Raw genomic sequence first — 69241 nt, forward strand, 5'->3', positions numbered from 1 at the left:
CTATTGTGGCCATTGCTTCTATGAACACTGGGGTACAGATGACCCTTCTTTTCACTACATCTGTATCTTTGGGGTAAATACCCAGTAGTGCAATTGTTGGGTCTTAGGGCAGCTCTATTTTTAACTTTTTGAGGAACATCCATACTGTTTTCCAAAGTAGCTGCACCAACTTGCATTCCCACATGAAGTATATTCTTAACTATTCCTTGAATTCATTGGCGAAGCTTTACTTTTTTTAAGGGAAGAGACCTTGAATTCACCCAAACTTTAGCTTTTTTCCTATTACCCTTCTTTTCCCTGCATGATCATATTGAACAGGCTCCGCTCTAGCTCAGGCCCTGGGGCCCAGAATGTGTCAAATACCTATGCAGTGATTGGAATACTCCAAACCGTGTTCTGTAACCTTACATAATTTTTGGCCAGATTACCTTGCTGGTTTCCTATCTTGCATTTCGTGTGGGCAGAATTTTCACAAGCCAAATACCCCCGCTCAATCCCTCAGTCTTTCCCGGGTGGTGGTGAGGATTCCTGGCAGGGTAAACATAACAGAGAACTGCCTCTCAAAGGAGGCTTCAACCTTGAGAAAATCCAGGGAATGAAAACTGGGGCCAACTTACTTTCCATCCAAGTAAATTCTGAGACTTTTGTTTTTAACAAAATGCTTTTATTTCTATTTTGTAATGGAAAGCATTGTTAGGTTCTTGCGTGAACTATCAAAAGGCATTGATAGTGTTTGCTTTAACTCTTCCTTCCTGGTCGCAGAAAGGGGGTAGAAAAGATCCGCTGAAGTCAAGCCCAGCAGAAGCCACATGGTGCGAGGCAGTGAAGGGGTCACCTGTGGCACTGGTGCACGGAGCGTGGAGTGATGATCAGTAGTCATCGTAGTTGACGTTGGCTCCGTGCCTGAAGCTGTCAAGGCTCTGGGGACCAATCGCTGCATCCTCGTCATAGTGACGTTGGTAGTAATCGTAATAGTCATGCCCATTCCGACCTCTGTTAAGCCAATAAGTGACATCATCTTCAAATTTCTGGGGAAAAAGAGGAAAACAGAGAATGGATTTTAGGACACATACTCCCCCTAGAACACATCTTATGTCTGGCTTTTCTCTGTGATGGCTTTTCTTCGGTGATTAACAGCTCTTACCAAGAATCACTGGTCATGATGGTATTCTGAGCTCAGAGGCCAACAAAGCCAGCTAAAGAGAGAATATGGATAAAAGCCATGATCGGGAAGGAGACAAACCATAAGACTCTTAATCTCACAAAACAAGCTGAGGGTTGCTGGGCGTAGGGAGGTAGGAAGAGGGTGGTTGGGTTATGGACATTGGGGACGGTATGTGCTGTGGTGAGTGCTGTGAAGTGTGTAAGCCTGATGATTCACAGACCTGTACCGGTGGGGCTAACAATACATTATATGTTAATAAAAAAAATTCTTTTAAAAAGCCATTGTCTCTAAAGGAGTGCACACTGAAGCCCTTGAAAACTCCCACCTTGTGAGTTCTAAATATCCTCAACAAATATTTTTCTCTTTTTTGGGACATAAAATGGACAACTCCCAAAGATAGTGATAACTTGGCCTGACCTCCAGGCGCTGCACATATCTTAGAGACATTGCCTTCTCTCCCAGTCCTGTCCTGGGCTTGGCCCACTCTGGGCACAGAGTAGATGCTTGATCAATTAAATCAGCCACCAACCTGGCATGGTAGAGCCATGCGTACTTGCAGTGGTTAGGTGTTGGTTAGAACTGCACGGCTGCACTTACTCATTCCACAATCGTTGATTACATGGACCCAGCGTGTCAGCCCTGTGCTGGGCACTGAAGGGCCACCCAGAGCAAGCAGGACAGATTCCCTTGCCTTCACGAAGCCTACAGCAGCTGAGAGACACACGAAAAGAGACGGTTGCAGTTAGCAGGAATAGAAGGGAAGGGGAAGAACCGAAGCGAGTGAGAAGCACAGAAGGACTGGCAGGTTTACAGCTGGGGAAGCTTTGCTATCGATGCCTCTCCTACAGGAAAGACTAATTCTTTGTCGATAGTGAAAGTGCAAGACGAATGCAGATGGCTGCTCGCATGGGTTGATGCTGACGACTTGGCGAGAGGTTTGGTGTGAGGCCACAAAGGCGGGGACAAGAGAAAGATGACCTAGGGAGGTTGCAGGGTACCTAAAAGTTTGGGTCCAATTCTTCTCGAAATGTGGCCAGTGTATCCGTGTGTTCAAAATCTAAGGATGCTATAACGTGTGAGTTCGCAGGCACCCTTCCACACTGTCCGGATGGAATTTTCCGGTGGTTGGGTCGCAGGAATCTGAAGCTGGAAGGCCTGACCTCGCCCGTGATGGTGTTCTCTGTGGCCAGCCACTTTGGGTGAGGAGTAGGTCAGCCTGTGCCACGCTAGTGAGCACCGCCCTGCCCCTCCTCTGTTTGCTGAGCCCCGGGGGCTTTGGCTTCTGCTCAGTTCCTCCCCCCACCACCACCTCTGCCATGAAAGCCAGAATGTTTGCTTTCCTCACAATGCCGCAGCTTTTCCCATAGTGAAATCATCTTTCCCCTTGGTTTCTTGCATTTTATAATCGTGTTTGAAGTTTTGGCAAACCTCAGACCTTGAAACATCAAGGTTTTCAAGAAATTAAAGAAATGTTTTGCGGGTACGGAAATAACACAGACTCATACTGTACAAATCGATATGTGGGAGTGGGACAGAGGAAAAGGGGGATCATAACTCCACTGCCAAAGACAACTGTAACTGACATTTTGATGTATTTCCTTCCAGTCTCTCCTGTGAATATTTTTTTAAAAGATTTATTTATTTATTTGACAGAGCACAAGCAGAGGGAGTGGCAGGCAAAGGGAGAAGCAGACTCGCTGGTGAGCAGGGAGCCTGATGTGGGGCTTGATCCCAGGACCCCGGGATCATGACCCTAAGCCAAAGGCAGCCTTTTAATTGCCTGAGCCACCCAGGTGCTCAGTGAGTTATTTTAAAGACTCCCAGGCAAAATCGTGCAGGAAAGTTACACGGGATTCTGGGAAGAATTTAAGCCCCAGCCGTTTTGGATGATGACTTCTCTGGAATCCCACTTACCACTCATGGTGGGAGAGATCCCCATTTGCGTGTGGTCTAATGAAAAATTCCAGCTCATGTCCCTGTATCCCAGTGGAAATGTTACCCAACGCCTGGGTGGCACTTGGCCTATCATGGGGACTCATCCTTTTTGAAGTGAATTCCGAAGCCTGATTTTCTGTGCCCTGTTTCCCGGAGCCACACCTCTGCCCCTAGGACGCTGCCCTGGGGGGTGCCAGGCCTCCAGCGGGCGGAAGTACCCACCGCTTCATCGAAGCCCCTGTAGAGGAACTGCTGGTACCACTGCTGGACCTCCGGCTGGGTCCGGTCCCACAGCTGCCGCTTCTGGCGCCTCGGGCTGTTCAAGAATTCCTTGGCCTTGCTCTCATCCATGGCCACCTTAGTCTTAGCTGGAGCAGGTGCTGAAAGGATCAATTCCCCACCCCCCAAAGTACAAAGAATGAGTTCTGTTCTGATTGGGGCGAATCACTAGTATATATATCCCGTACCCCCAGCCCACCCTGCCTAAGATCGCTTTGATTTTCACTCTTACACCATATGTGATAAAACACAGCCACCCGTCATCAGTCTCCATGCCCCTGGGTTGCAAGCTCTCCATTTGGGCGCAGCCATATCCAGGGGCACAGACTAGCCCCCAACTTCTAGGGCACGGGGGCAAGACAAGATGTCTTGTCCTCTGCAGTGACTCACCAGGCCTAGACCCCAGGCCTCAGGCAGGGGCTGATGACGTATCCCTTAAGCATTTAGGAAACAGCTGGACGCCTAAGACCATACATGTGTATGTTCCTTGCACGGGCAGACCGGAGAGCACTGTGCTTGCTTAGGAGATCACGGGGAAAAATGAAACAATGAGCCCAGGCCCAGCCCGGCAGCACAGCAAGCTCTCACCCTGGAAAGACCGAGCCACCTCGGGACACCCTCTGCAGACCTCACAGCTCACCAAGGATTCAACCGAGTCTTGACAGGTACTGGTCCTTGCTTTAACACCGGGCTTCTCCCAACGTCTTCCCACTGTGGTCTCAGCTGTTTAAAAGGCACCAACTGTGCGGGCTGGGCTCAGGGGAAGCAGCTGTGTCCCCGCGTCTGCCCCTGCTCTCGGCCCCCTCCTCTATACAGCTGGACTGGCCGTCCCCATCTTGGTGTTGTTGTGAAGGCCGCACGGGATGATGGGAGTGAAGTGCCCGGTGTGTTCCTTGGGTCACATGGATAAGGAGCCATGGATGTGTTCCTTCACTTCCTGTTCATCTGTGTCCCTCTCTCAGGGCCTGTTACTACTCTTTTGTACGTAGTAGGTGCTCAATCTGTATTTCTAGGCTTGATTTGAATAAGGGCTGAGGGTGTACACCAGGACTTGTGATTATCTTGGTGGTCTGCTCTCTCCCACCTCTGGCCGTTTGAGAACGTCCATCACCCCAGGTGCCTGGGAGGAGCAGGCTGCCCAGCACAGACATCAGGGACTGGCCAGAGCCTGGCGGGCGGCTGGAAATGCTGAGAAAGATTCTGGGAGCTTCCTCAGGAGCCCCCCACTAAGTGCTGAGCCCCCTCAGTCTGGGGGGCTGACTGGGAAGCATGTGAATAGCACTAAGGAGCCCCACATGGTCAGGGAGCAGACTTGAACCTGCCAGAACCCCCTTCCAACTGGTTGGGGCCCGGGGAGGGAGGAATAAAGGATCAAAGGTTCACATCAAAAATGTTGCCACACTCCTAATTTCCAAAAGATAGAAAACTTCTTCATTTTATGGCAAAGATGACAGTTTCAAGGGAAGACGGCCTTCACAAGACCACACGATTGGTCCAACTGATCTACCGGATCATGGCGGGCCCAGAACGTGTGTGGCTCCCAGCCTGTTCCGTTTCTACAGTGTCTTGCCTCTGGCTACCACATTCATCATAGGAGTATTTTCTCACAACAGGTGTTAGTCACAAAACAGGTGTTTCTGTTCCGCCTTGCCCCCAAGGGCTAACTGGATAGAGTACCATAAGAGTACTCTTCCAAGTCTACTTCACTAACGGACGTCTTAGGTGCTCTAAAGGATGTGCTCTAAATTTAGATATGTGCTCCAAAGGGTTTCATGTTTCCAAAATACACAACATGCAATAAACACAGTAATGCTGTTTCTTTTACTTTGGGGTCCGCACTGACAGCTTTCACAAAAGCATATGTAAACTTTTACCGGCAGTATTATTTACCTAATAAAATGCCTCACACATACCCACAGAGTAAGCCCTTCGGATCTGCCAGCCTTTCAAGGAGTAAACACTTCGATGTTCCAAGCACAGGACCCCAGCGAGCACACTCAACATCGCCTTTTGTCACGACCTGTTAAGAATGCCGCCCTTCTCCATGCAGGGCGTCCTTACCTTCCCGCTTTTGAAGCAGCAGCTTGAGTTTATTCCCACTTACGCCACCTAATGGAATGGACATAGAAATCATGTCAGAGTCGCACTGTACCCTTTAATTTCTCAAGTGCAAGAATCAGAGTTGGAAAATCCCTGCGTGTCCCTGTCTCTATCCAGTAACCTAGTGGTTTCACAGTTTTGCTGTTTGCCTCATTCCCCATCATGCAGGAAGAGCAATTCAGGCTGCTCCTGGCTCAGACCGATGACAATGACTGTGGCTGACCAGGGGCAAGATGATTTGAGCCATTCCCAGGAGAAATGACATTGTTCTTTGAGCCCCTTATGTCTTATTATGAGGCCCGGGCACCCGGCATGTCTAAGAAACCTGTAGACTTTCCCTTTTCGTGGTATAGTGAATGGAATAGTGTTCCCCCCAAATTCATATCCATCCAGAACCTCTGAATGTGACCTTGTTTGGCAAGAGGGCATTCGCAGACGAAATCAAAGATCTCGGCTAACTGTGAAGGAGTGATATCCTGCTGTATGTGAGACGGGCTCTGAATCCGATGGCTGGGATTGCTGGAGGAGAGGGAGAGGGGACAGAGAGGGTCACCGTGGGAAGACAAAGATGGGCAGACACTGAGAAATTACGCTGCCACGAACCCAGGAACGCATCAAACCTCTTCAAAAATCCAGCCCAGTTTTGTAGCTCATCTGGCTCGTCTTCCAACGAGGCAATATTGGTACCATTTGCTGTGATTTTGACTTGGTTATGACAGTATTTCTAAGCAGCCTAAACATCTGACTAGGAGATAACATGCCTGGTCTGGTAGGATACCTTTCTCTTGCTGCTGAGTAGACGTAAGGACCTATAGACACCTCTGACCTAAGTTCTACGTGAAGGTACAAGGCTTCTCCCATGAAAGGAGAAAAGCCTCAGAAGTAAGGGGCAGAGCGTGTTCAGGTGTAAGGAGCTGGTCTGGCCCCAAGAGCGAAGGGGTGGTGTCCACTTTTTCAGGCAGGTCCTTAACCTCCCCATCCTTGGACAGACCCTAAGGCCTGTGCTCGCATCTGCAAAGAGGTACAGTTTTCTGGGAACAAGAGCCATAGTTCTGGCCAGACTTTTACCAAAAGTGTCTGGGACCAAGATAAGATTAAGCCCCCTGCTTAAAAAAATTTACTATGTAATTGGGAGGGGGGCAAGGAGGGGAACCACGCTTGTGGCCAAAGGTCCCAAATTGGCTGCCCACAGCTGAGCTTTATCTGTGTTTAATGAGCGAACCCAGTGTTTACAAAGTTTGAATTTGAATGGCTCTGGGCCCAAGCCCCTCAGCACACTGTGTGGTCCATAAAGAACCATTTCACCTGTTGGGTCTCTGGAGGCATCTGAAATTGAGCACTACCCAACCGCCTTTAGCGTGGGTATGCCAGCCACGAAGCATGGTTGGAAAGAGTCTCTAGGAACAAGGAATTTTTTGGCAGGGGCGGGGGGCGGGTACAGCATACATTTATTACCAACAACCCTCTCAACTCCAAAACTGGGCACAGAGATTAAAAATAAAACTACATCGCACTTCTCAGTAAAGCATTACTAGTAACTTTCACTAAAAATGTATAAACTTTGTTAAAAATTTACCAAGCCTTCAAGTGCTCTCTTTGGCAGCACATATACTAAAAAATTTTACCAAGCCTTCAAATGATTTGATTACAGATATTTATAATACATACATTTTAAACTATGTTAACTGATACAATTGGAAAAGACGAGTCAGCAAATGGTTTCCAGAAACACCCCTGGCCCATAGATGAGGGCATAAACTAAGGTTTCCAATACCTGGGCAACCACTCCAAAGATGGGGTGAGTCACCCCAAGAGGTTTCCCATCAAGAGTAAATAAGCAGAGATGGACATTTGATGGGGTTCCTATAGAAGGGATTACTTAAATAAATACATTTAATTAAATTAATTATTTAATTAAAGACTGTACTTCCCATCTAATCTTAAGAGTCAATAAAGAAATCTGTGAACACATTTGCCAAAGCAGACAGATACGTTCCTTGGCACAAATATTAGCATTCATTTATATCTTAACCCTGGTCCATCTCTAACAGCAGCATGGCACACACAGAATTAATTAAGTGTCGTCCCTCCACCTGTTTGCCTTCCGTAAAAGCACTGAACAATAAATGAATGAAATGTGGCCTAATGTTGAAATAGACATCGGATTTAGGCATTTGCGATCTTGTTGCAATTTCTAACAGCAAATGTGTTACCACTGTTCTAGAAATGAAAGCCTCACCAGCTCTCAGCTGTACAACAGAAAGGCACAGAAAAATTAGGAATTATTGATGTTGCCACTGTGCCAATCGCTATACACTGAAGTATAAATAAATATTAATACTTGTGACAGACACCAAACTAAATTTGTTTGAAGAAAAAAATGAAAAAATGAATAGCTGTGACTTTTTCCCTACAGTATGGATTTGTTTTTTACCCTGATATCATCAGTCACTACTTCTAGGCTGAGTATAGACACTCCTGGATTTATTAAACTTGACATTAGATCTCTCAGCAAATACAGAATTTCAGGATGCCCCCTCTGAATATGCTAACTATTAATAAACCACTCAGGAAGGAACGATGATCATTTTCTCCCTTAAATCTATCTGGGTGTTGTAAGGAGCCACCTGTGGGACTTGATACATCAAGATTTTCATTTTATGTCCTAAGAACTTTCACACTCCAGCTTCAATGATGATAATATTTTAACCGATACCTTCACTGCATTCTTGGTACAAATAAAATAAAATACAAATCTGAAAGGCAATGGCTTACAGCAGGTGCTCCCTCCTTTTATTCAGATGTGTTTCTGAAAATGGGAGGGACAAAGTAGGAGAGGCAGATCAATCATGTAATTGACTAGCTCCCCTGTGTTTGAAACTAGGAAGGAGAGCAATTCTCCCCACTTGAACATGTCCCCCACTGCTCTGGAGACCTGGAGCTTTGGCCTCAGGGCTCCTAGGGCAGATTAACTCCCTCCCTTCCACCTGGAATTTGCTTTTCCATACCTGTTTTGAATAATCAAGGTACAGAAGTAAAGCAATCGAGTGTGTCTTTCATTGTCGTTAGCCAGCTACTCTGTAGGGGGAAGAGCAGCCGTCTCATGGGCAAACCTTTCATGCCTTCTGGCCCCCGTACCCTTAGCAGGAGATCTGGGGTCACCATATGCCTCCCAGAGTTGTGAGGCTCAAAGGCGCTCCTGCAGGCATGAGGCCACTAGTGAACCATAAAGGAGGCTACAAGTGGAAGGTAGCATGGTCAGGACACCCAGGGTTCAGATGCCTGCACGCCCACCAAACTACTTCATTTGGGGGCTGTGTATGAATAAGCTCATTTTATAGGGAACGAACCTGAAATTTTCAACCGATTCACTCACTGAGGGCTCCGTGAAGCACAGAAGGTTAAGCATTTATCCTTTAAGAGCATTTCCCCCATCTGGGATGTGAGGCCTGTGCACAGTCTGGCAGACCTGGAAACGAACTCATTGGGAAGTGCCTGGTAAGGAACTGCCTGGAAGGGCAGCTCCGAAATGCTGCTTTGGGACTGCCCTCCATCCTAGAGGCTCCCGCCACTGAGAGCTCCCGTTAAGCCCCTTACATTAGGTCCCAAACACTTCCTGCCCCTCCTCTGGACCTTGGCCCTCATTCTTTCCCAAGGTGTCCAAGCCATGTCTGAGACCCTGCCCTTGACCCTGGTACTCCGTCTGCTGGCCCAAGCGAGCCACTCCCACTTGTGCAAGTGCAAAACCCAAGACCCCTGCCACCCTTTTGGTATTTGCCCGGGCTCAGGTTGGGTCTCTCCGCCCTCACTCAATCACCGATCACCCTCCCCAGCGCCCTGTCGTCGCCCCACCTACCTGGGCCCAGGCAGAGCAGCAAGAGCAGCGCCAGCGCGATCAGAGATAGGACGGTGGGCCGCGCGGATGAGGCGGCCATGGCTGCAGCGGGGCGGCTGGAGGGAGACGCGCGCACTTCGAGCCGCTGCGCGAGAGGACTGAGCTAGGTGGGACTGGGGTGCAGGCAAGCGGGCGCTCCCTACATTCCAGCCGGGGCGGGACCTGCTGGCCGGGCGCTGAGCCAACGGGCCGCGGGCCAAGCTGCCGCTCGGAACCCCACCGAGTCCCGCACCGCCCGCACCCGGGTCACGCTGGCTGCCCCTCCACGGGGGCGCCACCTCTCGGCTCCAAGGCCACGGACGCGCGCGATGCCGGGGCCACCGAGGGCCGCCGGGGTCAGGGGAAAGGATGGGGAGATGGACCACCAGGTCCCAGCTCAGGTTTCTCTCCCTCTTCCCCTCTCGGCCGGCTGCCTATTGGATGGCCCGTTCTCCCGCTTTCCCCTCTGCGCTAGTGCTTCCCTTTCTCCCCATCTCGCTCCCTCCCGGCTTCTGCCGGGCTCCTGCCTTGGCTTCTAAAGTGGCCTTTGGAATTTCCTTCATTCCGGGAGTGGCGCTTAAAGATGCTTTTGGCGGTGCTGTGTTTTGTGAGACTTTGAAAGACTGCACAGTCTGGGTTCAGAGCTGCAGTTGAGGAAGACATCGCCCCCCAAACTACTCTAATAGAAAAGCCTTTCAGAAACCAGGAACCTGGTGAACTCCTAGGTGTTCGCAGGACAAATGGGTCCTTCTGTGGGCCCCATAATCTGTGCACACTTAGAAGATATTAAAAGGAGGCCCAGGGACACGGTAGAAGTGCCCCCCCCCCACCCCAAACCAAACACAGAGACACTAACAGGCAGTTGTCCCAGCTGACCTTGAGCTGGTCACCTGCATTTACAAAAATGGCCATGTGGCTACATTCCTTTACGGACCCTTCCCACCTAAAATCTGCTTTGGACTCAGCTAGATTGCTTTTCTGAAGCTGGTTTCTCATTTTTTATATCTTCCCATGGTCAGTGATGACCATCCTGCCACAGGGTTCACTCCCCATGCGATACAGCGGGCTGTCCCGAGCAGGCAGGGAGAAAGGAGCACCGTCATTCTGAGCTCCGGGAGGCAGACCGTAGCCCGGGGAGAGAAAGTGTGACGTGTGTTACAGAATCACGAAGACCTGAGCCAGAGAGCACCTGAAAGGGAGGGTCACACACCTAACGGTTGTAGGGAAATGCTCACCAACCCTCGGGGGACCTGAGGAGTCAGGGAGAAGGAGAAAAACTACAGTAACAAAACATCGTGGATTTCCTTTAGCCCAGGGATGAAACATTTGTTAGCAGGAAGAAAACCAAAGCAAATATAAAGCAAGTGTCCTGTTTGGATTGGTTTAGGACATACATTAAAGATGTTAATTGTAATGTCTCATCTTGTGGACATCATCCTGTCCACGCTCCAAATCTCCAGCAGGATATGCTTCGAATATAACATTTAACTTCTCTCGTAACTAGGGTCTGGTGAGAACTGAGTTCATGAAGCCATAGTAAGGACAGTAGCCACCTCCCTGGACAGTGTCCTTTTTCTGTCTTTTGGATGCAGACCTACATTTCCTCCCCTCACCCATCCCTTCCCATTTTCAGCTGAAAATGCAGAGCAGTGATATTTTTTTCTCTTAATTCAAAGATTCCAAGGGGAAAAAAAGATCTGCTTTAATCAGCTTATACAGTTGTAGCTTTTGAAGACAAAGTGAATATTGAATCCTAATATTTTATGAGCCTGTATTTTTTTTAAAAAAAGAACTTTGATTTAAAAACAAATAAGCACTGATGTCACATTGGTAAGATAAATCAAGTATCCTACCGAAAATATTTTAAAATAATTGTCATAGGCGGGATGAACATTTCCTGAGATGAGGCTCAGATTCCTTTCCCCAGGGAGCTCATTCAGGTGCCACCTCCAGACCGATCCAGCCAACACCCTGGGGCACTAGGGAACAAGCAGCATCTTTCACAGGGAGGGCGGTGGTGAGAAGACATTGCCAGAATGGTAGACGGAAGCTCAGTTGACACTTTCTAACCAAGCAGATACACAAGGTCATGTTTACTTGTAAAACTTGAAAAACAAAAGTGGTTTCCAGAAAATTCCCGGGTAGGTGGGACATTACACATCCCAAATTATGACTGATTTCTCCATCTCTGCCAATCAAGGAGACAGCATCTTTGGGTAAAACGTCTATTGAAATATAACATAATCCAGGAAAGTGTGCAGATACATGACATCATGATCAGGAAACAACTTTAACAACCCTCCAGGGGCCCATCTCCATCACCCCCACCCCACAGGCAATGTACCTTGATGGTCTGAAGCAATCATCCTTTAAAAAAAACTTTAGGGGTGCCCAGTGGCTCGGTAGGCTAGGTGCCCGACTCTCCATTTCCGGTGGGGTCATAGTCTCTGGATCAAGCCCCTCATCAGGCTACATGCTCAGCTGGGGGGTCCGCTTGAGGATTCTCTCCTTCCCTCTCCTCTCCACTCCCCCCAACTCATGCTCTCCCCTAAAAAAAAAAAAAATTCATTGATGTTTCATTTTCATTTCCTTAAAAAGAAAAAAAAACCCTCAAAATAAAGACTTATGGTTACCAACAGGAAGATATTAATTACTAGAAAGAGCCATTAAAAGCATCAGATTTGTGACTGTGTCAATTGAATCCAGTTCAATTCTGTTCAATTCTGTCTCAATGTGTATTTCTCAAAATGCTCACTGGGCATCCTTCGCCTCGACCATATTGCAGAGGGACGTGTCTTTGGCTCCACTAGTCTTGTCTGCCTTCCGCACGCTGCTAGTAACATCTTACCACCACTGATAAAACAGCCCACAGCTCTCATAACTATGCATCCCACTGAGTCCTTTGTTCACATTCATTCCTGCCTTGTCCAGGATTACTTGGGTCCTGCTTGGTGGTATTTCTGCGTCTCTCCCACACAAACATGGGATAATCCAGCTGTTGGGGGGACAGGGAGGGCTGGGAAGGAATGGGCCCCAGTGGTGGTTGCTGCAGCTTCCCACGTGTGATGGAAGTCTCCGTGTTCCCCATGAGGTAAAAAGCCCCTTTCATACACTGTGTTTGGTGGCCGACTCTCCTTTTCTCTGGGACTGATGAACTCGGGTGCTTCTGCTGGAGACTCTATGTCGGTTCTTGATACCAAAGTTCCTTTTCACTTGCTTATTTGACAGTATATATGAATATTAATTAGGTATGAGGCACTGGGAAAAGTCCTTTTCTTCCTGTGTACTTAAATTTGTCCTCCCGCTCAAGTGCATGTCTCTCCTTTCTCCCTCTGCTCGAGCTGGTCCCATTCTTTATTTCAGTGTTTCTCAAACTAGGTCAAAAAATCCCGGGGTGCCCGTTACCGCACGTTCCTGGGTCAGACTCCAGGGAATTCTAATCCAGTCCATCTTGGGTGGGCCCGGGGTTCTGCATGTGTTGTAAGAAGCGGCTCTTTGAGAGTGCTGATGGCCACAGTGCTCTCAAGTACCATCTGAGACTCTCAGCTCACGGAGGTCTCCACAAAACCTGCCTGCTCCCCTCAGTCTGTGCCTGGCCTCCCTGCCCCTACACTTTCTTCCCCCATTTACCAGACCAGCCCCAGGGGCTTAATTTCTGCCATTTGGCACAGCAGCGGAGAACACAAGCTTTGGGTTTCAGTTCTTTCCCTGTTGTATACTAACCACACACATAAATCACATGTCCTTTCTGGTTCTGCAGAATTTGAGAAATACCATCTAGCATGTTGATACCAGAAGCCACATGTAGAGAGCCTGGTATTCAGTAGGCACCCAAGAAATGTTTAGAAAGGTTATCTTTACCAGAACGTCCCTGTGACCTCTCTGCTCGGGGTCTCTGTGCGTCCTCTGCTCACCCTGCAGCCTGGGCCAGGGGCTGAGGAGCCTTTGTTAGGGATGGGCCCCCATCTCCCCTACACCTCATTATTGTATGTTATCAGAGCCCTGCTGTGGCATCCTCCACCTCAAAATGCAACACTAACCAACTTCCTCCCTCTCTTTCTCTAGTTCACAAGAAACAAAGTTCTACTACAGTGTGTTGAATGATATCACAGGGTGGGGAATTCTACAGAATTCTGCAGAACATGGGAAAGAGGGCAGTGTCTGCCAGGCCACTGCTGTTTATTACAAGAGACCTCAGAGACAAATCAACCGAATGCAGTGTGGGACCCAACTTGACTCTGAGTCCAAACAAACCAGGAGTAAGAACACAATAGGGGAAATTTGATACAAGAGACTTGATTATGGAATGGATGTCTTATTACTATTGTTGCTTTTTTAGGCATGAAAATGGTTTTACAGTTACTTTTGAAAGCGCTTATGTGTTAGAACTGCCTACTGGAATATTTATGGGTAAAGTGATCTGATGTATGGGATTTGCCTAAAAGTGTTTCAGGAAAAAAGACTGACAAACGTGGATAATACTTTTGCTAGGAAACCACTTAGACATGGCTTGAACCCCACGGTGATGTCTACAGAGGATCAGGATACTATTTTCTGTGTGTATTTATACATTTCCATAATCACAAGTTTAAAAAAAACAGAGGATCTTAGTGGCATCCCATTGACTATAGAATATATAACACAACACATGTCCTTTAGACTCTCTATTTAGCCTTAAAATATGGCTAATAGTTATTTTCATCCCTTATACATCCTGTAAGTTTTCTGAGTTCCCCAAACTCAAATTCTTGAGTAGATTCTTTTCACCTTCAGACCTTCATGGCTTCACCCACAACATTCCCATTCTCTGGGATGCCATGAGGCCTACCGTGCTGATCACCTGTCCCTGCAGGGATCAGCTGGGTGGTTCTTCTGTTCCACATGGTGTTGATGGAGCTCACTCAGCAGTGCTCATTTGGCAGATGGGTTTCCCTGGACAGTCCTGGAGAGCTGTGCTCCCGTGTCTGGCACCTTAGTAGGGTTATCTGCTTAGTGGGGTAGATTCAGCTGAGATTGTCACCTGAAGGGCTTCCATGTGGCTTCCATGCTGGTCTCTCCAGCATGAGGATCTCAGGATGGTTCCTAAAGGGGGACCCAGAGCTCCAGAGACACTATTCCAAGATCAGTTGTTCCAAAAGACAAGAAGACAGAACTGCCAGTATCTCAAGGTCTTGGCCTAGAAAGTGACATGAATCTGTGCCACCATCTTCTATGGATCAAAACAGTCACAGGACCCATCAGTTTTCGGGGCTGAGGGGGCAAAGATGTCATTTCTCAATGGGAGAATGTCAAAGAATTTGTGACCATCTCTAACCCACCATAACCACCCATCCTTCAAGGCCAAGAGGTCTCTCCTTCTTCTTTCTTTTGGGCCAGTAGTATGTTTTCTTTTGAAATTTCTGTAACCCTTAGGTCCCCCTGAATGTTTCCCCATTCCACCTTGGATTTATTTGTGTACTTTTCTTTTCTCCAGTGGATTTTAAGATTTGAGCTCCTCAATCTGTTTGCCCTCATTTTTTATGACCCCATAAAATGGAACACTCAAAAATATTTGACGAATGAATAAATGTTGCCTTCTAAAAGCGAATCTGTGGTCACACAGGTTGTGTATAAACAAGATCACCTTGTATGTTTCTGTTTTTTATTTTAAGTGTGATGTCAGAAAAATAGATATTCCATATAACAAAAGCTCATAGCAGTCACTCGCTGATAGTAATAAGGACCATTGCATAGAGACCCCTGCCAAATGCCAGCCGTAGATACTGTCTACACCTGGAGGGTGGCAACCAGGGGATTAATTTTCCTGCTCAGTGGTAGGTCCTCAAAACTCCTTTCCTGTTTATTAAGCATATTTCCATGATGGAATTTTAATAACTTCTGCCATTTCAAATAACTGAAGCCAAAGGCAAGGAAAGTGGGAAAGTTTCCTCTCAATCTAAAAAAATATTGAGAAACACAAAGTCCTTATTATGTAAAGTTCTGGCTCCCTGAAAGGCTCTGTAGAGGCAGCTCCTTAATTTGCAAGCAGGCCTCCTGATGAGGTGTCCAGTACACCCCACGGGCAGATGTGGTCCTTAGCGTAGGTGAGTGTAAATCCTCTGCTCGGGAGCCTGGAGACAGCCAAAGACTTTTGGGGGAAAAAAAAAAGGTTATTTGTATCCCCAAGTGACCTCCATGAGGTAGGTGATGTGATCGTAATAGACCAACGTGAGGAATGAGGCCAGTTTTCTAATCTCTTCATGCCTTTAATATGCAGCATCTTGACCCAAAAGATCCTGAAAGCTGGAGGAGACCACGGAGCCCCAGAGCAGACTGGCACAGTGAAAGGGCAGCCACAGATGCCCACATTAGGGCAATGCCCTGCACACATTCTCCAAATTCCTTTTACTTGTGGGGCAAAGGACCCCGGTGGGTTATTCATACAAAGCCCAGGCAGACACTCAACCACTGCACACAGAGTATGGGTTTTATAGGAGGATGTCGTGGTCCCGGAGTTGATGGACAGCAGCACTGGGGACCAGGACCAAAGCCAGAGGTCTGCTGCCTGAGCTGGGTCCCACGGCAGCTGGGAATCAGCAAGGCCAAGTCACCACTGGGCGCTGGTGGGACAGGCATATGCCAAAGGAACCGACAGGAATCTCCAGGACCTAAGTGATCTCCGGCTTTATAACTGACTCAAAGCAGTCCCCTTGGAATTTAACAAACATCTGGAATCCCAAAGATCAGGGACAGGGATTGTGTTGCAGTGCTTATCCTGTGGATTTTGGGGTGCCGCTGATAGAACCCTACTGAATTCTATTCGGGGCCAAATAATTAGAGCTCCAACAGTGAAGTACAAGCAACACCCACACGATCCAATCTGCAGAAATGCCCTGATCACTGTTGCTCTTAACATTCATTTCCTTTTCTTTTTGGTGGTGTTTCATTTTGTTACCTATGTATGTTGTTAATGACTGAGCACAGAATTTTAAGATAGCCTTGAACGTGCACAGCCAGAGAGAAGATGTCATCCAAATTAGCCCCAGGTGAGCATCGGAGATTCGTGTCTTCTGCGAAGGCACTGTATCTCCAAGAGCTCTGCAAAATAAAAAATGTGATACGGCAGTAAGAGTAAAAGAGACTCCATTCATTGAGGGGAGAAAGCAACAATGCCTCCCCTCCAAGCCTGTTACCCATCCTCAACGCCATCGACACCTATGGGGACAAGAAGCTGCCCTGGGAATGCAAAGTCTCTGGTTTAAAGGCCACTTTATGAGTCCCAAGTGGGTCCTGTCCAGCTCCTGCAGGGTGGGCAGGAGCAAACCTCCCTTTTCCAGGTAAGGAAGCCACAGACCAGTGGTTGTGACTTGCCTACAGGCGGTTGAAAGGTTCCTGACTCAGTCCATGCTCTTCCATTGTGTGGGTCCATTTGCATTCTGGGCTCACTGGCAGTGCTGGGTGCTGGGCGTGGGAAGGAGTGAGGCCAATCCTGGTCCTCAGGGGCTGGTGGTCTGGTCAAGGAGGCAGCAGGTAGACACTGACATCACCAGAGCTGTAGACGGCACTTGGATTTTGCCAGCTGTTTGAAAGCTATCTGGGAACCGGCATTTTGAGGACCCCAAATAATCGAGATTCATCTTATTAGAAACAAGAGTGATAAAGGCTTCTAGAAGTGATTGATAGTCCCTAGAGCACCTTCACATGGAGTTCACTATTTCGAACCCATGGTCAAGGGTTATGTTTTTCCTCTCTGTCAAGTATGCTACTTTTTTTTTTTTTTAAGATTTTATTTATTTATTTGACAGGGAGATCACAAGTAGGCAGAGAGGCAGGCAGAGAGAGAGGAGAAAGCAGGCTCCCCGCTGAGCAGAGAGCCCGATGTGGGACTCAATCCCAGGACCCTGAGGTCATGATCTGAGCTGAAGACAGACGCTTAACCCACTGAGCCACCCAGGTGCCCCCAAATATGCCTCTTTATCTTAAGATTCTGCTCAAGAGCCTTGTCTCACCCAAGGTATTTACACAGGAAATTTCCTTTTCCCTTTGATGTATATATCCTCTGAGCATATTAGTTTGAAATAGTTTAAGTATTTGCTTTGTGAGCTTCAGTCTTTGCTCTGTTTTCTCCCCTAAGTATGTGTGTTTCAGGGAGGGTGGGGGGAGTTGCTGTGTATTTTTGAGTCATTTTTCACACTGCATTTGTCAGACACCTCCAGGCTTTGGATATACACTCCTGACTCATTGTTTACTCCCTGACCAGTGAACTTCACCCTTGGAGAGCCACCTGGTACTGCAGAAAGTGGTGGGGGAGCCCAGGCTGCTGGAGCAGCTCCAGAGGGAGGGGTGGGGGGGGCTGTCATGGAGGTGGTTCCCAGCCGCCCTTTCCATTAGTCCTGTCTCTACTTTGGGGGTTCTGGAGGTAGGGGAGCTCCTGCACCCAAGCAGGAGTGACAGCAGTCACAGGCCACAGCCCCTGATGGCCACTGGGACCACTGGGTGAGCCCTGTTATCTTTCTCTCTGCTCTGATGGGCCTTGGGCACCAGTCCCCAGAAATGCAGCCCCAGGGCCCAAATAGTAACGAATTTCTCAGAGCCCCACTTCCTCTCGCGCGATCAGCTGAGCTACTCAAATAGAACTTTCCAACTCTTCCCAACTGCCTCCAACCCTGAAAACCGTGTCCAAGAACATCTACATTCTCTAACAACTTTATTGAGGTATCACTGAGGTATAGGAAACTGAACTGCATATATATAAAGTGTGTAATTCAAAGAGTTTTGACAAAGGTACACAGTTGCATAACCACCACCTAATCATGACAGAATATTCCAGCACTCCAAAACCGTTCTCGCGCGCCCCTTTGCAGGCATTCCCTTCTCCTGCTCTCTGGTCTTTGGCAACCACCGACCCACTTTGTACCACGGTGGATTTGCCTCTTCTAGAATTCCATATGAAGGGAACCATAGGGTGGTCACTCTCAAGTCTGGTTTCTCTCGCTTAGCATGCTGTTCTTTAATTCATTCGGGTCACTGTGTGCATTGGTGTAGTGTGTTCCTTTTTACTGATGAGCTTTACAAAGAGTCCACTGTGTGGCTATGACACTATTTATTTATTTATTTATCCATTCACCAGCAGATAAATTACTTGTGTTGTTCCCATTTTTTGGCCATTAAAACAAAACTGTTAGGAACATTCCCGTACAGTTCTTTGTGTGGACGCATTTTCGTTTCTCTTGGGTAAATCCCTGGCTGGCAATGTCTGGGCCATATGGGAGTGTGTGCTTAGTTCGATGTTTTAACCCCCATAGTGATCCTGAGGGTGTGTGAGACTGTCTGTTCGTCCATCACATGGGCATAGGGAATAGTGAAAAGCCAGTAAGTCCTTGTCTTTAGGGGGCTTACGGTTTAGAGGGAGGACGTTCCTCAGAAAAGCATGTCAAGTTCTGGCAGGAAGGTGAGTAGACTTCATGGGCTCTGGTAGACCATGTCATGAAGCCTGTTCACGAGAGCAGGCCACCCTACATTCCTCTTCGTGAATGCTTCAGATGGCCCGGATTCCCCACTCCATGGAGAAGCCATTCCCATTCTAGAGAAGCTTTCATCATTGGGAAGTTCATCCTTACTTGCGGGGCTGTCCATTCTCTCTTATGGACTCCCCCTGCCCCCGCAACCCACGAACCCACCAGACTCTTCGTAGCTCTGTCTTTGACATCAGACACTCACTTCCTCTGCCGTGCTCTTGCCTTGCTGACCCTCACAAGGCCAGTTTGAGGCTATCGTTCAGGATGACTTCCTTGCGTCCCATTCTCTGTGCCATTCCCGGCTTACCTCCTGGGATTTTCCTCTGAACATTACTGGGGACAGCCTCCAGGAGGTCACTACTTTCCCTTTGGGGTTGTTGTCAGACTGAGCTGAAATCCCTGTTCACAGAGTCCCTGTGTCTCTAGGGCAGTGCCCGTCCCCACCCTCTGTGAAAGTTCCATTCCAAACCACTAACCCTTGCTTGCTCATTGGTTGGTAACTACGGTTCATAGAGCCAAACCTTGTTGCTTCACTGCTGCCTACTTGACTGTAAGCCTTGGACAGAAAGATAAGCATAACATACTCTATTTCAAGGACTCCCCATCTTCCACGTCCTCTTCACTAGAAGCTTCCCCTTGCTCCTGCCCTGAGTGGCCATGGCGGGTCACTTTCTCCTCCCTCATTTTCTGCTCCCTTTCCTTCATCTTCTCCTTCAACAGGATTAGTCCTGATATTAACAATATTGACATAAACTCATAAAAGGAATACATGAGTTTCGGTCTTCTTGGTTTTGATTGCTTTAGAAGGAAAGGGATACCACTGTGGCCAGCAGAACACTGTGGCCAGGTGAAGTCATTTTCTGTGGTTTTTCTGAGTGTGATCTGCTGGGGAAGGCCACAGACCCTGCCCCACTGGTGGGAGCTGCCTCTGTAGATGCTGGCTTTGCAGTGGTGCCCTTTCCTTCGATCAGAGCTAAGCTACTGAGGAGGCCAGAAAGCTAGCTATCTGCCCTTCCCAGCACTGACTTCATGAGCGCATGTGCATAAATGCTTCAGGGTCATGGCAGGCTCCACCCGCATCCCTGCCCTTCACTAAGTGGCCGGTGAGACCCCGGGCCTCACACTGTGCTTGCTCATCTCTGGGATGAACTGCTGCTTCCTGTAGGCAAGCACCATTCCTCCCCTTTAACCAGGCTGGCCTCCACACTGTTGTGACAGACAGCAGGGACCAGCCCATGGGTCAAATCCAGGCTGCTACTCTTTTCTATAAATAAAGTTTTATTGGAACACGGCAGCATTCCTTCATGTCTGTGTTGTCTCTGGCTGCTTTCATACCACAAGGGCAGGGTTGAGTCATTGGGAGAGAGACCCTTTGGCCCTCAAGGCTAAGATCCTCCCTCGCTGGTCCATTACAGAGAAAGCTTGCCACCCCCTGTCAGGAGGACCCAGTGCAAAGGGACCCCGGGAGGCCTCCTAGCCCAAACCTCCCAAGAATGAGCAACTTCCCTTTCTTCTCTCTGGGAAGCCAGCTGCCATGGAAGGAGTCTGGGGCCCTGCCTGAGGAAGCCCACGTGGATAGAGGCATTGTGGGTGTTTCTGCCCCTGCCAAGCACCCTGCTGCATGGAGCCCTGTACTGTGTCCAGTGAAGACCAGCAACAGCCACCCAGCTCAAGGCCATCATGAGCAGTGACCGTGAGTCGTCATTGGTACCACCACTGAGTTTGGGTGGTTTGTGACGCAGTAATACTATAATCTGAGGGCTGCCACAGAGCTCAGCAATGCCTCAGCTCCGGGCCCCTGAGTGACATCTGTGGGAAGGATGCACAGACAACCAGAAGGAAGGAGAGGCCAGGGAAGGCTTGAGAAGACCTGTGCACAAAGGGAGTGTAATTCAGCTGGGAAGACAGGGCAGCCGCAGGAGGCAACATGCCACCGCACAAAGGAAGGACGGGTTCCGTGGAGGGGCTCAGAGTGGGGTGGGAGGGGGCTCACTGGGGGAGGCCTCACGTGACCACTTCTGGACAAAGGCAGAAGTCCATGTCTCAGTACACATTAGAGGTACCGGTTAAGTGTGTAGAACTACACGACACACACCACCGGCACGTGTAGGTTTCAGGACGTGATCAGTTTTGGCCTAAGACCCACATGTTACCTTAGTAGTGACCTTACTATATTTTAAAATTGTATTTTTTGACAATGTATAGTCTAGGGCAAAGCCATGACCAAAGAAATGCAAGAAAATACAAGAGTCCCACAGCGAGTTGAACCACCAGCATGGCCCGGCCTCCTGGTGCTGCCCAGGGCATGGGGTGCTCGAGGCTTCCAGACTTCTCCGGAAAGTCTTCAGTAGTCAGTCCCCCAAGAGATGCTCCTAGGCCGTTGCCTGTCTGAGTGTGCTGGTCCCCAGTCTTCACTAAAGACTGCCATTATTTTATAGTGGCCCTTTGTTAAGTCTGTCTTCGTTCCCGTGTGGGGCCTTCTTTTACACTTCCGCCATGGACACTGGGTATGTAGCAGTTGCCTGTGATTTCCCGTGCTTGATATTGGCAGAACATCTTTTCCAAAAATTGACTTTAGTAAGCATTTAGAGAGTGCCCATGGGTGCAAGTCACTGCTCTAACTAACGCAAGGTAGAGAATCCGCCATGAAAGGAGCATGTCAAGGTACTGTCTAGTTTCATTATGTGTTGCTTTGGAGGATGGTGGGAAACCACCCAACCAAGGCCACAAAATACCGTTTCTCTTTCCATGACTGGAGAAAGTCATAGGTGGGTTAAAACATTGCCTGCTGTTTTTTGTTTTAAACCCAGCAAATTATGACCATTTCAGAGTGATACTGGGTCTGCGACCAACCAGAATTGGATTAACGGCCCAGACTAAGACAAATGCCCAACTTGCCCTATGTACTGAAGGGTGGTCTCATGTGCTCCGTGCTCACTCACTAGTCTCCCCCCTTCTATGCCCTTCTACCAAACACTCCCTGTCTCTATTCTAGATACATGCATCCCCCTCTTGCGTTCCGGAGTGGATGGCTGATCCAAGTCCATTCCCTGGGACACATGGATCTGTGTGGTGGACAGCATCACTCAATGTGGCCAAAGCTGTGCCTGGGAAAGTTCAAGAACTGTCGGGGGCTGAGACAGCTGTCACATGGAGGAAGCAGTTGGCAGGGAGGATGCAGGATGAAGTTGTGGAGGAAGGACCCATGAGGGATGGACACCTGGGACCTTGTTGGGCAGACTCTCTGACATGGCCTTCCTTGATCCTGCAAGATATCCCACATTCTATCCAGCAAGTCCCCGTCCTTGCTCTAGGACTTTGCCACTTAAGACCAACAGTGGTCTGATACACCAAATTCCCACAGAAACAGGCTCCTCATGATGCAACACCTGGTCTGAAACAGTATAAAAATAATAGAGACCATCCCACAGAGCGTGCTCTGTTCCGGTTCACATTTTTGTACTTGGGCCAAAACCATTTTGCATTTCCTGTCTTACACCCACTGAGGCTGGCATCTGGGAGGGTGCAGATGCTTTGAATAGCAGGCAGCCTGCAATGCAATGCAGCCTTGTCCTCCTAACAAGGAAAAATAAGAGAATCCATTTCCTTTAATAAGAAGCGACAATGCTCCTCGTTGAATGGCTGGGACCTCTGTATAATTTTAGCATTAATGCACTCTGTACACCTCGGGGCAGGGGGTGTCTTTCCGCCACTGCCCTCCCACCCTTCACATCCATGCAGAACCGCGTTACTGAGCTCAAGATCAGACTTGAATCCAATTAGCAGTTCTGCCTCTAAGATCCTGCGTGTAAGAAGCTCGTATGGGTTATACAAGCATTTCGGCCTCTTACATTAGAAGCAGATCATATTTTGCACAGTGTAAAAAAGCCACAAGCATCCATATATGCTATAAGAATTTTTAAAAAATAAAAGAAAAATTCCTGATGATAGATGCTTCTTTATAACCTCAAGCAGCTCGGTTAGTCACTCCTGCCTGTGGTATTAGGAGAAACTTAAAATAAATATCTTTAGCAGACTTTCAGAGAAAAACACATCGGCCAAAATGTGCTGTATTTAAGGAAAAATCTGCTTCATTGCCATGGAAGTCTGGTATCTAAATCAGCCGAATGTTTAGTTGGCCCAAGATTAATTGTCAAATATTGTGATGAAAAGGACTTTGATTAAGTACCACTGACTGTAGATTTGAATGAAACCAGTCATTTATACAAAGCTTAGATGCAAATATTTTTTTCTGGATCAACTTTTGCTTTTTCATCACAATTCCTGATGATGGCAAAGATGTGAAGAGCCCACTAACGGAGACTTCAGTCATTCATCCTCTCTTGCCGCACACCCAATTATTCCTGCCAAGGAGACAAAGCCTTTCAGTGTCTCCAAAAGCATTAGACATTCAAACAGTTGGAGAATTATTTAAACAGCAGTTATTAAAGCTTTCCGGGCCAGGCTTATAGATAAACCCCTCCCCCATCTTCCTGCCTCTAGAAATGGGGAATTTAAAGCTTATTAATTGATACAATCAGCTCCATATCAAACAGGGATGGTGCAATCTTTAGAACCGTAAGACAGTCGCTTCCAGAACTATCCTTGGAGCTTTCAAGTGTGGTATTGGCATTACTACTCTCATTCACAGAAGTCATTTGTCTTTTGGTAAACTCTGTGGCTTTGATTGTTTTCCTAATTCGGTAACAGGATGAAAGAGGCATGGATGAAGAAGGGCACAGAGAAACTCCAGCCAAGAGCAGTCTCCAAAATGACTCCTCTGCTTGTGTGACCCCCTCCCCCACAACCCCCATGCCTGAAACGCTGACTGGGGGCCATTTCCTTGGTTTTCTCCAGCACTGACCTTCCCCGTCCTAAGTAACTAGGAGAGCCACACGTTAACAGCTACTCTCAGTCATTACTGTTTAAGATCAGTCTGGCTTTCTACGGGGAGAGCATGTCTTGGAATAACTGGCACGGAGAATAGATCAGTGTCGCTGGAGAGGAGATGGGAAAGGCTGGACAGAAAGGACACGCCCAGGGGTAGGTAGAAGCTACCCGGTTGAACTGGGGCGCTGGTTCTGGTATCCAAATGCCGTGGGAGGGGGGCTTGAACACATGGGTGGGAGGGCGCCCCATGCTCTTCTCTTTTCTCTGGTGACATGATGCTGGAACCACTGGACGCCTGGTAAAGGCCCATGAATACAGCCTGCCCAAACCTTGTTGGCTTGAAACTACAGAAAGCACAATGGGAGGCAGTATCAGGGGCCAAAATACAAAATCAGAAAACTAACCGACCAAAAAAGCAAAATAACAACCGAAGCAGAAACTCAAAAGGAAGAAAATGTGTTACAGGATTATAATCAGTAAACAGGCACTGGGTGGCGGGATGCATGTCATCAAACCCTCAGTTATGGAGTGAACCAAAGCAGTATTGCGAATGTTTTAAGCTTTGCTGCTGTGGGCAAGGGCCCAAATGTGGTGAGTGTGGAAAGGCAGGTCATGGCCAGGTACCTGTTATTATATATATATTATATATTATATTTTAATATAATTTATTATATAAATATATATTTATATATAAATATATTATATATTATATAATTTAATTATAACATAATATATATTATATTCTACACTAATGAAGAAGCTACAATGCCCTGACCCATAATTAAAATTCCATTACAAATAGACATGTACATATACACACACAAAAATGCCCTAAACAAAAAAAGAAACTTAATAAAGGAACTTTTATGATGTGGAAATCTAAACTATAGACAGTGTTGGGAAGTGGGCTCTACTTTTTACGTAAAGATGTTTACTCCATTAGTGTTCTAAGGAGCTTAAAGCAATGACAATGCTCAAAGAAATTATTTTGCACATTTATGTGTTTATATATGACAACAAAACCACAAGAACTTAATGTCCCATGAGACTGTCACAGGGCTTTGCAGAGGGTAGGACTTTAAATGTTTCTCTTTCTTTGAAGTGAGACTGTCAAGAAACTGCTCAAGCCATGGGCCTTACATTAGAAAATCCTGTAGGGAGCTCCACCCCCAAGTATATATAGTATAGTAACTGGTACCAGATTTACTCTTTTGCTGTAAGTAACTGGAGGACTGAACACAATATGGGAGACAATTGTTTCCAGACACTGAGCAACAACCAACACTGGACTGTGATTTCTCAACAGAAAGTAAATGAGGGAGCTCTACAATCACACTGTTAGTTTTTTTTTCTTTTTTCTTTTTTTTAAGGATTTTATTTGTTTATTTGACAGACAGAGATCACAAGTAGGCAGAGAAGCAGGCAGAAAGAGAGGAGGAAGCAGGCTCCCTGATGAGCAGAGAGCCCGATGTGGGGCTCGATTCCAGGACCCTGAGATCATGACCTGAGTTGAAGGCAGAGGCTTTAACCCACTGAGCCACCCATGCGCCCCTCTTTGTTTTTTTTTCATGGAGGCATTTTTTCAGACTGTAGAACAGAAAAGGGGGACCCAGACAGAGGACAGCAATCTCAATGACATGTGGACACAGTTTGGGGTTTAGTGAGAATGAAGTGGTTAGAATTTCCAGAGCAGAGTGCTAGAGAAAAAGGAGCTACAGAATGAAAGAGCTCAAGACTCTGTATAGTGGTCCCCTTGGGTCTTTTGCTGAATATCGAGTAAACACATGGAAGGTGAACCTCCAGGGGGTGTTACAGGGACCTATCAGGGAATGATAAGCTGAAAACCACCTAAATTTTGCACAGAGCTTAAAGGCATTTGTGTTCTGAACAACCAAAATGGAGAGAGTTCATTGAGTACTGGGGCTCTCAGTAGTGAACCCAGCTGGGTCATGCCAGGCATTAGGACTAAATTAAGCCCTAGTATGAAGTTCGCTAATTGTTGCTGTTAGCCCACAGTCACAACCCTAAAACAAGCCTGTATTTGAGGTGCTTTTATTAAAATGATTCACAAGTAACTTAACTGTTTGCCACAATAGAACTCAACACTCTTTAGAGGAAGACAACAAAATCCCAGACATGCTATGACACAGCATGAAATCAAAATCACTGAGAAAGGGAAGATACAGGAAAAATGTGACCTATAACCATGGGAAATAAAATCATCCAATAGAAATAAGCCCAGGAGTGTCAGAAAAGATGATGGTATTGGCAAATGAGGAATCTTAAAAAGCTGTAATTGAAAGGAAAACGTGGCCACAAGGAAGAGAGAGATGAAGTGTATATATAAAAAGATTCAAGTGAAACTTTAAGGGCCAAAAAATACAATAACTAAAATTTAAAAATTGCTGGATACACTTAACAGCAAAATAGACACTGGAAAAGAAAAAAATCAATGAGGGGTGCCTGGGTGGCTCAGTGGGTTAAAGCCTCTGCCTTTGGCTCAGGTCATGATCCCAGGGTTCTGGGATCAAGCCCCACATCGGGCTCTCTGCTCAGCGGGGAGCCTGCTTCCTCCCCTCTCTCTCTCTGCCTGCCTCTCTGTCTGCTTGTGATCTCTGTCTATCAAGTAAATAAATAAAATCTTAAAAAAAAAAAAAGAAAAGATCAATGATCCAGAGATCAGAGCAATAAATACTACTCAAACTAAGGTGCACAGAGAGAGAAAAAAAAAACTGAAGAAAAATAAACATCAGTGAAGAAAGGCATAATACCAAGTAGCCATATATATTTTCTAAATCTGAAGAAAATAGTATCAACTCACAAATCCAATAAACTCAAAATCCCTAAATGGGCAGGACAGACACAAAGAAATCCACACAAAGTCACATTATAATTAAATTTTTGAAAAACAGGGGGGGAGGAGTCAAGATGGCGGAGAAGTAGCAGGCTGAGACGACATCAGGTAGCAGGAGATCAGCTAGATAGCTTATCTAACCATTGTGAACACCTATAAATCCAACGGGAAATCGAAGAGAAGAAGAGCAACAATCCCAGAAACAGAAAATCGATCACTTTCTGAAAGGTAGGACCTGCGGAGAAGTGAATCCAAAGCGACGGGAAGATAGACCCCGGGGGGAGGGGCCGGCACCCGGCAAGCGGCGGAGCGACGGAGCACAAAACCGGGACTTTTAAAAGTCGGCTCCACTGGGAGACATCGCTCCAGAGGCTAAACTGGGGGGAAACCCAGGCGGGGTCAGCATAACCCCAGGACCCGCGGGGTCACAGAAGGACTGGGGGTGTCTGAGTGCCGCAGAGCTCGCAGGTATTAGAGCGGGGAAGCCGGCTATAGCGACAAAGCCGAGGAGTGAGCTCTAAGCCCGGGGTTACCTTCTGCCGGTCGCAGGCTGGGTGGGCTCGGAGCGCGGCCGCAGGCCGCGGAGACAAAAGCGACCCGGCGCTTTTCTCCAGCTCCAACAATTGACTGCTTTCCTCGAGGCGCGACCGCAAGCCAGGGAGGCGGGGCTATTGGGCGCTTTGCTCTGAGAGCGCACTGAGGAGCGGAACCCCAAGCTCTCGGCTCCTCCGGGCCGAGAGATTGGGAGGCCGCCATCTTCATTCCCGTCCTCCGGAACTCTACGGAAAGCGCTCAGGGAACAAAAGCTCCCGAAAGCGAACCCGAGCGGATTACTTAGCCCGGCCCCTGGCAAGGGCGGTGCAATTCCGCCTGCGGCAAAGACACTTGAGAATCACTACAACAGGCCCCTCCCCCAGAAGATCAACAAGAAACCATCCAAAACCAACTTCAGTCACCAAGAACAGCGGAATTCCACAGCAGGAGAAAGCAAATCCTACCTGGACAAAATGACAAGGCGGAAAAACTCACCTCAAAAAAAAGAACAAGAGGCCGTACCGAAGGCTGGAGACCTAATCAATACAGACATAGGTAGCATGACAGATCTAGAGTTCAGAATGACAATTCTCAAGGTTCTAGCCGGGCTCGAAAAAGGCATAGAAGATATTAGAGAAACCCTCTCCGGAGAGATAAAAGCCCTTTCTGGAGAAATAAAAGAACTAAAATCTAACCAAGTTGAAATCAAAAAAGCTATTCATGAGGTGCAATCAAAAATGGAAGCTCTCACTGCCAGGATAAATGAGGCAGAAGAAAGAATTAGTGACATAGAAGACCAAATGACAGAGAATAAAGAAGCTGAGCAAAAGAGAGACAAACAACTACTGGAACACGAGGAGAGGATTCGAGAGATAAGTGACACCATAAGACGATGCAACATTAGAATAATTGGGATTCCAGAAGAAGAAGAAAGAGAGAGGGGAGCAGAAGGTATATTGGAGACAATTATTGGAGAGAATTTCCCTAATATGGCAAAGGGAACAAACATCAAAATCCAGGAGATGCTAAGAACACCCCTCAAAATCAATAAAAATAGGTCCACACCTCGTCACCTGATAGTAAAATTTACAAGTCTTAGCGACAAAGAGAAAATCCTGAAAGCAGCCCGGGAAAAGAAGTCTGTAACATACAAGGGTAAAAACATTAGATTGGCAGCGGACCTATCCACAGAGACCTGGCAGGCCAGAAAGAACTGGCATGATATATTCAGAGCACTAAACGAGAAAAACATGCAGCCAAGAATACTATATCCGGCTAGGCTATCATTGAAAATAGAAGGAGAGATAAAGAGCTTCCAGGACAAACAAAAGCTGAAAGAATTTGCAAACACCAAACCAGCTCTACAGGAAATATTGAAAGGGGTCCTCTAAGCAAAGAGAGACCCTAAAAGGAGTAGATCAGAAAGAAACAGAAACAATATACAGTAACAATCATCTTACAGGCAATACAATGGCACTCAATTCATATCTCTCAATAGTTACCCTGAATGTTAATGGGCTAAATGCCCCAATCAAAAGACACAGGGTATCAGAATGGATAAAAAAACAAAACCCATCCATATGCTGCCTACAAGAAACTCATTTTAGACCCGAAGACACCTCCAGATTTAAAGTGAGGGGGTGGAAAACAATGTACCATGCTAATGGACATCAGAAGAAAGCTGGGGTGGCAATCCTTATATCAGATCAATTAGATTTTAAGCCAAAGACTATAATAAGAGATGAGGAAGGACACTATATCATACTCAAAGGGTCTGTCCAACAAGAAGATCTAACAATCTTAAATATCTATGCCCCTAACATGGGAGCAGCCAACTATATAAACCAATTAATAACAAAATCAAAGAAATACATCGACAGTAATACAATAATAGCAGGGGACTTTAACACTCCCCTCACTGAAATGGACAGATCATCTAAGCAAAAGATCAACAAGGAAATAAAGGCCTTAAATGACACACTGGACCAGATGGACATCACAGATATATTCAGAACATTCCATCCCAAAGCAACAGAATATACATTCTTCTCTAGTGCACATGGAACATTCTCCAGAATAGACCACATCCTGGGTCATAAATCAGGTCTCAATCAGTACCAAAAGATCGAGATCATTCCCTGCATATTTTCAGACCACAATGCTCTGAAGCTCGAACTCAATCACAAGAGGAAATTTGGAAAGAACGCAAATACATGGAGACTAAACAGCATCCTTCTAAAAAATGAATGGGTCAACCAGGAAATTAAAGAAGAATTGAAAAAATTCATGGAAACAAATGATAATGAAAACACAACAGTTCAAAATCTGTGGGACACAACAAAGGCAGTCCTGAGAGGAAAATATATAGCAGTGCAAGCCTTTCTCAAGAAACAAGAAAGGTCTCAAATACACAACCTAACCCTACACCTAAAGGAGCTGGAGAGAGAACAACAAAGAAAGCCTAAACCCAGCAGGAGAAGAGAAATCATAAAGATCAGAGCAGAAATCAATGAAATAGAAACTAAAAAAACAATAGAACAAATCAACAAAACTAGGAGCTGGTTCTTTGAAAGAATTAATAAGATTGATAAGCCCCTGGCCAGACTTATCAAAAAGAAAAGAGAAAGGACCCAAATAAATAAAATCATGAATGAAAGAGGAGAGATCACAACCAACACCAAAGAAATACAAACAATTATAAGAACATACTACGAGCAACTCTATGGCAACAAATTTGACAACCTGGAAGAAATGGATACATTTCTAGAGATGTATAAACTACCACAACTGAACCAGGAAGAAATAGATAACCTGAACAGACCCATAACCAGTAAGGAGATTGAAACAGTCATCAAAAATCTCCAAACAAACAAAAGTCCAGGACCAGACGGCTTCCCAGGGGAATTCTACCAAACATTTAAAGAAGAATTAATTCCTATTCTCCTGAAACTGTTCCAAAAAATAGAAATGGAAGGAAAACTTCCAAACTCATTCTATGAGGCCAGCATCACCTTGATCCCAAAACCAGACAAGGATCCCACCAAAAAAGAGAATTACAGACCAATATCCTTGATGAACACAGATGCGAAAATTCTCACCAAAATACTGGCCAATAGGATCCAGCAGTACATTAAAAGGATTATTCACCACGACCAAGTGGGATTTATTCCAGGGCTGCAAGGTTGGTTCAACATCCGCAAATCCATCAATGTGATACAATACATTAATAAAAGAAAGAGTAAGAACCATATGATACTCTCAATAGATGCTGAAAAAGCGTTTGACAAAGTGCAGCATCCCTTCCTGATTAAAACTCTTCAAAGTGTAGGGATAGAAGGCACATACCTCAACATTATCAAAGCCATCTATGAAAAACCCACCGCAAATATCATTCTCAATGGAGAAAAACTGAAAGCTTTTCCGCTAAGGTCAGGAACACGGCAGGGATGTCCGTTATCACCACTGCTGTTCAATATAGTACTAGAAGTCCTAGCCTCAGCAATCAGACAACAAAAAGAAATTAAAGGCATCCAAATCGGCAAAGAAGAAGTCAAACTATCACTCTTTGCAGATGATATGATACTATATGTGGAAAACCCAAAAGGCTCCACTCCAAAACTTCTAGAACTTATACAGGAATTCAGTAAAGTGTCAGGATATAAAGTCAATGCACAGAAATCAGTCGCATTTCTTTACACTAACAACAAGACAGAAGAAAGAGAAATTGAGGAGTCAGTCCCATTTACAATCGTACCCAAAACCATAAGATACCTAGGAATAAATCTAACCAAAGAGGCAAAGAATTTATACTCAGAAAACTATAAAGTACTCATGAAAGAAATTGAGGAAGACACAAAGAAATGGAAAAATATTCCATGCTCATGGATTGGAAGAACAAATATTGTGAAAATGTCTATTTTACCTAAAGCAATCTACACATTTAATGCAATCCCTATCAAAATCCCATCCATTTTTTTTAAAGAAATAGAACAAATAATCCTAAAATTTATATGGAACCAGAAAAGACCTCGAATAGCCAAAGGAATATTGAAAAAGAAAGCCAAAGTCGGTGGTATCACAATTCCAGACTTCAAGCTCTATTACAAAGCTGTCATCATCAAGACAGTATGGTACTGGCACAAAAACAGACATATAGACCAATGGAACAGAATAGAGAGCCCAGAAATAGACCCTCAACTCTATGGTCAACTAATCTTCGACAAAGCAGGAAAGAATATCCAATGGAAAAAAGACAGCCTCTTCAACAAATGGTGCTGGGAAAATTGGACAGCCACATGCAGAAAAATGAAATTGGACTATTTCCTTACACCACACACGAAAATAGACTCAAAGTGGATGAAGGACCTCAATGTGCGAAAGGAATCTATCAAAATCCTTGAGGAGAATGCAGGCAGCAACCTCTTTGACCTCCACCGCAGCAACTTCTTCCTAGGAACATCGCCAAAGGCGACAGAAGCAAGGGCAAAAATGAACTATTGGGATTTCATCAAGATCAAAAGCTTTTGCACAGCAAAGGAAACAGTTAACAAAACCAAAAGACAACTGACAGAATGGGAGAAGATATTTGCAAACGACATATCAGATAAAGGGCTCGTATCCAAAATCTATAAAGAGCTTATCAAACTCAATACCCAAAGAACAAATAATCCAGTCAAGAAATGGGCAGAGGACATGAACAGACATTTCTGCAAGGAAGACATCCAGATGGCCAACAGACACATGAAAAAATGCTCCACATCACTCGGCATCAGGGAAATACAAATCAAAACCACAATGAGATACCACCTCACACCAGTCAGAATGGCTAAAATTAACAAGTCAAGAAATGACAGATGCTGGCGAGGATGCGGAGAGAGGGGAACCCTCCTACACTGTTGGTGGGAATGCAAGCTGGTGCAACCACTCTGGAAAACAGTGTGGAGGTTCCTCAAAAAACTGAAAATAGAGCTACCCTACGACCCAGCAATTGCACTCCTGGGTATATATCCTAAAGATACAAACGTGGTGCTCCGAAGGGGCACGTGCACCCGAATGTTTATAGCAGCAATGTCCACAATAGCCAAACTGTGGAAAGCGCCTAGATGTCCATCAACAGATGAATGGATAAAGAAGATGTGGTATATATACACAATGGAATACTATGCAGCCATCAAAAGACATGAAATCTTGCCATTTGCGACAACGTGGATGGAACTAGAGGGTATCATGCTTAGCGAAATAAGTCAATCGGAGAAATATAACTATCATATGATCTCTTTGATATGAGGAAGTGGAGATGCAAGGTGGGGGGGTTTGGGGGGAGGTAGGAGAAGAAAAAATGAAAAGATGGGATTGGGAGGGAGACAAACCATAAAAGACTCAATCTCAAGAAACAGACTGAGGGTTGCGGGGGGGAAGGGGGATGGGAGAGGGTGGTGGGGAAATGGACATTGGGGAGGGTATGTGCTATGATGAGTGCTGTGAAATGTGTAAACCAGACGATTCACAGACCTGTACCCCTGGGGATAAAAATACATTATATGTTTATTAAAATTTAAAAAAAAAAAAAAAAAAAAAAAAATTTTTGAAAAACAGTAATAAACCAGAAATCTTAAAAGCAGCCAGAGGTAAAAATATCAGCTATAGGGTAATGATGATAAGAATTATCACTGACTTCTTGTAAGAAACAGTGCAAGTCAGAAAGTAATAGGATATCTTAAATGCAGAAAGAAAAACACTGTCAATCTAGAACCAAAATTCAGAGAGTTTTTCAAAAATGAAGGCTAATTGGACTTCTTCAGGCAAAAAAACAAAACAAGAAACCAATAAAAAAATATACAAATAGAAGATAATTGCCAGCAGACTTACACTTATAGAAATACTAAAAGACGTTGGTTAAGTGGCTGTCTTTGGCTCAGGTCATGATCCCAGAGTCCTGGGATCAGGTCCCGCATCCACTCCCCCTGCTCAGCGGAGAGCCTGCTTCTCCCTCTCCCTCTCCCTCTGCCTGCCACTGGGCCTACTGTGCTTTCTATCTCTCTGCCAAATAAACAAATAAAATCTTAAAAAAAAAAAAAAAGAGGTTCTTGAGACTTACACCAGAATGATGCCAGATGGAAATTCAGATCATTAAAAAGCAACGGAAGGCAACAGAAATGGTAAGATATGGAAATAAACGTGAGATTATTTTTCCCTCTCTTAAAATTTTTCCTCAAAAGAAAATTGACAGTTTAATATGAAAGAAACAATACTGTGGCATTGATCGCATACTGGGGTAAAATGTTTGAGAACCACAGCAGAACAGAGGGAGGGGAAAATGGAAATGCCTTGGGGAAAATTTCACACTCTACGAAGTTGTGACCTATGGAGTCAATGGCATTCTGGTCAAAATCTCTGAAGACTTTTACATAAAAATTGACAAAGCTGATTCCAAAATTTATAAAGTAACACAGATTATCCAGAATAACCAAATCGATTTTGAAAAAAGAAGAAAAAAGTTGGATAACTATTGTATCTGAGTGCAGGGGGTATTACAAATCTGTGTAAACAAGACAATGTGGTATTGGTGTTAAGAATAAACATATAGATCAATGGAATAGGTTGCATGAATAAAAGTAAATCAACATGTATATGTTATGTGTTGATTTTCAGTGGAGGTGCCAAGATAATTCAATGGGGGAAATTTTTTTTTTTTTGACAAATTGTTCTAAGTCAGCCATATATAAGGGAAAGAAACCAGTACAAAAGTTCCCTCAAACTGGATAACAGTCCTAAGTAAGGAGCAAAATTGTGAAATTTTTAGGAAAAAAAATTAAATGGGAGATGATCTTGAGGAACTTTGGATAAGGAAATGATTTCACAGAGAGGAGACAAGAAATATTGACTATAAAAAAAGGATAAATTCGACTCCACTAAAATAAAAAATTCTGTTCTCCGAAAGATATTAAAAATGTTCAAAAAATTCTAAAGTTAGGAGCAAAAGGGATTGGATTAAAGAGAGAACCAACCAGTTCCAGTTGCCTGGGACAGGGAAACACAAGAAAATAAAAATGCAATATGTGGGAACACTAGCGGTTCTCCAGGATGACAGTGAAAGTCAGGAGGAGGCCGGGAAGGTTGGGTTGGGGTACGGCCGTCCCAAGAGCCGGGCTGGTCCACTCCCTTCTGTCAGCTCGAGATGTGGTAGATTACATTAATTGATTTCCAAATGTCCAACCAGTCTTGCCTGCCTTGGATAAATTCCATTTGGTTGTAGTATATAATTTTTTTCACACACTGTTGGATTCGATAGGCTAATCTTTTGTTGAGGATTTTTGTATCTATGCTTATGAGCGATACTGGTCTGTAGTTCTCCTTTCTCGTGTTGGCTTTGCCTGATTTGGGTAGTAGGGTCTTGCCGGTCTCATAGGATGAGTTAGGGAATATTCTTTGGATTCCATCCTCTGAAAGGTGAAAGGGTTTTCCTAATACAGCTTCTTTCTAGGTAACTGAGTTCCCAGGATGGGGCTTGACATGTGATGGCACTAAGATAGAGCTTGTTTCCTTTTGGCAACATTTCTAATATGAGGTCATGTATTTGACGTCAACCATCCATTAGACTCCATTAAAGGTCATCTTAATTTGGCTCTGGAATTCATTTGATCACCAGCAAGAAAGGATGAGGGGTTAGAAAAGAAGAATCAAGGAAAGGAGGGAGGGTAGGAGACAGCACAAAAGAGAGAACTGAAAATCTTGTATGTGCCTAAAGAAGGCATTTATTTGTTCGCTTGTTTATGAAAGAGTGCGTGCAATCAGAAAGAGGGGAGGGTAGAGGGAGAAGGAGAATCCTAAGCAGGCTCGACCCAGAGTCAGACTCGGGGTTCGATCCCAGGACCCTGAGGTCTGGACCCGAGCAGAAATCAAGAGTCGAATGCTGAACCAACTGAACCCCCCAGGTGTTCCTGTACAAGGCATTTAAAACATATGCTGTAATTTAGTTTCTGCAGTAACCACAGAAGTAGCGTCCTTCTCCAGGCTGACGGAGCCGCACAGGTATTGCGTGCCTGTAGATCACCATCCCATCTTCCAACACCCAGCCGGGCTTCCCACTGTTGCATAAATCATTGCGCTTTCAAATAGTTCAATGCAAACTTTAAAATATTTTTGAACTTAGTCTGAATTACAGTAAGCCTTTCTGAGACCTTGCTGAGGCCTGGAAAGAAAGGGTATGAAGGAAGGAGAATGTGGATGGAGAGACATTAATAAATGAGGTTATTAAATCGTATTCCGATCTCTGAAGACCCAGCAGGCTCCCCTCCCTCAGGCAAACTGCTGTCTTCCGAAAGGTCAAGATTGTCATGGCTCTCTGCCCTTCTGGTGTCAGGGAAATGTCAAGATGCCCTTCTCATAGCAGTAAATCTTCACCAGGGTTGTTGTAGGGAGAACACCCAGGAAGGTTGGGGGCCACGTTGTGCCTCTCCGACAGTCACAAAACTTTCGCTTGTCGTTTGCATGAAACTCGGTGAGAGCTATTCCCGTTCTTTCACATCAGACAGCAAATGACAGAAGAGCTTATCAAGGGGGTTGCCTGGGTGATTGGGTCTGTTAAGCCTCTGACTCTTGATCTCAGCTCAGGTCTTGATCTCAGGGTCATGAGTTTGAACCCCTGCCCTGGGCTCCATGCTGGAAATGGAGCCTACAGAAAGAAAGGAGGAATGAGGGAGGGGAGGGAGGCAGGTGGGTGGGTGGGTGAGGGAGGGGAGGGAGGCAGGTGGGTGGGTGGGTGAGGGAGGGGAGGGAGGCAGGTGGGTGGGTGGGTGAGGGAGGGGAGGAAGGAAGGAAGGAAGGAAGAAAAGCTTAGCGAGGGTTTCGGGGCAATCGGTGAGAATCAAGACAGAGCGTAAATTGCAGAAAGTAACTAACAGAGTCTCCCCCCCACCCCCACTCAGAGGCTCCCAAATGATAAAGGCAAATAACAGAATTCACAGGATAGAGTCAGACTCCTGTTTATTATCTTCTTTAATACTTAATTGTGATTACTGGTGCCAGAACTACCTCTCATCATCTCACTTGATTTTTATACAACATGGCTTGTCCTGATCACTCTCTGTTTTGTCTTTCCTTTTTAACCTCGAGCAACAAACTCCTGAGTTCAATGCTCCTGCTTCTTAAAGTGCACGCTGTGAGTGAATCTGCGCTCTATCTCTGTGTCCGAGGGACGGGCTATTTCAAGGTCAGCATCTTGCATCAAGCTTAGATTAGATTACAAGATTCTGCAGCAGCCACAGTCTCAAGAATCACAAGGGTTAAAAATGGAAAACAGAGCGAGTAAGGTTATTCCTTACACTGTGTCAGGGTTGGAAATTTTTGAGTCAAGTATTTTAAAAAGAAAGAAGATGGTCTTTCAGAGTAAAAAAGGTAGAACTGACTGTCATACGAGAGAGAACTTGTGTGTCAGCTACTTCCTGACGGCTACTTCTGTGCATACACGTGACCCATGGCCTGCTTCGACGGACAGGGGTAGCCCTTGGCCCCTGCCCCCTGCTCGTACACCCACGGCGGTGTTTATGGTCTACGCCCACTGAATCCATCTTGTCCTTCAACTGCTGTCACTCCTATGAAACTAGTTCCCTAACTGCTGTCCAAAGTTGTTTATCAGTGGTCAATACTGGTCCATACCAGAGGATATGTTTCCCAAGTGTATCATTCGGAGTGTGCTAATTCAGAGATCTGGCTTAACTTTTAAAGCTTTTTCAAGCTTTGGATTTAATTTTTTTTAAAGTATTGGAATGTAAAAAAAATGTTTTAGAAGATTTATTTATTGGGGCACCTGGGTGGCTCAGTCATTTAAGCGTCTGCCTTCGGCTCGGGTCACGATCCGTAGTCCTGGGATCTCGCCCCACATCGGGCTCCCTGCTCAGCGGGAAGCCTGCTTCTCCTTCTCCCACTCCCCCTGCTTATGTTCTCTCTCTCGCTGTTTCTCTGTCTCTGTCAAATAAATAATAAATAATAAATCTTCTTTTAAAAAAGATTTATTATTTATTTATCTGTCTATCTATTTATTTATTTATTGGTGGGCCAGGGGTAGGAGCAGAGGGAGAGGGAGAGAGAATCTTAAGTAGACTCCCTGCTGAGCCCAGAGGCCCCATGCGGGGCTCGATTTCACAACCCTCAGATCATGACCTGAGCGTAAATCAAGAGTCAGACACTTAACGGACTAAGCCACACAACTGCCCCCCAAATTATTGGAATTGGAGGGAAACCAGTAAACAATAATACCCCTTCCCCTGTCTAGTTATGAGACCAAATGAAAGAGAGGCACAGAAATCAGACATATGGAGATTAAAATATCACTCCCATTACAGATAAAGGCTAGGTTGGAGAAAGAAGGTCAAGGTGGCAGCCAAAGGGCTTGCCAGTACTGAACCCCTGAGTTGAACCTACCCGCCCCACGTGGGCAGCACTGAATGCTACAAGCCTGCGTCACTTGGGTCTGGTTAAGTCTTCTTCTCTGCAGAGAAGGGAGGATGGACAAGAGATCAGGGGTATTGCTTTACTAGAATTATCTCCACATGGAAACCAAGCTAGAAGTTCATAGTTGTATCATTTCAGTAAAGAAATAGGAGTGGGCCTTACAGATCCTCGTAGATGTGTACAGAGAAATCACACAATAAGTTTGTTACTCAGTCTGGTAAACCTAACTATAGAAACTCTCAAATCTTCTAGGGTCAGGTTTATAAAAACATCAATCATCTAAGAAATACCCTTAATCTTGGAAGTAATAAAAGGAAAGAACTTTGGGACAGTGGAAAACTGGAATGGTACAAATAAGGGCAAAGGTGATGATGAAATATCCACTAGCCAAGTCAGAAGGCAAAGACTGAGGCTTTAGGCCATCTTGCCCTGGAAAGGAGGGTAGGGGAGAGATGGTCACCCTGAGATGGATGGAGGTATCTGAAAGACATCATTTTGCATGATTGCTGAGGCCAGAAGTGGCACCAGTGGGTACAGGTTATAAGGACACAGATTTCAGGTCATTGTAGGGAATGGGACCACTGGACAATAGCAAGCTTCCTATTCCAGGAAAAGACAGAGCTGTGATCAGATGACCATTTTCAGGAATGCTCAGAAAGTATGCTTGAGCCACATGGTTGGTAAGTGAGATTAGTTATTCTCAGACATCTTGGTCTTGAGATCTCTTTACATTCTTAAAAACTATTGAAAGGCCCAAAGAGCCTTTGTATAGGTAGGTTATATCTATTAACATTTACTAAATTCGACATTAATTAAAAGAGGTAACATTAAAGTATCTAATTCATGTAAAACAGTAAACCCATTGCATGTTAACTAAATGATATTTATGAAATATATTTATGGCATTATTTTACATTTTTGAAAACCTCTTTAATATCTGGCTTAATGGGAGATGGCTAGATTCTCATGTCTTCTGCACTCCCTCAGTTGCAATATGTTAGTTTGGTTGAAGGGCATGAAAAAAATTCAGCCTCAACAGATAATACACTTAAAATAAGGTGGAGTACTTTACATATGCTTTTTTGGATCATCATGGATGTTCTTCTCTGTTATTATTCCAAAACTTGGAAGGAGTATTTTCTCAAAGGTAAGCTACAATGAGAAATTTCAAATCGTATCAATAAGCTTTTCTGACTGTCACATTAAAAATGCACTGATCTGTCCTCCCATCTTTCACTCATTTAGGATTTTTTAAGAACATGCTGAATATTGTTATGAGAAAAGAGTTAACATTGCAGATCCCCTAGAAGGGCGTAAGGAATCCCCCAGGGTCCACAGACCCCTCTTTGAGGACGGCTACACTAGAAAACCCTCCCTGATGGTCAGTGCTATGACTTTATGAAAGAACTATCACAGCTCAAAGAACTCACTTTGTAGGGGAGCACAGCTAACATCAGGTGTGTTGCAAGGAAGAGAAACCCACTTAAAGGCGTTCAAGTGAAAACAAAAATTACTTAAAGTTTCCTCTGGGCAATCTTCTCAGAAATGCTGGGACAGGAAATACAGTCATGCTGCTCTTGGGCTGGACTTGAACTTTGAGGATTGATGCTACTGTCTCCTTGCCTGGAGTCACGAGGTTTCTCTTCTCCACCCATGTCTGCTTGCAGACTTCCATGTCCTGCATCTTCCAAGGCCTTCTAGATGAAATGGTGGCTTCCCTGCTCCTTCATACCACTGGGGTCACCATGCCTTCAATTTACCTGGGAGCTGATGTCAGCTCTAATTCCACGAGACTTTTCCGTTCAAGAACCATCTTCTCTCACGGTCTTGGGTTCCTGGTTCCAAACTCCTATGAGAGACAGAGAGAAACTGATTGGCTCAGCCTGATTTTTGGACTGGGTCCGGTGGCCAGCCCTGGGCCCAACCGCTCTGGCCAGGGCACGCTGGGTGACGCGGGACAAACATGGTCCCAAATAGGCAACACAAAACATGTCTCTTCTAATAGAACTGGGAGTTGTGTGCAATTAGAAAGTTTAAAATGTAGGAATGCAATCAGAGACAGCAATAAGGGACATATTAGAGCAACAGAAGAAGACAGTGTGGCAGGGCATGGCAGTTTGGTGTTATTTGGTATTTACTGGTAGTAATAGCACTAGTTGGTATTTACTGAGGTCATATCATGGCACTCCTTAAGCAAAGCACTCGGAATCTTTTCCTTGTTAAAATAAAATGAACGAACAAACAAACAGGAAAAAAAAACCCTAAATATTAGGCTCTGTTTTGATCCCTGATTTAGCATAACTGTTAGGAGTAGGGGCCTCTGAGCCAAACTGTCAGAATTCGCATGGCTGTGTGACTTTGGCAAGTTCTCTCATCTCTTCACACCTCAGCTTTTTTTTCTGAGGCAGCTGGCTTCCTGCAGGAAGAACGGGGGGACCTGGGAAGGTGGGCTGAGGGCAGGGATTCCAGATGTCCTAACCCAGCTCTCAGGGAGAGACAGCCAAACGATGGGATGAGGAGTACACGGACAAGGCTCTGTTTGTCATGAGAAAAGGAGTTTGTTGGGGTAGATCAGAACGCCACTCCGACATGTGGGCATCTAATCCCAGCACTGCCAAGTTTCTTAACAACTCTGCCTCCATTTCCTTGTCTGCAAAACGAGATCCTCACATGAAGGGATAGATGTGAAGTCTAGGACACGAAGCTGTGTGTGGTTAGTGAGAATTAGCCTGTGGGCAGAGCCTGCTGTGATCTGCTAGGACCCCACCTCCAGGAAGCAGGTCTGTGTTCATCCTGGGATCCCCGGACCTGGAATAGCACACACACCCCCTCTACTCTCACACTGTCCCCCATCTCCATGGATGGTCTTTGCCATCCATGATGCAACCTGTTTCAAACGGCTGATCCTGCCCAAGTGCCTGGCCTCTGGAAATGACCTTGCTTGCTCCGTAACAAGCTGTCCCTACTCAAGGGGCCCCTTGAATTTGGGAGAGTGGAACACACAGTAACCAGCTGGTGGGAGAAAGGGCTTGAAACCCCTGAGTTCGACCAACAGGCTTGAATGGTGATGTCTCCTGAAAGGCCATTTTCGTCCAGCATTCTGCTTCCATCCCAACGGCTATTCCTAAAGGTCTTCAGATCATGCTATGGGCCCTGGCTGCGAGAGCGGCGGCCCCAGTGTCAGACCGCCCGGTTCCCTGGGGACAGAGATTGCAAGCAGATGGCCGGACACTTTCTAAGTAGCAATGATTGAATGAGTAGCCAAACGATGGAGTGGTGACAACAGCCTAGGGAGAGGGGGCCCCGGGAGCCATTCCTTGCGGGTGATAAATTTATTCTCCACGAAGGAGATTAACTGTGGGGATGTGCTAAGCCAGAAGAGGGGAGAGCTTGAGAAAACAGGAGACAGAACCCTGGGCTTGGCGTCTGAATGTCCAGGTGTGAGTCCCGGGTCTCCTACCTACTAATAACGGGGCAGTGGCCACAGCTGCTTCCTCGTCTGTACAGTGGGGTCCCTAATACAATCCTCCTCGCTTACTTACTCACATGGCTGTGGAGAGAGAAAGAATTCTAGGAAAACTCCATACGTGATTTCTGATTCTTCTGTGGCTTCTTGCCACCTTGTGCAGTGGTGTGTGTGTGTGTGTGTGTGTGCGCACGCGCGCGTGTGTGTGTGTGTGTGTGTGTGTGAAAGAGAGAGAGAAAGGCCGAGAGATTATTTCCTATGGCTGCTCTAACAAATTACCACAAACTCGGTGGCTTAATTCAACCCACATTTATTTTCTCACTGTTCTGGAGGCCAGAAGTTGAAATTAGTTTCACTGGTTCAAAATCAAAGTGTCAGTTGGGCCAGGCTCCCCCCACAGGCTCTAGGGGAGAAGCCATCTCCTTGCCTTTTATAGCTTCTAGAGGTGCATTCCATGAATTCCTTGGCTCATGGTTCGAGTCTCTGTCTTCCAACCCAGCAACAACACAGCATCTTGCCTCTGCTGTCAGATCCCCTGATCTTCTGGGTCGAACGTCCCCAAGTCCCTTTCCCAAGGACCATTGCAATGACACCGAGCTCACCCAGAGAATCCAGGACAAGCTCCCGTCTCCAGACCTCTCACTGAATCACACCTGCAAGATTTTTTTTTTTTTTAACCAAATAAGAGAGTATTAACAAGATCCAGAGGTCAGGACATGAACATCTTGGGGGACAGTGGTTCAGCAACAGTGCCATGTACACCCCAAGAAATGCAGGGAGTGAGACAGGAGCCCATGCAGAGACGGGGAGGGGACAGGCTGTTTCCAAAGCAAATCCCACCTGATGGCCCTCGGTAGTCACTCTGTGGGTTGGTGGAGGGAAGGCAGGATGGCAGTGGGGTAACCGTCGTACACTTGGGTCTGGACCTCAGACCAGTGATTCTCCAAGTGTGGGCCCAGGACCAGCAAAATCAGCATCCCTTGGGAACTTGATAGAAATGCAAATTGGGAGTTTTTAAAAATTTCTTATTTTATTTCCTTTTAATTCTGATGTAGTTAACATACAGTGTAATATTAGTTTCAGGTGGACAATATAGTGATTCCACACTTATATACATCACCCAGTGCTCATAAAATTTCTTATTTTATTTCCTTTTAATTCTGATGTAGTTAACATACAGTGTAATATTAGTTTCAGGTGGACAATATAGTGATTCCACACTTATATACATCACCCAGTGCTCATCACGACAAGTGCCCTGCTTCATCCCCATTACCTATATCACCCATCCCCCTCATCCCTTCCCTCTGATAACCATCAGTGTGTTCTGGATAGCTAAGAGTCTGTTTCTTGGTTTTTCTTTCTCTCTTTCTCTCTTTTTTTCCTCTGCCCCTCTGTTTTGTTTCTTAAATTCCACCTATGAGGGAAATCATAGGGTATTTGTTGTCCTCTGGCTTATTTCACTTAGCATAATATTCTCTAGCTCCACCCATGTCATTGTAAATGGCACGATTTCATTCTTTTTTATGGCTGAGTAATATTCCGTTGTATATGTATATATATACATATATACACACACATATATGTATATGTACATACACATATATGTGTGTGTATATCTATATATATACACACATATATACACATATACATATATACATATATATGTGTGCATATATATATACATATATATACATATCACATCTCCCTTATCCATTCATGGGTCAGTGGACACTTGGGTTGCTTTTGTAATGTGGCATTGTAAATAATGGTGTTGTAAATATAGGGGAGTATGTATCTTTCCACTTAGTGTTTTTGTGTTCTTTGAGTAAATACCCAGTAGTGTGATTGCTGGGTTGTAGGGTAGTTCTATTTTTAACTCTTTTGAGGACCCTTCATACTGTTTTCCACAGTGGCTGCACCAGTTTGAGAAATGCACAATTTTGGACCCCATCACAGACCTCCTAAATCAGAAACTCGTGGGTGGTTTAGCAAGTCCTGCAGAGGATTCTGATACTTGCTTTTGTTAGCTCAAGCCAAGGTCCAAACCAAGGTCCTCAGAAGGAAGGGTAGGACAAGGCCTGGGTTCGGGTCCTGGGGCAGAGGTTCTCACCAGAGCTGCACAACTAAAATCGTTTGGGGAGCTTTTTAAAAAATAACAGGTGGCTCAGGACCTCTAGGGTAGTCTTTTAGAGTTTCCAGGTGATTCTAACATGTGTGAAAATTAATTTTAAAAACCTCTGCTGGAGTCTGGAAGGCCTGTGGAGGGAGCTCTCAAGTCCCACTGCTTGTCATCAGTTACCGGGAATAGGAAGAGATGACCAGGCACCTCCAACAGGAAGACAATCCCATTACCACCCCAGCAGGAGGAAAGAAGGTTTTCTCCTGGATCAGGGGGACCCCAGCCTGAATAAGGTGTCATAGCTCAGCCAATAACAAGGCCTTGTCCCCCAAGACACCTACTTTCCTCCAATGAGCTTTTTTTTTTTTTTTTTTTCCAGCTCATCACTTCCTTACCCCACCCTTATGGCGATAAAAGCTTTCCATTTCATGTAACTCCTTGGAATATCCTTGCTAGGTGAGATGTTGCCCTATTCATGAATCGTTTGATAAAGCTGATTAGATCTTCAAATTTTCTCAGTTGAATTTGTTTTTTAATACATACAATCAAATTTTGGAGCCACTCCTGGCATATGATTGCTATCCCACAATTTGACCTTGTGGGGAAGGATTGGGTGTCCCTGAATCACTGGTTCTCAAACTTGAGCCAGTGTTGAAATCACTGGGAGGTCTTATTAAAACACAGATGGCGGGACCCACACTGAGGGGCTGACGCAGCACGTCTGGGGCGGGACCTGAGAATGCACATATCTAATAAGTTCCCTGACTGTGGTGATGCTCCTGGTCCAGGGACCCATTCAGAGAATCACTGCATTAATGTATAATTTTAATGCTAAAAGCTCACCCAAAATACGCTTTCTGATCCAAGTTAAGAACCACAGGGTCCAAAAGCATTAGAAATTAATTAGATTCTTTTCCCTGTTTTGTTGTTGTTTTTAGGGAAAATGCCATTGGAATTTAGCTACTGACACTGTGATGGCTTATGTTTTCCAGAAGATCAAAGAAATGTTGTAGAAATGAGTTTAAGGGGGCAGTAAAGGGAGAAGGGCAGTAAAAACAGGTAGGATGGGGAAAAAGAACCAAAAATGACATTGACTTGCTCATAAATTTTCTGACACCTGACCATGATGTGTGTGAGAGAGAGAAAGAGAAAAAGAGGGAGAAACAATAGTACTGATTCAGAGTGATGCTTTTAAATTAGTGAGTAATTGTCCAGTATTCAGAGGCAACTATCGGGTTCCAAATAAAGGGACAGTTTTTGGGTTGGGTCAACAATTTAAAGCAATATCCACTCAGACATCATCTGGGGATCCCATCTACCCCCTTGATGTTTAGGTTTCCTCCTCTTGAAACCATCCATCTCAGACCTATTTAATTAATCTAATGCTTTTTTGAAGGTTCTTCTTCATCTCCAGGGAGCTTAAGTCACGGCAGACCTTTAACATGACTTAAAAGCTTGGACTTCCCTCGTTCCTCTTCATCCCGACATGAAAATCAGTACTTCCATCAAGTTTCTATTAAAAATTTAGGAATTTGCCCCCCCCCCAGAGTTTCATGACTAAGGAGAATTTACTGAAGGCTCGGGGGCCAAGGAACTTTCTTGTGCCTCAGCATGATTTTCCTGCTGCCGTCTGTCTGACTCTCTAGCCTCATCTCTCCCACTTCTTGCTTCAATCCCTCTCACGGACAGAGTATGTCCTTGTGCAAAGCACAGCCTTGCCTTGCCTCCCACCCAGGGCAGGGGGTTCACCTGTGCTCCTTTGCAGCATGGAGCTCACCCTTGATTCCAAAACATCAAAAGCATCATCGAAGCATCACTTGCAAACAGGTTGTCAGATTTCTGATGAAAATTTTAGAGGAATTCTGAACAAAACCTTGTATAAATTAATAAATATAACTATAGGGTATTTTATAATATACTATAAATATTAGTATTAGCCAAATTCATCCATTCTTTTTTTTTAAGATTTTATTTATTTGACAGAGAGAGAGAGACAGCCAAAGAAGGAACACAAGCAGGGAGAGTGGGAGAAGGAGAAGCAGACTTCCCACAGAGCAGGGAGCCAATGTGGGGCTTGATTCCAGGACCCTAAGATCACGACCAGAGCTGAAGGCAGTTGCTTAATGACTGAGCTACCCAGGCACCCCATTCTATTTTTAATAGACTTTTTATTTTAGGATAGTGTTAGAGTTTCTAGTCACTTAGAAAGCTACTACAGAGAGTTGCCATATACCTCACACCCAGTTTCCCTATCATTAGCCTCTTACACTACTGTGGTACATTGGTCATGATTAATGAAACCAACAGTGATGCGTTATTAAGTCCATGGTTTATTCAGGTAGGCTTAGTTTTTACCCAATGTCCTTTTTTTTTTTTTTCCTTTTTAAGACTTATTTATTTTAGAAACAGAGAGAAAGAGAGAGAGAGCACAGGCAGGAGGGGCAGAGGGAGAGAGAGACAGAATCTCAAGCAGACTCCTCAGTGAGTGGGGAGCCTGACTCAGGGCTCAATCTCATGACCCTGAGATCACGACCTAAGCCAAAACCAAGAGTCAGACATTTAACTGACTGCCCCACCCAGGAGCCCAGCGAATGTCCTTTATCTGTCCCACTATCCCCTCCAGAACACCATATTACATTGAGTCCTCATGTTTCCTTGGGCTTCTCTAGAATGTGACATATTCTCAGACTCTCCTTGTATTTAATGACCTTTTCAGTTTTGAGAACTGGCCAGGTAGTTTGTAGGTTTCTCAATTTAGATGTTCTTCTCATGATTAGACAGGGTTTATGGGATGTGGGGAAGAAGATCACAGAGGTGAAGTGTCTTACTTGTCATATTATGTCAGGCGTATATGCTACCAACATGACTCATCACTGATGAACTTGACCTTGACCACCTTGCTGAGGTAGTGTTTGTCAGGCTTCTCCACTGGAATGTTGCTCTCCCTGCTTCACCCCACATTTTCCATCCTGTCCTCTTCGGAAGGAAGTCACTAAGCACAGCCCACACTTAAGGGTGGGAGTTATGCTTTACCTACTTTGGTGGGCGGGGGAGGAGTATCTACATAAATTATTTGGAATTCTGGACAAGAGACTGGTCTATCCTTCTCTCACTCATTTATTTACTCAATAATTTATTTTGTATATATGGACAAATTTTACAGTTTGGATTGTAATGTGACATAATTTCGTAGCTTAGATTATCCTAGCCTTGGTCATTCTTTCAGTTGGTTCCTGTGTCTATTTGACATAGCTCTATCCTTTTGGTTTGTTGGAGCTCTTCTTTATTTTCTGCCACTACAAGATGCTCCACGTTCATCTCCAAGAAATATACTCCCTGCCTCATCCCTAGACTCAACCATTTCTCCAAGGAGCCTGGTTACTCTTATTAAAGAATGGTATTAGAAACCAAGGTCTGAGCATGAGGTGTTCTCAATGCTGCTGGATTATCATTGGTTCTAGACCCCTTCAACAGGCAGAGTATGGAGATCCTTGAGTGTGTATTTACCCACATGTGCTCATAGCCAAGATTCTTTCTACATTTATCCATCTGTATCTAGAGTAAACTCAGCATGGGTCCACACTGACATCTTCTACTGACTCACTCATGAATTTAGCCAAATCAATCCTGCATTGTTCATGCTAGGCTTCTCCTTGCTTAGCTGTAAACTCTCACTCCAATAGAGAGAAGCCTGGCTCCCATCTTCCACCACTTTTACTAATTCTTGTAATCCAAGTATATATGTATAGCAGTATCAGAATTGTTAAGCCCTACACCGGCAAGAAACAACTTTATCAACTAGAGTACAATGCAGACATACAGGTTCTTCTGTCTTTGAGTTTACAGACTCTACTGTACTCATTCCCAGATTTACTCAGGACAGCACTTTCTCCCCCACCTTTTTTAGCGAGATTGTGTCATACATTTGTAACACAGATTCTTCTCTCAATCTGTGTTGTATCTTGCAATCCTCTAATGTCCTGATTAATTCTTTATAATCTGCATACATTTAGGTTTACTCTCTGTGCTATTAGATCCTATGGGTTTTGATAAAGGCATTCTGGCTTGTCTCTACCAGCACGGTTTCATGCAAAATAGTTTCACAGCCCTAAAATGGGCTTCTCCCGGGTGCTTTTCCTATGCAGCCCTCCTCCTTCCTAAGCCCTTGGCAATCACTGATCTGTTTCTCACCTCTGTAATTTTTCCTTTACTGGAAATTTGCATGAATGGGCCCACAGAGTATAGAGTTTTTTTCAGACTGATCTTTCACTCAGCATAATGCAATTAAGATTCATCCTGTTAAGTGGATTGATAGCCTATCTCCTTTTAATCTCTGAATAATATTCTCTTGTCTGGATGTGCTACCATTTTTTTATCCATTCACCCATTGAAGGACATCTTGCTTGCTTCCACGTTTCAACAATTATGAATAAACATGCTATAAAACATATATGTACAGAGTTTTGAGTACCTGTAGGTTTTCAAATCATAGGGTAATTACTCAGGGTGCAATTGCTGGATCATATAGTAAGAGTATGTTTAGATTTGTAGAAACTGTCAGATGGTCTTCCAAAGTTACTGTACCATTTTGCATTTCCACCAGCTATAAATGAGAGTTCCTGTTGCTCCACATCCTTACCAGAAATTACTATCATCAGTTTTTTGGATTTTGGCCATGCTAAAAGTGTGGATTAGTGTCTCATTGTTTATTGTGTATTCTTTTTTTTTTTTTTCCAATTCATGTTGGAGCGTGGCCAGTTTGGAGCGTGGAACAATTTTTAACTGGCCCTGGATTTTACATCACTCTTAAAGACATGATTTCAGCAAGGCCAAAGGGTTTAATGGATAGCAGAATTCCCCAGTTCTTCAGCCATCTCTGTTAGTTCAGATAATTTGGTTAAGGGAATTCAAGTTCAAGGGAATTTGTTAGTGTGTAAACAGAAGCCCTGACTTGTTTAAGGAGGGGCCGGGGGTGGCTGCATGTAAATCAGGGGAAAACAAAGTGACCAGAGAATGGAGTGGAACACAGGACCCCCTTTGGTCAGGGCAAAAAAATAAAGTTTTAGATCACTTCTTAAGATATTTAAAGTCAAGAAAAATATACGTAGAAAGGCAAAACTCTGTTCCATGAGAAGATAATGCTGAAGAGTAAAATTTTCACCATGTACAGGGCCATTCGCTCATGAACAAAGAACCAAGAAGTCAAAAGTCCATCCTCCATCTCTCATGAAATATTTCACCATTATAATACTCTCTGCAGTTGGCAGAAAAGTTAAAAATGCCTTTCTGCTGAGAGGCGCTGCTCAGGTGGGGACTGGGAGATCTGGCCCATGCCGATGCCGGCTACTCTCCCCTCGCTGGCTAACGATCCTATGACACGTCAGGTCCTCAGCCTGTCCAGCTCTTCCAGAAGCTCACCGCTGCCCTGTTGTTGAGCATGTGGGACCAAGACAGGGGACAGTGGCATCACAGGTGTGCAAATGGCATGACGCCAGTCATGCTTTGTGTGCACTGGGTCTGATTTTCGCTTTTGCCTGATGAGTTCTCAAGAAGCTCCATCGTGAAGGCATGAGCTATTCTATTTCAAGCAAGTTCTTCCTGTTTTCCAGAAATCTCTGCCTTACTTGGCTCTCCTCCCTCCTTCCTCACATTCCAGGCACAGATCTGTTTACACAACTGTGCTTCATCTCGGAGGGAATATTATATGTCAGAAAATGAAGAGGAAGAGCAAACTTCTGCAGCAAGCCAGCCGCCCCTGCCTTTTCTCTTGCTGGCCCCTCTCCTCCCCATTCCCTTTCCTCTCCCTGCCCCCCTCTTTCCTTCCCACTTCTGTTAATAGAATCTTTAGAAATCCAGAATCAGCACTGGAATTACAGCCTGCAGCTTCCACCAAGATCACAGATCTCTGAGGAGACGTCTTTGTCACCTCTGCCGACCTACGAAAATCTCCCCATTCTCTGGTGTATACCACATATCTCTTTTAGAAATCAATGATATTTTTTTCTGTTCCAAAGTGATCAATGCCAGTTTTAAAAATTTGCCTAAAATGACATAGATGATTCTCAATATAACATGTTGTATAGAAGACGCCAGACACAAGAAACTACACAGTATGACTCTATTTTATATGTTGTGGGGGGCACGTTGACTGGAAAAGGCACAGAGGAGCATTCTGGATGTAGGAAATTGTTCATATCTCTTAATCAGGGTAGTGTGTGTGTGTGTGTGTGTGTGTGCGTGCGCGTGCACGCACGTGTGTGTGTTTATATGTAAAAGTCATTGTAAGAACTGGAGGTTTGCGTCCCTCCAAAATTCATAAGGTAAAATCCTAATTCCCAATATAATGGGATGAGGGAGTATGGACATGATTAGGTTTATGAGAGTGGGGGCCCTCCTGAAAGGAATTAGTGCCCTAATAAGAAGAGAGATGAGACCTTGCTTCTTGTTCTCTACTCAATGCCATGGGAAGACACAGCCAAAAGAAGACCATCTATGAACCAGGAACTGGCTCTCACCAGATATTAAATCTGCTAGGACCTTGATCTTAGACTTCCCAGTCTCCAAAAGTGTGAGAAAGCAGTGTGTGCTATTTAAGCCACCCAGTCTGTGGCATTTTTGTTAGAGCAGCCTGAACTAAGATAGTCATTAAGGTATCTGCTTTATATTTTTGTACTTTCTGTAAATTAGAGCTCAATAAAATATGGAGGGAAGTTTCCCTAAGACAAATGGACTAAATTGTGAATGAGAAGTATAAAATATTATATCAACCCTTCCAGAGTCCTACATTGAATAGAGGCCCAGAGAGGTTAAGTGGCTTGCCTATAGACAAACAGCCAGTTAGGCTAGACCCTGATACCGAGGCCCTAAAGTGTGCCATCTAACTATGGCTTGGAATAATTTCCCCTTAATAAGCAGTTTTCTTTTGGAAAGGGAAGATTTAAGGCATTTTGGTAGTACAAGAACCTAATTATATAATAATACCTGGGTCCCATGTACTCTGTGAGATCTAGGTTAGAGTATGTTGAACCCCTAACTCTAAAATCCATGGATGTCTACCCTCCCCACAATTTTTGCAAGAAAAATGGATGGTGAGGCAAAGTGGGGATTGACTTCACCTTCCTTGGTTCATATACTGTATGGTCCCACATTTCTGTTCTCCATTGATTCGGTCAAAAAAAGACAGCCTCTATCTCACGTTCTTTTATTCTTTCTTTCTAAAAGATTTTATTTATTTATTTGACAGACAGAGATCACAAGTAGGCAGAGAGACAGACAGAGAGAGAGGGGGAAACAGGCTCCCTGCTGAGCAGAAAGCCCCATGTGGGGCTCGATCCCAGGACGCTGGAATCATGACCTGAGCCAAAGGCAGAGGCTTTAACCCACTGAGCCACCCAGGAGCCCCTCTATTTCTAAACAGAGCATAGAATGGACATCTGTCATTCATTTTGGTCCAGACTTCCTAGATTTGAGACTTCCCACACCTTTGGAAGGCCATTTGCTTCACCAGACTCTGTAGCTGGGCCCAGGCAAGTGTCCAGATGAACTCACACAAGACCCTGAGTATGAAGCTAGAGATTCTAGCTAAGGTAGTGACAACTACTTACAGATTTCAGGGAGGAAATTTCGGTAGCAGGGTCCCACGGCAGTGTCCTGTGGCCCATGTCAGAAGGGTTTGTGTCTATGCCCAGAAATGACTGCAGCGTGATTTCCATGGAGACCATTCTGAGGGGGTGGGAGTGATATGGTGCATGATCCTTTACTATATGGCCTCCATTCAGTTCACTGGCTCTTGGGGATTCTCTGAGAAGTTAATATCCTTTCCTAAATTCGTTTTTTTCTCACCTAGCCAAAAGGTATTTCTGTGCTTACACCTTGGAACCCTGCTGGATACTGGTAATTTTGTGTATATAAACCCTGCTGAAGATTTGGAAGAGATGGAAGATTTTTTACATCATGTCAGTGTAGACAAGGAAATTTCAACTGAACATGAGACATTCATGTTCTCAACTTCCTTGGGAAGCTGCACTGGGCACTTCTCACCAGTCAGTCACCCTCACGCAGCACTGAAGAAGCCCCAGGCTCACCAGATCTGACTGGCTCCTTTCACTAGGTCTTCCCTTTCAGAAGCAAAGCTACATTTCTATCACTGCCTCAAGCAGGGCACCTGAGCTACCAGTCTCCTGCCCCCACCTATGTCCTCCGTGTCTTACCATCTCCTAGTGGCTAATCAAAATAGCTGCTTCTCTAAGAAGTCTGGAACCACCTGGTGAGATAATAATTCCTTTGTGATAAGAAATGGTTGACAGAAGTGTGAACAGAGGTGAGGCCACACACAATCTTCAATGCTCTCTTTCCTCTTGTGTAGCAAACTTGGAGGCCAAAGGAAGATGGCGGCTCAAGGAGATGGAAGGTACCAATGTTCACGTCACTCTGTAAGGAGAGCTGTGTCTGCTTATTTGTCCAGGACATGAGCAAAAATATATGTATTAAGTTACATAGATTTGGAAGTTGTTTATGACTGGATTAGCCTCCCCAGAGAGTACACGAACCAGAGAAATGTCAATAACATCTAGTGATCCATGGAGGTTATACCTTGATCTCTCAAAACACCGAACACATATTTTCTCATGTCAAAACATAAAAACTTTCCCAGTGACATGGGAATTCAGAGTAGAGCAGTCCTGAAAGTTACTCCTTCTACTGCTTTTTCCTTTTTCCATGGCTTCTGCTCTTTGGAAAAGCTCTGTGTGATTTACAGCTTGATGTGATTTTTCAAGGTGTGTTACAAACCCCCAGGTCTTCTGTCTTTAACATTCTCTCTCATTAGAGAATTGGTTCCTGGCTTTGGGGTTGCAGGCATGGGGAAGGAATTTGGAGAGGCACTTTGAGGACTACAATAATCTTTCTTGTTTCAGAGACCACTCAGGTAACCTACAAGTGACAAACTTGGCCTTGGCTATGAACGCATCACAAAGTATAGAGCAGTGAGATCAATTCCTAAACAAACCATTTTGTGGAAATTGAGTTAATTAAACCCAGCTCCTCTTCCCTTCCAGGGTGGGGTTCCCTTCCACAATGTGGGTAAGAGTGAGGAATCAAGGCCTAGTTCCATCATCTTCCACCAATGAGGAGCTCAGCACACCCAAGGTGACCCATCCCATCACTGGACAATCATTTGGAAATACCTGCGTGTTTTATTTGCAAGTCTAGCTCTGTTTAATTCATTGGCTTAGTTTTACTGCCTTAAAATGTTACAGCCCAATTTGTGTGTACTTCACAACACACTTTGTGTACTAACCACACTTTTATTTTATATATTTTTTCAAATGTTATTCCCTCTATATCATAATTTTACCACCCAGATTTTCTTGTTTTGTCCTATAAATCTTCGTAAGTTGCCTAAAATCTTTTTTGAAATAAAAGGGGTTAAATGGAAGGAAGAAAGAAAAAGAGAGAAAGAGGAAAGAAAGAAGGAAGAAAGAAAGAAAGGAAGGAAGGAAGGAAGGAAGGAAGGAAGAAGTGCCTCTCCATGAAGATCATAGAATAAATCATAATGTTTTTCTACATGCTTAGACTGTTCAGTAGGTGAAGGCAGCTGTCATATATCCCAGTGTCCTCCTTTTCAGACTACACAGAATGTGGATTTCTTCAATTTTTCCACAGATTAAATGGTTTCCAGCTTCCTATCCCCTGCAGATGAACCTTCTCTAGGGGCTGCTGTGTTGGCTAATGAACCCCATTAAAATTCCCTGTAGAACTAAGCCCTCTGCTTCGGTGCACCCTGACCAGTCCTGAGTTTGACAAGATGCGGGGCAGCTCTGGCATTTACTGCGTGCCTGCGCTTATACTTCTGAGGTGGGCCTTCAAAGTAGGGCCAATTACACTGTTAAGCTACTGCTGCCATGACCTTGAGATGTTGAGGGAACTCATGCTCACAGCTCATTTCCTAGATACACTGGAACATTTCCTCTATTATTTAAGAGTTATTTCTTAAAAATTTATAACCTTACTCCCCGTTGCACAAACCTAAGAGATCTCATGTCTTTCTTTACTATTATTTAAGGTTTCAAATAGGTGGTTTTCCATTTTTCAAATATAAAATTATAACATCATATGTAAATATATACGCATCAAAGGAGGGTATGGCCTCCTTTGAAAGTCACTGGAGTAATACCTTCATTTTTAATTAAATATGGCTCTATGATACTTGATCACTGCTTTTCTCATGGGGCTCTGAAAAACCTGTCATTGGTTCCAAAACATACAATACTCCTCAAGGATGAACATTTCTTAATCCTGGGAATTACCCCACACCAAAATGTGAGGCAGGGTCTAAAGTTAATTTTCTAAAAGGAGACAACTACAATAAATGCTTAGCCCTCTAGAGTGACCATTCTGAAGGAGACGATATCCACCAGTTAAAAAAAAAAAAAAGAAGTCTACCACATAATTATTTTCTAGTCACATTTCTATTCAGGCCTAGAGATGAGGTCTGCTCCAGGGCAGAATTTTGCAGAGAAAAAGAGATGACATCTCTGTGAACAAGAAAATACTTCTCCCTTGGTGCCTGGGGGGAACATATGCTCAGTATTTCCAATTTCAGAAAATTCAAAGCAGTGACTGGTGGTTTATCACAAAGTTAAAGGCCAGATTAAAAATGATTTAGATCTAGTTTATAGCCAGAGGTGGTAAAGAAAGAGAAAGAGAGAGAGAGAACACAACTGAACAAGTAAGAAAGATCTTCCCCACCTGGAGTGTCTTCCTCCCCCAACCCCACCCCACACCCCAAGAAGAAACACAATAAGGAAAGGAAACCAGACATCTGGAAACATAGCTCCAGGTAAGAAGAGCTTAATGGAACACTATTAAGAATACCATTTGGGCTCCATGAATCAACCTTCACCAAGGGGCTCTCTTTCTACTCCACATGTTCAGTGAAGCCATATGCTATGTGCTCCCGGGGACCCTGAACTTCACAGGCCCCAGGGCACTGCCAGAGCATCTGGGGCCTCAGGCGTGCACCTGCCATGTACTGACAGAACAGCCGAGCATGGAGAATGAGACAAATGGCACCAGAGGGGACTCCTCCATGCTGTTTATGTTGACAAAGGGCAGGAGGGAGCCTACAACTCTTCATATATTTTTATAATCTGCTTTTTATCTTGTAGAAGAATGGAGGAAGGGATACAGCCAGGTTTCAGTTGTAGAAAGTAAAGAGCAATCCCATTGTCATTTATAACCATAATTATTCTGTCTTCCACCCACCCTCTAATTTTTGACTCCCTTCCCTGGTTGTAAGATGTTCAGTCCCAAGTGTGCACTCGCAGATTTATAACTTGGATGATTTGAGTTTGTGAAAAGAATAACCTAACTTTCAGGTGAGGAAGCATGAGCTCTCTGCCTAGGGATCATTCCTCCCAGGGAGGGACATAAAACCTGCTTACTGCTGCTAGATACTGATTCAGGCAGAAAGAGTCTCAGAGCCCTGATGATGGTGCCATTTTTCTTCCAAGGCCGGTTATAAAGTACTGCAGACTCCCAGGCCTTATCGGCAATGCTGATGAGCAGAAAATCTTCTTGGACCATAGATAACATCCAAGCTTTTGTGTGGACAAGTGTCCTGGATCCTCTGAGGTGGTCATGAGAAAGAAAGCAATAGTAGTTAGCTGATATGATATAGGAAATATGGTAAGTAGGCAGAACAATGGCTTCCAAAGACATCCACACCCTAACCTCAGAACCTGTGAAAATACAAGGTTACATGTCAAAGTGGTATTAAGTTTGCAGAAGAAATTCAGGTTGCTAATCAGCTCACTGTGAGCTGGAGACATTAGCCTGGATATGTGCCCCCACGTAATCACAAGGGTCTTTATAAATGAAAGGGGGAAGCAGAAGAGAGAAGCAGACAGAGGCATCATGAAAAGGACTCTGTCTGACCCTGCTGCCCTGAAGATGGAAGAAGGCCCCACAAGACAAGGAAGTCAGGCTTCTAGAAGCTTCAAAAGCAAAGAAACATATCCTCCCCTGGAAGGAACCTGGCCTTGGCAGCACCTGGATTTTAGCTCATAGAGACCCATTTGAGACATCTGACCTCCAGAACCCTAGAATAATCAATTTATGTGTTTTAAGCTATAACGTTGGTGGTAATTTGTTACAGCAGCAGCAGTAAACTCATATGGGAAATTTGCCTGTTCTCTTTTCTGCATCTACTCCATTCCCACCTCTTTTATTGTCCCTCCAACCCGCAACCCTGAATTTCCTCCTCTTCCTACAAAACCAATAGTTTGAGAAAACAACATAGAGTGATATCTTCTTGAACTGAGGGAAGGGAACAATCTTTTAAATAAAATATAGGAAGCATAAAAGAGCAAACTGGTATGTCCGATTACTCCAATTATATTACATCACGAACTTATGATTATTTTAAAAAAGATACCTATATTAGTTTTGCTCAGGCTACCCTAACAAAGTACCACAGACAGGACATCTCACACAACGGAAGCGTATTTTCTCACAATTCTGCAGGCTAGAAGTCCAAAGTCAAGTTGTCAGTGGAGTCGGTTTCTCTTGAGATCTCTCTCCTTGGCTTATCGATGGCTCTCTCCTCGCTGTGCTTTCACCTGGCCTTTTCTCTGGGCATGCATATATCCTAATCTCTTCTTCTTCAGTTTTTTTTCTTACTGAAGTGTAGCTGACACACAGCATTGTATTAGTTTCAAGTGGACAACCCAGTGATTTGACACTTACACACATTACAAAGTGATCCTCACAATAAAGCTAGCCACCATCAAGGTTGTTATATATTATTAACTATATCCCCTATCCTGTGCATTGTATCCCTGGGTCTTATCTATATTACAACTGCAAATTTGTACCTTTTAATCCCCTCCCCCCAACTGTGGCCACTACCAAATTGTTTTCTGTATCTGTAAGTCTGTTTCTTGTTTTGTTTATCATTTTTTTTTTAGATTCCACTTATAAGTGAAATTAAGCAGTTGTCTTTTCTTGACTAATTTCATTAACATGATACTACATCTTTATCCATTCACTCATCAGTGAACACTCAGGTTGCTCAGTCTCCTCTTTTTTTTTTTTTTTAAGTATTTTATTTTATTTTATTTTTTATTTTTTTAAAGATTTTTTTATTTATTTGATAGACAGAGATTACAAGTAGGCAGAGAGGCAGGCAGGGAGAGAGGAGGAAGCAGGCTCCCCGCTGAGCAGAGAACCGGATGTGGGGCTCGATCCCAGGACCCTGAGACCATGACCTGAGCCGAAGACAGAGGCTTAACCCACTGAGCTACCCAGGCGCCCCGCTCAGTCTCCTCTTCTTAATCATAAAGAAGTGATTAAGTGCTTTAGCCTATGACCTGATTTTAACTTAATCACTTCTTTAACTTAAACACTATCTCCAAACACAGTCACATTCTAAGGGACTGAGCGTTAGGAATTCAAAATATAAATTTGGGGAGGTTATGATCCATCCAATGCAAGAAAACATTTAACAATTTTAACAGCAATTGAATGACAACAGATGTTCATGTTCAGCCCAAGAACAGAAGGGAGCCAGTAGGAAGGATAACGTCATTGTTACCGGCATCAGCTCAGGTGACAGAGGTACCTGGATCCGAGGACTGGCTCTTCTACTGCTTGCCACAGGCAGATGAATAGTTTTTCAAAGAGAAAAACATAGACACAATTTGGCCCATAGTAGCGCCATTAGAGCGTGATAAGGAAAGATACAGAACAGGAAAAGAACGTTTCAACATATATAACTGATGAAGGGCTCTATAGTGGTCTAATGCTGTGGTACAGCACATGATTCCCCAGCCCGATCTCAGTCTCAGGACAGGAGAATTCATTATCCTGGCTGCTGGGAATATCTACAGCTGACAGCTCCCAGCTGAGACCCTCCTCCCAGCTGAGGGACTCCTCCTCAGTTGAAGAACATCATCTTATTGAAGATCATGCACTTTCCCACTGGTGGCTCCATCCCATGACTGGTCCATGCATGGTTGTAAAGACTCAGCCACCACCTTGCCCCAACTCCTATCAACTCTGCAAGGCCATCCCGACCTCAGTGCTTCCATGGGGTGGCTGAAACTTTTGGTGTGACTACATCACAGCCCAACTTCTCCCTTTGTCTGCTCCTGCTTCCTCCATCTCCTACTGGTGTTGATACTAAGGGCACCGACCAATAAACGTCCCGCAGGCACACTTCTCTCTCAGACTCTATTTCCTATGAAATAGACCTCCAACAAAATCATATTCAGCATCTAGGAAGAATCCCCACAAATAAATAAGGAAAATGCAAATGACCCAATTAAAATGGGTAATTAGGCATTTCACTAAAGAGAATATTCAAATATTCAACAAACATGAAAAAATGTTCAAACTCATTAGTGACCAGAGAAATGCACACTTGAGCCACTGTGAGATACCCCCACACGCTTGCTAGATTGGCAAAAATTTTAGAGTGTAATAATACCAATGACTGATGGAGATGTGGACCAAAGTGGGGATAAATGGAAACTATCACTCTGGAAAACAGTTTGACCTAACTAATTTTGAACATGGTTCATAGTCATTGAACATGAGCAAACACAGAAACTCTACTTTGGGGTATATGCCTTAGGGAAGCTCAAGGTCATGACCACCAGGGTATTTGTGTAAGGATGTAATTGCCCCAATGTGAAAGCAATCCAAACGTCCAGCAAAAGTAGACTGGATCATGAATTACGGCTTATCCACACGGTGGTGTTTTTGCCACCATGAACATGGCCGCATGTGCCAACATGACAAATGGCACAAACTCAGTGGGAAAGAAAAGAAGACAAGAAGTTCCTTTATAAATTCAATAGCAGGTGAAAACAAAGTTATATTGCTTGGAAGAGAACACGTGGTGATGAAACTCGACGTGATAGTGGAGAACAATTAACACCCAAGTCAGGAGGGGCCAAGGGTGGTTGCAAGGAAGAGACAGGCCCGCATGGAGGGTTTGGGGGCTGCCAATGTTCTATCTTATGGTTTTCATGATGGCCGCATATATTCACGTCACAATTTTTTATTAAACTGTACATTTATGGTTCATCAGCCTATTTTCTTTCTTTCTTTTTTTTTTTTTTTGTAAGATTTTATTTATTTATTTGAGAGAGAATGAGTGAGGGGAGGGGCAGAGGGAGAAGGAGAAGCAGGCTCCCCACTGAGCAGGGAGCCTAATGCTGGGCTTGATCCCAGGACCCCAGGATCATGACCTGACTCAAAGGCAGATGCCTAACCCATTGAACCACCCAGGCACCCTGCTTTCTTCTTCTTCTTCTTCTTCTTCTTCTTCTTCTTCTTCTTCTTCTTTTTTGATTTATTTTAGAGAGACAGAGTGTATGAAAGTGTGGGTAGAGACAGAGGCAGAGGGAGAGAGAAGCTCAAGCAGACTCCCCACTGAGCACAGAGCCCCACCCACAGCTCCATCTCACAATCTTGAGATCATGACCTGAGCCGTCATCAAGAAGCGTGCGGTCAACTGACTGAGCCACCTGGGCGCTCCCCTTCCACTTCTCTAGATATGTATGTTTTAGAATTTTAAAAAGCAGAACAAATCAAAAACCAAAATCAGTTTGGCCATTCTAGTTTCCTGTGGCTGCTATAAAAATTATACGAGGTGACTTAAGCCAATGGAAATCTCTTCTCTCACAGTTCTGGAGCCCAGATACTTGAAATCGGGGGTCAGCAGGGCTGTATTTGCTGTGGAGGCTCTAGTGGGGAGTCTTTCCTTCCCTTTCCCAACTTTGGGAGGCTGCTGGCAGTCCTGGGTAGTTCCTTGGCTAACGGCTGCCTCTTCACTCAACCTTAGTCTCTGTGTGTGTCTTCTGTTTCTTATACGGGTTTTTGCCATTGGACTTAGGGCCCATCCAGATAATCCAGAATGATCTCTTAACCTTAAGATCCTGAACTTAAGGGGCACCTGGGTGGCTCAGTGGGTTAAAGCCTCTGTCTTCAGCTCAGGTCATGATTCCCAGGGTCCTGGGATTGAGCCCCCGCATCCACATCCGGCTCTCTGCTCAGCGGGGAGCCTGCTTCCCCCCACCCCTTTACCTGCCTCTCTGCCTACTTATGATCTCTGTCTGTCTGTCTCCCTGCCTACTTGTGATCTCTGTCTGTCAAATAAATAAATAAAATCTTAAAAAAAAAAAAGATCCTGGACTTCATTATATCTTTAATACTCCTTTTCTGGGGTCTCTGGGTGGCTCAGTTGATTGAGCCTCTGACTCTTGATCTCAGCTCAGGTCTTGATCTCAGGGTCATGAGTTCAAACACCACATTGAACTCACATTGAAAAAAAGCAAAAAACTCACTTTGCAGGGTGGGGAGAAGATGCCTTTTCTAAATAGGGTCACACCCACAGGTTCCAGGAATTAGACATTGTCTTTTAACATTGGTTGAATGCTATCCCTCCGCAGCTGAGCTATCTCTCTCCCTCCTAATCTCTCCCTCCTGCTCCTCTTTGCATTTGGCATCTCAGTATCTTCTGATCATCGCTTGCTACCTGATATTGGTGTTTTGCCCCACTTATAAGCTCCTTGAGGGCAGGGGCCATGCTCTGCTCATATTTTTGGCACCTAGTTTCTAGGTAAAGATGCTCAATGAATATCATTTGAGCCATATTCTAGGCAGCATTCTCTCTGCAAACATACCCTAAGCCCGTAATACAAACGTTTGCAAAATCATGGAAAATATTAAAAGATAAAAAGTCTAGGAGAGGGGCGCCTGGGTGGCTCAGTGGTTTAAGCCTCTGCCTTCGGCTCAGGTCGTGATCCCAGCGTCCTGGGATCGAGCCCCGCATCGGGTTCTCTGTTCAGCAGGGAGCCTGCTTCACCCACTCTCTCTCTGCCTGCCTCTGCCTACCTGTGGTCTCTGTCTGTCAAATAAATAAATAAAACCTTTAAGAAAAAAAAAATCTAGGAGCACACCCACCAAACCGAAAACAGTGTTTAACTTGGGACAGAAATGGAATTAAGTTATGAATTTTGTCCTTATCTCTTACGTCTTTTACTACAGTCTGAAAAATACATTGTCCCTGTTATGAAAAAGGACACCATTGTGTCAACATCCTATGAGAATGGGTCTAACCTTCTTCCAGTGCCACTGATGGGTTTGCAAACATCCCCCCATCCTTTTCCAAAGGCCCTGCAGTAATCATGGTACACATGGGCAAACAGCTAAACACGGATTCAGATCTAGCCTTGATTCCCAACCCTATAACACTGCAAACTCTCTTTACAAATAATTTACAAAGTATTCTGAAATGAAATTTGTAGTGTATGTGTTATTTATAAGTGTAGTTATTAAAAAATCAATGTAATTCAAAAAATTCATGAAAAGAAATAAAGGGGAAATAGTTGATGACTTAAAGATTTTATTTATTTATTTGTCACAAGCAGGCAGAGTGGCAGGCAGAGGCAGAGAGAGAAGCAGGCTCCCTGCCAAGCAAGGACCCCCGATGCAGGACTTGATCCCAGGACCCTGGGATCATGACCTGAGCTGAAGGCAGCAACCTAACCAACTGAGCCACCCAGGCATCCCAATAGTTTAGGATTTTAAAAAATGTATTTTCATAGTAAAAGTTTGTGCATTAACCACAGCAAAAGACATAATGAACTAATCAGATAACTGCACCCAATGGAGACACCCCCAAAGACGGCAGCTCCTGGTACAAGGGGATTCAGGTATGTCGTGTTGGTGATTCAAACATGTCACACAGCATTGCCAGCCGTGACAGAATTTTCGTGAAATCCTGATGTTGCTTGATAAAATAAAATTATAATATCTGGAATGTACAGTGTTCATTAAAACCATCGGAAAAAAAAAAAACCCCTTGTGTGTGTATGTGAATCAAAGCTAGTTTCCAAGCTTAGGTCATTGGAAATCGATTTTCAGCTGCATGGTATCCAGTATCTGTCTGAAGGTCGTGCAAGATGCCAAGGGCATCATCGCTGTGCTAGACAGTCAATGCTTCACAAAGTAGTTAACATCACAGACTGCTACCTGCTAAATGCCAGTGGAATTCCCCAGTCACCACAGAAATGAAAAATTCCCTACAAGGGACCAGCTATCGAACTATTACATAAAGCCTCTATTATTAAACCAGAATGCTGCACGTGAATAGACAGATCAAGAGAACAGAACAGAAAGTCCAGAAATGGACCAGAGTACACTTGGAAGCTCACTGGGTGATACATGTGACATCTACAATTACTGGAGAAAAGATAGACTTCTTTGTTTATTTGTTCTAGAGATTTATTAATTTTAGAGAGATAGAGTGTGTGTGCATGCGCAAGTGGGAGGAGGGGCGGAAGGGGAGAACCTCAAGCAGACTCCCCACTGAGTGTGGAGCCTAATGTGGGGCTTGATCCCATGACCCATGAGATCACTGCCTGAGCCAAAACCAAAAGTTGGACACCCAGGGGCGCCTGGATGGCTTAGCTGGTTAAGCAACTGCCTTCAGCTCTGATCATGATCTCAGGGTCCTGGGATGGAGTCCTGCATTGGGCTCTCTGCTCAGCTGGAAGCCTGCTTCTCCCTCTCTCTCTGCCCCTCCCCACTTCTCATGCTCTCTCTCTCTCTGTCTCAAATAAATAAAATCTTAAAAAAAAAAAAAAAAGATTTGGATACCCAATTGACTGAACCACCCAGGCACCTGCTTGACAGAAGATATTTTTTTGAAAATTTACCCAGATTCATTGGATAAATTTACATATACCTTGTATTGATTTAAGGTGTACAACATAATGATTTAAGTATATATTGAGAAATGACTACCACAATAAGTTTTAATTAACATCTATTATCTTTTATTGTTAATAATTTTTTTCCTTGTGATGAGAGCTTTTAGGATCTATTCTCTTAGTAACTTTTAAATATGCAATAGACTATTGTTAACAAGGGCTCCCATGCTGCATATTACGTCCTTAGGGTTTACTGATCTTATAACTGGAAAAGTGTAACTTTTTTTTTTTTTAAAGATTTTATTTATTTATTTGACAGAGATCACAAGTAGGCAGAGAGGCAGGCAGAGAGAGAGAGGAGGAAGCAGGCTCCCTGCTGAGCAGAGAGCCCGATGTGGGGCTTGATCCCAAGACCCCAAGATCATGACCTGAGCTGAAGGCAGAGGCTTAACCCACTGAGCCACCCAGGCGCCCCGAAAAGTGTAACTTTTAACACCCTTCACTTAATTCCTCCAACCCCAGCCCTTGCCTCTGGCCACCACCAATCTGTTCTCTGTTTCTGCAAGTTTAGGTTTTTTAAAATTCCACATGTAAGTAAGATAATACAGTATTTGTCTTTCTCTGCCTGACTTATTTCACTTAACATAATGCCCTCCGGGTCCATCCATGTTATCACCAATGGCAGGATTTCCTTCTTTAAAGCTGAATTATATTATTCTGTGCGTGTGTGTGTGTGTGTGTGTATCATATTTTCTTTATCCATTTCCTTTTGGTGAATATTTAGGTTGTTTCCATGTCTTGGCTATGTTAAATAATGCAGTGATGAATAAGCATGCTGATGTCTCTTCGAGACAGTGATTTTATTTCCTTTGTATATACACAGAAAAGCTGAATTGCTGAATCATACAGTAGTTCTACCCAAGCTAGGCCTTCTTAATACATTCTGTTAGGATGACTGGGTAACCATTTGGAAAAAAAATTGATCCTTATTTCATACCTGAAAAGAGGATAAACTCCAAATAAATCAAAGATCTAAATATCTAAAAAATGAAATATAGGGAAGTATATTATAATTATAAAATAATTATAAAAATAAATTTATAACCTGGTGATAAATTTGACTACATACAAAATACTGCAAGCAAATTCAAAAGACAAATAAGAAATGGGAGGGGGAGAATATTTGCCACGTTCATTGCAAATAAAAGGCTAATCTCCATAATAAATATAGAGCTCTCAGAAACAGAGAAGGAAAAAAAGAACAAACATCCAACAGAAGAAATATTAGCAAAATCTATGAACAATCAGTTCAGAGAAAAAGCATAGTACTTGCTTCAGCAGCACATGTACTAAAATTAGAATGAAAAAGGCATATAAATGACCTCTAAGCATATGAAAAAGGATCAACTTCAATCATAATAAGAGAAACGCAAATTAATCCATCCTGCGTTACCATTTTTCATCTGTCGATCAACAAACATGCCAAAGTACGACACTCTGTTAGCGAGGCAGTGAAGCCACAACTCTGATATATTCTGGACAGAGGACGAAATGCGACAATCACTAGGGAGAGGAATTTGGCAATGTCTAACAGAGCGCCACATGGATTTACTTTTTGGCTGAGCAATCCGGCGTCTGGAAACTTATGCTGAGAATACACTTCTACCAACATAAAACAACATATTTACATGATTGTTCATGATGCAATTATTTATAAGAGCAAAATATTGGTAATGACCTAAATGTCCTCCTTTAAAGAACTGATTGAATAAGCTAGGGTCAGATGCATAAAGGAATGCTACCCAGCTACAAAAATTGAAGGCCAAAGACTCTTGTTTCATGTTTGAAATAATGTGAAATATTTTAAAAAACATATTAAGAGAAAAAAGCAAGATAGAAAATGTAAATAACATGCTATATTTTGTGTACGTTTTAAGATTTATATTTAAGACAGACAGAGAGAGAGAGCGCGCACAAGGGATGGAGAGGGGCAGAGGGAGAGGGAGAAGCAGACTCCCTGCTTGAGCAAGGAAACCAATGTGGGGCTCCATTCCAGGACCCTGAGATCATGACCTGAGCCACAGGCAGATGCTTAACTAAGAGGAAAGATGTTAACTGAAGGGGAAATAAGCAAATAGTTATTTATTTGCTTGGTTTTTTTTTTTTTTTAAAGGATCATAGGAAGATTAAGTCAGAGTGAATAAAACTTGGAATTAAATAAGATCAGGGTATAATGGATAACAATGGGAAGGAGTCTTACTTTCTACACAGTTCTGACTTTTGAATTGTGTAAATGTTTTACGTATTCAAAAACAATACTAAGTGAAAAAACTTTTTCAGAAGGACTCTAAAACTGGATAAACACAGATAAATGATGATACTATATATCAAATTGGTAACATAAGTACACAGAAGAAAAGAAATAACTTACATAATTTGAATGTAGTACTCTGAGAAAACACACTTAGTGAGATATCCTGTGGACAAAAACTTTGCAGAGAAATCTTGACTTAGCAATTTTGTTGTTGGTGGTGGTTTTAATGCAACAATTCTGAAATATTTTGAGTATATCATAGAATAGAGCAAATATAAGGGAAATACAGTTATGTTTCAGGATCTTCACATGGAATAAGGGAGGCACAGACACAGAATTGAAGATAACGAGGAAGAACTCTATGGTGTTGAACTGATTTGAATTGAAGATATTAATATGCATTCATGATTTTTTAAAACATATTACTTATCTTTTTCCACTGAGAGGGCTTAGAGGTAATGATGTCCCAGTAGCAACAAGCACCTTTAGTGCCCATATTGTAGTTTCTAAGTATCATTCTGCACTGAAACAAGGATTCCCTAGTAAAATGGCTGCTTAGGTCTACAGTAGGAAAACTAAAAGGCGAGCCTAAAGATCTCACAAACCCATGGTGACTTGCAAAATTTTCTTGGCTAATAAGTGGTTTAGCTAGAAACTGAACTCAGCACTCCAAAAGTCAAATCTAGCTGTTCTTTGTACTTTACTACACTGCATTTTGCACCGTGAAATTTGCACTCGACTTTACAGAATCTATATTTTGGTGTCACTTTTTAATTACAACCTTGTCAAGCTGACCATAGTGCTGCTTTTCTCATCTTATTTTCTTCTCTTTTAATATAAGTAAGGCTTCTTAAAAGTCAATCACAAGCCTTCCAGAACATCCAGGCTGAGGGTCTGAGCTGCTTTCATGTTGTTTCATGTCTATCCTTCAAAATATTGCTCCGGGAGCCCCTGGGTGGCTCAGTCATTTAAACATCTGTCTTCAGCTCAGGTCATGATCCCAGGATCTTGGGATTGAGCCCAGCATGGGGCTTCTTGCTCAGTCCTCTCCCACTTGCCCTGCTTGTGCTCTTTCTCTGTCAAATAAATAAAAATAAAATCTTAAAAACAAACAAATAAAAACATTGCTCTGAATTCCAGACCCAGGTGAAGGGTCAAGAGCTGACTTTGGGAAATGCAGCCCTCTGCCACATGTCCTCTGGGTTGAATGCAATCATTCTTCCTCCACTTAAGTTTACCCTGGTTCTTTTCCTGAGGAAGGACCACATGAGGGAAGAGCCCAGATAGAAAAAGAAGCAAAAGCAGAAGGAAGAGAAGAAAATACATTCCTTTTTCCCCAAAGAATATTGAACCTTTTATAGAAAAACTGTTGGCAGCACAAATTAAAGCATATTCCTGAATCAAACTGGAGTTGCTCCTTCCTATGCATCACGTACACTGAATCCAGAAGTCTTTACTCCCCCTTTCCTGTCCCCCTAGCACCCCCCTTCCCCCCTCTCCCCACTCCCCTCATCTGTAAAAGAAACAGCCATTGTGGGAGGGGGCCCTTTCCTCAGACCGGTTGCTGTGCGGGACATCAAGATTTGTTATCACCACACCATTAATTTCCACACACATCTGCTTGAGGATTTCTTCCTGCCTCTGTGGCACATTCATCTCCATCTAATTCACATTTTATTGCCCTTGTCTGGATGGGAGCAAGCATTATCAAGTACTGTAAACATTTGGGAGCTGTGCTCGGAGGCCAGGAGGCCCCTGCCCCCTTCCCCGTGGTCTGAGGCAGCGCTTACAGCTCTAATTTCCAGTCAGTTGTAATTCAGGGTCCTAAATGGCCCCATTGAAATGGCTCACTCACTTCCAAAACACATCTCACCAGTAGCTCCTAATTCACCGACAGGAGTGCAAACAACACAGCCTCACTTGAAAGTGAAGTGAGGCCGCCAACTTTCTCTTTGCTTCTTTTGGGTCCCCTGGCTCCCTGAACTGACCAGATCTGCCCTTAAGAAGGGCTGTACCCATTTCCCAGAGGGCCTGGTGGGGGTCCCGAGAGGCAATTTCCCATCCGTGGGGAAGCCCAGAGCAACCTCTACTGAGGTTGTGCCCTGCCCTGGAAGGTTCTCCTTCCAGCCAGAACTTCTCGAAGGAGACAAGCACACAGACCACCCTAAAGGGGAGAAAATGATCTATAGTTGCAGATACAACTCCAAGGATCCTGTTAGAACGGCACCGCATTAAAAACTAGAATTTCATTCCAGGCGAATGTCCTTTAATTGCAAAATAGCATGGCAAAGAGGTCTGTCTGCACTACTGGTCTAATTTAGAACACGCCTTCTGCCCTGGCGGGGTTGGGGAATGGAGCTCAGCCTTATTTTTGGAATTGTTCTGCAGGGAACTATAAAAGGATCCACACTCACACCTTCTCATCCCCACCAACAATAGCCCCCACCCTCACCCCCACCCTCAAAGCTCCAACAATAGCCCACCAAACTCTGGTGGCCGGACCTGTCTTTGATCTTCCCACCATCCTGAAGCCCGGCGGGACTCCCCCAGGTTTTTTGGGAGAGGTGACAGAGGTCAGAGCTCGGCCAGGTTCACAGGAGCAATAACTCTGAGGTTGGGCCACATCCACGGCTGTGTTGGCAGATCAAAGACCCCAGCGTCAGCAGTAGCACATGGTTCCACCTACTGGAAGCTGGAAGCTGGCCCAGAACCTAGAATTTCCGACTCCATGTTGAGTGTTTTTCCGCATGTGAGATACTTCTGAAACGAAGTTTGGCTTGTTAAATAAATGGTGGTTATCTCTGTAATAAATTACTATGTCCTTCTTAAAGCCAGCTCTTCGAAGGATGTGGGGAGTAGAATTTTTCCTCTTTGTTAAAAAAATACAAAATTAGTATTGCCGTTTTTACTTCTTCATTTTTTAAATTTGTATCTCTTTTTTTAAAAAAAGATTTTGTTTATTTGAGAGAGAGAGAGAGCACAAGCAGGAGCAGACGGGCTGAGGGAGAAGCAGACTCCCCGCTGAGCAGGGAGCCCACTGGGCTCGATCCCGGGACCCCAGGATCATGACTTGAGCCAAAGGCAGACGCTTAATCGACTAAGCCCCCCAGGTGCCCCTAATCTGTATCTCTTTTATCCAATATAAATATTTCGAGACAAGTCAAGCTTCTTTGTTTTCTCCACCTTTTCTCTCTCTCCTGTTAAAGGCAAGTCAGTTTACTCATTATATGATCTATCCTTCTACGTTATTAGAATAAATATTTACATCCCCCTTTCTTAGGTAAATGGCAACGTATCATATTTTCTTTCCTCTACTTGCTTTGTTCATTTAATAACACATCCTGGAAATCACAGCCTTGGCCCTATCTCAAGATGTTCCTCACCCTTCTTGAAAACTGTATGGTACCCTGCCAGTCCCCAGATGGGTCCTCTGCAAAGAAAGCTGCTGTGAGACTACCGCACATATTTCTTCTTGCCTTTCGTTGCCAGTGTATTTCCAGAATAGGTTCCCGGAAGTAACATTTCTGGCTCAAAAGGCAAACGCATAGGGAATTTAATTATATAGTCCTAAAGTCAGATTCTACTTCCATAAGCCATACAGGAGAGTGTGCTTCCCCTCAGCCCTGCCCTCAGAGTATAGCACTCACCTTTGGGTGAGTACTGTATGAGTACTATACGAGTACTCACCTTTGGGATCTGGCTAATATGATTAAGCGAGGCTTGACAACCCTGTAGGTTTTATCGATTTCCCTTTTCCAACCCCCTCTACGCTTAGAAGCCCCTTATATACTAGAGATGACCCTTTGTCTGTCGTTGTGGGTGTTGTCTCCATCTGTCATTTCTCTTCTTCTAGGGCAATTCTGTCATTTCTCTTCTTGATTTGCCCAGAGTGGTCCTGATTAGGGAAAGATGTTTCTTTAAAAAATAAAAATGTATAGCATCAGGGGCGCCTGGGTGGCTCAGTGGGTTAAAGCCTCTACCTTCGGCTCAGGTCATGATCCCAGAGCCCTGGGATCGAGCCCTGCATCGGGCTTTCTGCTCAGCAGGGAGCCTGCTTCCCCCTCTCTGTCTCTGCCTGCCTCTCTGACTACAGATCTCTGTCTGTCAAGTAAATAAATAAAATCTTTAAAAAAAAAAAGTATAGCATCAAATATATCCTACTCTTACTATATAAACTTCTGGATTTTAAGTCATAGGTGGAAAGATTTGTCCTCTCCCCAGTTTTACAGGACAAATTACCTTCAAAGGGAGGGAGATGCAAGACACAAGGGGCACCAGGGCCAGAGAGTCCAAAGGAGGAAGTGCTGACTGGGCGGAAATGAAGTGAGCTCACAGGTGTGGTCAAGGCATGGGACGTCCAACCGGAAGTAGGAGTTGGGGGTGAGCCAGGGCAAGTGGCCAAGAGAGTCCCATGGGAGTCCTGGGGGCTCCAGATGAAGCTGAGGACCACCTCCCAGGAAAGCACACACATCCTCCATATGGAGCAGCAAATGGCGCCAGACCATGTGAGAGCAGTGCAAGGCTGCTGTCCCCGCCCCTCCCCTCCCCTGTCCAGGAAGCGAAAGAACAAAGCCCAACCCCCACCCTGGAGACACAGGTCACTTTGTGCTAGAGGAAGAGTGTTTTGAATCAGATGTACGTCTGAAGTGTTATCTTGAAACTGAACTAAATTTTTATAATGGGAAGTGGTCCCCAAATTATAGAATCTTCTCAAGGCATCATTAATGGAGGTATGACCCAGCTGGAGAAGGGGATTCAATATCACACCAATTAGGGGTAGGGATTGGAAAATTCAGGACCATTTTATATGTGTGTTCTGGTTACACATGCTTTACCTTATTTAACTCAGAAAATAAGGTAGATACTCCCACCGAAATTATATAGGGAAGGAAACTGAGGCTCAGTTAGCTTAGGTTGCTTTCTCAGGCTCCCCCTGTTAGTAAAGGTGTAATGAAAATTAATAAGGAGCTATTGTGGGTTACAATGTTGATTTCACTCCACCTTGTCTTTGCCCAAGGGAGACATGGCCTGGGCTGA

At 44.4% G+C, this 69241-nt stretch overlaps 1 protein-coding gene across 1 annotated transcript; it reads right to left on the reverse strand.

The window, feature by feature from the left end:
* Positions 1-652: 652 nt before the first annotated feature.
* On the reverse strand, positions 653-9867 carry ECRG4 (ECRG4 augurin precursor). The gene is made up of 4 exons (XM_080813870.1): positions 9336-9867; positions 5441-5488; positions 3323-3480; positions 653-1028 (listed from the first exon to the last, which is right to left on the reverse strand). The coding sequence occupies exons 1-4, from the start codon at positions 9412-9414 to the stop codon at positions 870-872; spliced, it is 444 nt and encodes a 147-aa protein (XP_080669996.1). The 5' UTR covers positions 9415-9867; the 3' UTR covers positions 653-869.
* Between the last annotated feature and the right edge of the window lie 59374 nt (positions 9868-69241).

Source organism: Martes martes (assembly GCF_963455335.1).
Source record: "Martes martes genome assembly, chromosome: 9".
In the NCBI taxonomy this organism is placed as follows: domain Eukaryota; kingdom Metazoa; phylum Chordata; class Mammalia; order Carnivora; family Mustelidae; genus Martes; species Martes martes.

What these genes read in the sequence shown, in the direction of transcription:
- ECRG4 (XM_080813870.1), bottom strand. Translation starts at nt 9,414, where the DNA reads ATGGCCGCCTCATCCGCGCGGCCCACCGTCCTATCTCTGATCGCGCTG. An exon ending in GCTGCTCTGCCTGGGCCCAG is followed by an intron (nt 5,489 to 9,335) that starts GTAGGTGGGGCG and finishes CCATTCCATTAG; the next exon opens with GTGGCGTAAGTGGGAATAAA. An exon ending in GCTGCTTCAAAAGCGGGAAG is followed by an intron (nt 3,481 to 5,440) that starts GTAAGGACGCCC and finishes TGATCCTTTCAG; the next exon opens with CACCTGCTCCAGCTAAGACT.